This window comes from Glycine max, chromosome 13 (assembly GCF_000004515.6).
Source record: "Glycine max cultivar Williams 82 chromosome 13, Glycine_max_v4.0, whole genome shotgun sequence".
NCBI classification, from domain to species: domain Eukaryota; kingdom Viridiplantae; phylum Streptophyta; class Magnoliopsida; order Fabales; family Fabaceae; genus Glycine; species Glycine max.
The window spans coordinates 27,635,001-27,706,917 of NC_038249.2; the positions used below are offsets into that span (position 1 = coordinate 27,635,001).

The 71,917-nt window shown below is 30.2% G+C and overlaps 8 protein-coding genes, 1 long non-coding RNA gene, 1 other non-coding gene and 1 pseudogene across 11 annotated transcripts; 4 read left to right on the forward strand and 7 right to left on the reverse strand.

The window, feature by feature from the left end:
- Positions 1-8,639: 8,639 nt before the first annotated feature.
- LOC100790795 (protein NRT1/ PTR FAMILY 6.2) lies at positions 8,640-13,416 on the reverse strand. Its single transcript, XM_014765596.3, has 6 exons — positions 13,166-13,416; positions 12,962-13,064; positions 11,305-11,522; positions 10,358-10,902; positions 9,886-10,229; positions 8,640-9,388 (listed from the first exon to the last, which is right to left on the reverse strand). The coding sequence occupies exons 1-6, from the start codon at positions 13,166-13,168 to the stop codon at positions 8,856-8,858; spliced, it is 1,746 nt and encodes a 581-aa protein (XP_014621082.1). The 5' UTR covers positions 13,169-13,416; the 3' UTR covers positions 8,640-8,855.
- Positions 13,417-22,504: 9,088 nt separating this feature from the next.
- On the reverse strand, positions 22,505-24,007 carry LOC100527424 (uncharacterized). Its single transcript, NM_001248953.2, is given in 5 exon segments — positions 22,505-22,811; positions 22,929-23,060; positions 23,515-23,618; positions 23,701-23,821; positions 23,942-24,007. Coding segments are annotated over 5 exon segments (387 nt in total). The 5' UTR covers positions 23,945-24,007; the 3' UTR covers positions 22,505-22,784.
- A 1,282-nt stretch (positions 24,008-25,289) lies between these two features.
- On the forward strand, positions 25,290-28,746 carry LOC100527796 (ribosome biogenesis regulatory protein homolog). Its single transcript, XM_003542637.4, has 8 exons — positions 25,290-25,651; positions 25,727-25,877; positions 26,153-26,204; positions 26,358-26,486; positions 27,108-27,225; positions 27,974-28,157; positions 28,278-28,391; positions 28,494-28,746. The coding sequence occupies exons 1-8, from the start codon at positions 25,548-25,550 to the stop codon at positions 28,638-28,640; spliced, it is 999 nt and encodes a 332-aa protein (XP_003542685.1). The 5' UTR covers positions 25,290-25,547; the 3' UTR covers positions 28,641-28,746.
- Positions 28,747-29,663: 917 nt separating this feature from the next.
- On the forward strand, positions 29,664-31,692 carry LOC100817019 (adenine nucleotide transporter BT1, chloroplastic/mitochondrial-like; annotated as a pseudogene).
- Positions 31,693-33,073: 1,381 nt separating this feature from the next.
- On the reverse strand, positions 33,074-36,374 carry LOC100817549 (DEAD-box ATP-dependent RNA helicase 52B). The gene is made up of 6 exons (XM_003541457.5): positions 35,493-36,374; positions 35,295-35,378; positions 34,938-35,180; positions 34,624-34,791; positions 34,413-34,526; positions 33,074-33,995 (listed from the first exon to the last, which is right to left on the reverse strand). The coding sequence occupies exons 1-6, from the start codon at positions 36,000-36,002 to the stop codon at positions 33,354-33,356; spliced, it is 1,761 nt and encodes a 586-aa protein (XP_003541505.1). The 5' UTR covers positions 36,003-36,374; the 3' UTR covers positions 33,074-33,353.
- A 1,522-nt stretch (positions 36,375-37,896) lies between these two features.
- On the reverse strand, positions 37,897-40,894 carry LOC100792201 (uncharacterized). 2 transcript variants are annotated; one of them, XM_006594216.4, is made up of 4 exons: positions 39,747-40,894; positions 38,569-38,748; positions 38,421-38,490; positions 37,897-38,312 (listed from the first exon to the last, which is right to left on the reverse strand). In XM_006594216.4, exons 1-4 carry the CDS (start codon positions 40,004-40,006, stop codon positions 38,220-38,222), a joined length of 603 nt encoding a protein of 200 aa, XP_006594279.1. In that variant the 5' UTR covers positions 40,007-40,894; the 3' UTR covers positions 37,897-38,219. The 2 variants fall into 2 exon arrangements, with proteins under 2 accessions (XP_006594279.1, XP_003542687.1); XM_003542639.5 differs by having other exon boundaries at positions 38,421-38,472; positions 39,747-40,889.
- Positions 40,895-44,983: 4,089 nt separating this feature from the next.
- Positions 44,984-46,550, forward strand: GLYI-19 (putative lactoylglutathione lyase). Its single transcript, NM_001249520.2, has 3 exons — positions 44,984-45,444; positions 45,628-45,733; positions 46,039-46,550. Exons 1-3 carry the CDS (start codon positions 45,302-45,304, stop codon positions 46,291-46,293), a joined length of 504 nt encoding a protein of 167 aa, NP_001236449.2. The 5' UTR covers positions 44,984-45,301; the 3' UTR covers positions 46,294-46,550.
- Positions 44,995-47,605, reverse strand: LOC121173307 (uncharacterized). The gene is made up of 3 exons (XR_005887879.1): positions 47,296-47,605; positions 46,126-46,337; positions 44,995-45,313 (listed from the first exon to the last, which is right to left on the reverse strand). It is a non-coding gene; the product is annotated as an uncharacterized lncRNA (long non-coding RNA).
- Positions 47,482-47,577, reverse strand: MIR319N (microRNA MIR319n). Its single transcript, NR_126660.1, has one exon. It is a non-coding gene; the product is annotated as a microRNA MIR319n (primary transcript).
- Positions 47,606-50,560: 2,955 nt separating the features above from the next.
- Positions 50,561-53,297, forward strand: LOC100818075 (uncharacterized). The gene is made up of 2 exons (XM_003541458.5): positions 50,561-51,665; positions 52,749-53,297. Exons 1-2 carry the CDS (start codon positions 51,087-51,089, stop codon positions 52,902-52,904), a joined length of 735 nt encoding a protein of 244 aa, XP_003541506.2. The 5' UTR covers positions 50,561-51,086; the 3' UTR covers positions 52,905-53,297.
- Positions 53,298-58,042: 4,745 nt separating this feature from the next.
- LOC100306172 (uncharacterized) lies at positions 58,043-58,623 on the reverse strand. The gene has a single exon (NM_001251772.3). It carries the CDS (start codon positions 58,545-58,547, stop codon positions 58,272-58,274), a length of 276 nt encoding a protein of 91 aa, NP_001238701.1. The 5' UTR covers positions 58,548-58,623; the 3' UTR covers positions 58,043-58,271.
- Between the last annotated feature and the right edge of the window lie 13,294 nt (positions 58,624-71,917).

Below are 71,917 nucleotides of genomic sequence, written 5' to 3' on the forward strand. Positions count from 1 at the left end.
AAATGAGGAATCTATTTATATATATATATATATATATATATATATATATATATAATACATACGAAAATGTTTCAATAAGAATGCTTACACATGTAACTCCTAAGAGCTTAAAGCAATAAATTTATTTGTTTTTTTTTAAAGAGAATTCATTTTAAATTATATAATAATTGTAATGTAATTATAATAATTAATTGCAATCATACTTTTTATAATTATAATTATAATAATGAAAATGATTAACAATGATTTATGATAATTATATATATATTATATATTATACTCTTTTTTTACTGTATACGTATTATACTTATTATTATTATTATTAAACTAATTTTTTATTAATGGATGCAAGTAATACAAAAATTAATTGCCAATAATGAATATGAAATTGCTAAAAATATTTTATGCATAATTTTAAATAGACTTAAATGTAATTTTGATTTTCTTATTTTGTTCAATTCGTAATTTTGATATTTTTTTTTAAAATAAAAATATTTGGTCCATTTATTTTTAAAAATTCTACCATTTTAGTTTTATATTTCAAAATAAAGATATTTGGTCATTCTATTTTAAAAAATTCACAATTTTGATCCCATATTTTAAAAACTATCCATTTTAGTTCAATCTTCAATTTTATCCATATGTTTATTTCTTTGATTTCTTACATTATAATTAACTAAATTATTTTTTGATGATATCTTAAATGAGTATGTTATGTCTAAAGTTCAACTGTATCAAAATAAAAGAATTAAAATTTAGGCAAAATTGAGAATTTGACTAAAATTGAAAATATTCTGAAATAAGATGATTAAATATATTTATTTTAAAATAGAGGAACAAAAATTATGGATTGAATAAAATATGAGGACTAAAATTGAATTTAATTCTTTTGAATAAATATCTTTGTTAACCTTTTTTGGTGTTCTCCACTATTTTTTGCTTGTGTTAAATTTACATTTATTTGCACACATAATAATTTATCTATAATTATTTGCATACAAATTAATTTTAAGACAATTTATGAACGATTATTTGCCTACAGAATAATTTAAAGGCAATTATGAAATTCAAAAATAAAAATTAATTTTTATAATATCTTCTAATTGAGCATAATTTTACAATAAACGTACATAATCATGAAATTGTTAGTATCTAATATATCTGTTTTTAATTCAAACCAAGTTGGAGAATAAAAGATGACCAAGGAATAAGAAATGACAAAAGAATGTATCTTCGAATATAATTTAACCCGGGATAAAAATATGTATCAATAATTAATTAAGTTAATATGTAAAAAGATTGATATAGATAGAAGAAATTTTAAAATTTAGAAATAAATAGAAATATCTTTTATTTGCATAATAAATTAACAAATAATTTAATTTTTATTTGATTAATTTATATGTTAAGATGCATAATTCTATTGTTTATGAAAAAACACATAATTCTATTGTGATAAAATAATAGTTTATATTTTTTTCTTAGGTGAAAGATCACATTGATACCCCCAACTTATTTGTAATTAAGTAAAAAAATATTTTAAATATAAAATAAAAATATTCAACATGAAATAATCAATCATATATTTTTAAATATATTTAACTTAATTAATTTAAAATAATTAGGAGCAATATACATTTTAATTCAGATTAATTAATAACATTAATACATTTTGATACAAAGTTATAGCATATTCAAATTAAGATAAAATGTAACTAATTTATTGAGTGAACATAAATTTAATTCTTATTTTTCTTATTTTTATATATTTCTTAAGATATAATAATTAATTGAATCTTGAACTGACTATTTATATTACACAATAATAATTAATAACTTAGAAATTGTTATATTTATGATACATTATTGATATCTAGCACAAAAATGTTAATTTTAGTATATAATTCCAAATTTAAATTTTAAAATGTTTTATATCATTTTTCATAAATCAACATATATGTTACCTATGAAACGCGTCACATAAATTTAAGGTTTAATTTAAAAATATATAATTCAAAATGTCATTTTATAAATATTTTATTTTGATTTTTATATCATAACTAACAACTCAGATTGCAATGTTTTTTTTCCATGATTATATAAATTACTAACCTACTTAACATATAATTAATTAGTATTCCTCATATAATTAAGTATTATTTCTCTCATTGTATTTTTTTCAAAGTCTACCATATATATAACAACCATTAATAATATACAACAATAACCAATAACTAAATGGTTAGAATAAATAAGTAAAAATTATAAATATTTATTATTATAATAGTATTAAAAAATATATTTTATAAAAATATTTAGAAAAAATATTTACCTGTGCATGACACAGGTAATTTAGAAAAAATATTTTATAAAAATATTTAGAAAAAAATTATTATATATATATATATATAATTTTTTTCTACAGGGTGATGCCATATGATGGTTTCTTCTTTGTTCTCTCCAAAAAATAGTAAATATTTTTTTTAATTCAAACAAATATAATCATGATAATTAACATGAACCATGTAAATTAGAACATTCGGATTTTATATTTATTCCATTTTTTTGAATTCCAATTTTGTGAATTTTCAGATTTTAATGGATATTAAATGCAATTAATTTATTTTTATTTGTTTTATTCTTCTCTATTAAATACAATAAATTCAAACAATTTTATTACGATTACATTAAAAAAATAAATTTATCAACCCATTAAGTTTTTAAAAATGGTTTTTTTATCATAATAAATATAAAATAATTATTTAATTAGTCTAATTATATGTTTATTGATTATTTCGTTCAATTATTATCGAAAATAATTACAATTTAAACTTTCTGATGTTAAAAAATCAATTAATTAATACTTAAAAATATTTTTTTTTTGCCTCAAAAGAAAGCATAAAACACATCATGAAAGTGAAAAAATTCTACTTAAGACAATATCCTTTATAATAATAATTTTTTAAAACATGTGTGCATATAAAAACATATTTAAATTAACATACCTATTAACATATATTTATTAAAATTTAAACTAAATAATTAATAATATATTAAAAAATTTAAACAATATATAAAATTATTCATATAAATTATAAAATATGAATTTAATACTTGGAAGGCAAAGCTACTATATATATAAATGATAAAGAAGAATCCAGGTAACAACTGTTTGTTTGGGCTAGGCACTGTCTCAGTCTTTCTTTTTAATTAGGCATACATTCGTATCCAACACGGGGCCAACGTTACCTTCTACTATGCCGAGTGAGGTTACTCTAGTTTGGTAAAATTGTGAACTAGGATCAGTAAATAATTTTGTTTCATTGTTATTTTTTATTATTTGACATCGATGCTTAATTTGTTTTACATTTTTATTATGCATGTCGATTTTATATATTTAAAAGAGAAAGAAAAAAATTACCCAAATTTTTATTTAATGTAAATGGTTATAGTTATGCAAGTTCATTTTATTTTGGTGTTTAGAGTAGGTTGAGTCGATGTAATGTCAAAGGATGTTGCAACGTGTGTGAATTGCGATTGTGATGGTAGCTATATGTATGACAATGTTTATTAGGAAGAAGTTTCATTAATAGCACCGGCCACAAGAATTCAAAGGAGTTTCCTATGTAGGTAATTCAAACTTCAAAATATCAACACTTTGGAAAATCAAGTGATCCAGGCATCACTAATTTTTAATATAAAATAAATTGTGTTAGAAGAAAAAAAAAATATTTTGAGTATCTCTAACCAAAAATTAATCATTATTTTTGATAAAACTACTTCATACCATTATCATTGATTAGAAAAAAAAAACACTTTGAAAATTAAGGGGATATCACTTTACCATTGAATACAAGGCAGAGGCTGAAAATTCAGTTGTGGATGCAATGTTGAGACGTTTTATGCTTCATTATTTACAGCGTTGAAAAACCCTCTTGGTAGATTAATTAGATTTCTTACAGACATTATAATGGGAAAATTTAAAGCTTCAATATTTGCAACAAATATATCAACAATAATGGAAATGTCGGTTAAGACTTAAGACTCCTAAAAAAGACTTGTGGACAATCCCCATGTTTAGCTAATTTTTAGGATTAAGAAATAGTAACAAGTTAGGCCTGGTTTTAAATTTCAGCCCCTAAAATAATATACTCTTTTTCAATTCAATTTTGGAGTACTATACTCCATAATTAATATGATATCAATCCATTCATTTCGATGTTGATCTACTTACAGCCTGCAAATGCCCAATCCTATAACTATTAGGAATGTTCAAACCCAAAACTATTAGGAATGTGACCGAAGATTTTTCTTATAGAACATTAATTAATTAATATTCCTCTTTTCCTTCAATTAGATTAGAATTGACATAGCCTTCAGGACCAATTATAATTTTGTCAAATGTGGCTGTTACGATTAGTGATTCCATATTCGTTCCACTGGTGGCATGACGGAAAAGGAAAGAAGATACCGAATATGGCTCTAATTAACAAAGATAGCAGATAGGGATCTTATTATAAGCAATAGTCTTTTTATATATATATTTTTTCAATGACAGAAGATATATATAGGCTAATTAATCAGTGATTTATAATGCAGAGTTTAAAACGAGGAAAATGTGAATGGTTATAGTGAGGTGGCGATAAGACAGCAAGAACGTAACATGAAGATGAAGATTGAAGGGTATGTACCATGTGACTTTGTATATATCTATATTCTATGGATAGATATACTCTAAATTCTGGTAGTTGAATCAGCAAACTATAGTGGAAGAACTCGTGGTTTGAGTATCACGACGCTTTACGTTCATGGAGGGACGCAAATCCTATAGTTCCAACTAACAACTTTTTTTTATTAAACAAAATTAAGTAATCAGCTAAAGAAGTATTTTTTTTTTTAAAAAAGAGAGAGTTGTTTTTCCTAAAATTAGTGAAAATAAAGTAAGCAATCTTAATTCTTGATGGCAAAATTAGTTATTGATATTTTAATCTGCCTAATTTGTTATGCATTTGAATGAATACTGATAATTATTTTTTCAGTAATGCTTATTTTAGAAAAGTCGAATACTTTAAAATTATTATTATAGAAAAATTAGAGTTTAATTTTTATATATTATCAATTAATTAAAAAATTAAATATAATCTGTAGAATAATTATTATAAAAATCAATTATTTTATCAAATAGAACAGTCATTCATTAAATAAAGTTAAAAAAGATTTTACATTATTAATATACCTTCTAATTAAATTCTAAACATTACTTGAAGTGCGTGATTATCCATCAACCGAGAGGAGTTTGCGTATGATTAGATAAATTTTTCCATAAGAGTATCTATAATATATAGTTATTTATCTTTTGTGACTCTTATAATATCACATAGATTTAATTCATTTAGAAAATCTATACAAAAATCCAATGCTAAGGTTACTAAAGTCAACCTTTACCTCAATTTTTCTCATTTTTATGTTGATTTTTGGCTTGAAAAGTATCTTTTTTATTAATAAAAAATAGTTAAGTAATTAAGCAGCTATGCATATATAATAAACTCCAAAAAAATGCTTCAACAATAATTTTTGTTAAGCAATGAATCTTATCTTTAAATAACTCACGTAAGCAAATATGTTGTAGATACACTACTTAGTACTTACGGGAGGAAATAATAACATTTAAAATAATTTGAATTTTAAATCATAAAAAGGGAATTCATGAATGACATGTCAATTTTTTAAGGAATAATTAATAATTTAAAAGATTAAGTCAGTTTCTGACATTGTACATCAACTAATTTATAAAAATGTTTGAAAAATGTAACACGAAAAATAATCACCAATACGTGTTAAATCCTAGTTATGAAAAAGTAATATTTAATTAAGCAGATAATAATATTATTATTATTATTATTATTATTATTATTGTTGATGATGTATAAGGAAGAGGTAAGCTCTTAAATAAATCCCAATATTATAAATTTAAATTATTGTAGATTACTTTTGTGAATTATTATGAACTTGGGTGCTTTTATTAAATTAAGTAGTTCACTTTTTGGTGATTTTAGAAAGAAATGATAAGATGAGAAAAAAGTGTGAGAGAATAAACTTTTATACTGGTTGAGAAATGAGGAAAGTGAAAGAGAAGAGAGAAAAATTTGATGGAACCTACAAATCTCTCCCAAAATGAAGAGATTTGAGGTGGAAGAAGTGAAAAAAAAATCTTGAGAGTCCCGTTAACAATTAAAATAATATATTTATTACTTTATTTTAGGAGGAAAGATCAAATTACATTAGTGTAATTTTAATAATTATTATATTATTTTATAACTTTTAATTAAATAATATTTTTTTAAACTCATTATTGAATTAAAAGTTCTTTTCATATAGATCACATGCAAAATTTCATGTTAATATAAAATTATTTATTCCTTAGCTCATATAGATTAAAATTAACTTAATATAAATATTTCAAAATATATTAAAATATTAATCATTTAATAATTTTTTTCTTGTTAAATTTTGATAAAATGTGACACAAAAAATATTAATGATATATAAATATAATTCAATAATCAATAAAAATCACATTATCTATCAAATTATAAAAATAATATAATACTTATCAAAGTTATACACTTCTACTTATATTTATATTAATGATCCATTTTCTTATTTTAATATAAGTATATCATAAGAGACAAATATGTCTTCATAACAAATATTCACTTTTCTTTTTCTTTTACTTCTTTCAATCTAGATAAGTAATTCTATTCATTTTCTCTTTTTTTATATTTATTTCCACTCCACTTTTTTCGTGTCAGTTTTTTTTTTATTCAAACAAAGCATAATTAAATGACGCAATACTACAGGTGCCACATTTTTTAGTGATCAAAATATAGCAGACTTTGGGATGTGTTTAAAGAAGAATCAAGGTCATTTTGTCAAGGCAAAATTGATTTGTCTGTCACTAAGCCAATGGTGGTTAATACTTCAATGGCTGTGGGCTTGTTGAAAGCAATCCATAAGTAATAGAGTTGAGCTTGAAGCATGTATGTTTTGAGTTGATACTGTAAAACTGTGGTTGATAGCATTGTTCTTTTCTTAAATGAGGATTTTTTGAATTTGGTTGCATCAGTTTTCACTCTAAAAAACTCTTCAATAATACTAAGCCAAACTTCAAAATTAAATTTATAAGGCGACAAAAAAAAGAAGTTTAGGGGCTCGTAACTCGTAAGTTTAGCTTGGGCTGCTATTTCTTTACCTAGTGATATAGTACATAACTACATATCTTCGATAGAATTGCAACTTTTCTTGAAATTCCAGTAAAAAAAAATGAATTAAATTAGATGCGACATTTTTCATTAAAGAACACGTACGAGTCACGTACATGGCTTTTTTCTTTTGAAAAAAAAAATCCTAAAAATTTATGAACCTCACATTCATATCCGAAAGTTGTCATCATTTAAAAAAAAGAAGATAAAATTGAAAGAATGTCTATATAACTTTTCAAAAATAAAATGGGAAAAGTTACAAAATCAGCAAACTAATTGTAAGGTGATCCACCAAAATTTTCTGTTCCATTAATTTGATTATTATTTTTTTGCGTTGATTTTTGAGATGAAAAAAATATGAATCTTATTTGGATAAATTTTTCATAACTCAAAAATAATTTATGTATAAGTTAATTTGTAGAAATTCTCTAAACATTATGAAAGAAACTTTTTAAAAAATCTTATTTAATTTCTCTAAAATTTTATTTTTACTTACCTATAAGTTAATATCAATTATTGAAGAAACTTTATTCATTTTACCTTTTTTTTCTTATAAATTCAAATTCATGAATAGTTTTTTCCCAAACAAGACCGTGATTTAATTTTAGTTTCATACGCCGGAAACAATCTTACTTGAAGTATGATCAAATATTAAAAACAATGTATTTATTTATTTTAGGTCTCCAGGAAGAAAGAAAAAAAGGAAAAAAATAAGCTATTTAGTTAAGGTATTTATGTAACTTTTATTATTAATCTATTTAGTATAGTAGTAACTGAATTGTGGTTTTTTCTTGATAATTTTTTTTGTAAAATCTTAATTTTTTTTGTTACTATTAGTTTTAAAAAAAAATTCACCTCAAAATTTGCTTTAGGTTTAAAATTATGTTTGGCCTAGCCTCTGTCATGATTTACAATTTATTAGGAGTTTCATGCTGAATAAAATAAAGTTAATATATTACTTGATGTGATATTAAGTCTTAGATTCTTCCACTTAATAGACTAATTTTTTTGAGTTAAACTATTATTATCTTGTGCTTAAGTTATAACAATTGTTGTCTTTATTGAGAGTTGGACTACAGAAAAAACTATCTAACTATAGTCTGGATTAAGTTCGCACATAATAAATTAGTCTTTTGGTTAAGCTCTTGTCTTGTGTTTAAGTCTTCATACATTCCCTTTTGATTAATCTTGTACCAAAAGTAAAAAACAAAATTTAAAAAATTACTTTTTCGTAAGTTTGTATGGAAGGCTGACAATTTGTTCATCTTCACGAGACATTTTGTACACATTTAAGTATTTGATTTATCAATCAAATTATACATAGCAACAAAAAGAAACAATTATGAAATGTTAACAGAATAAAAAAATAGTAAGAGATTAAAAAGGAAGCCTGATGATTGAGAAAAGTGTAACAGACTTGAAAGACCAGAAACTATGTTACATGCTTATGCGTACAAAGAAGCCAACCCAAACATTATTATAATATCACACGAAAAAAAACCCAAAATCAACCCATTCTTCGTATGCATACACATAACAGCCTATCTACAAAGCAATAAAACCATGATAACATTCCGAAATCCTAAAAACTATTCAGCCTTCAACACTTTTCCTCTGCTGTGGACCCATTTGCATAGCTGGTTGTTTGGGTTTCTTAGGCTTGAACCAAAGTGCACATACCGCAAACGCTACAAAATTAATGAAACTAAGTATGGTAAGCAGTGCATAGAACAAGTCGAGCCTGCCCTTGTTTATGTTGTCTGCTAGCCACCCTTGGCCGTCTCTTGTCCCAGTAACTTTCTTAACAACCGAGACAAGGAAACTGCTGATGAAGAAACCGAGAGACAAAGTTGTGAGAAAGAGACCCGTGCTCATGGTTTTCATTCCTTTTGGCGACCTTGTTATGAAGAAATCAAGCTGGCCTGTGTATATGAATGCTTCACCAGAACCCACCAAGAAGAACTGTGGGATCAGGAGGAAAACGCTTATAGGCAGTGTTGTTGCTTGGTTTCCACCACTTACACTTTTTGCCGCGGATAACCGTTTCCTCTCGCACACTGAAGCAGCCGCCATTCCAAAAATGGAAAATACAAGCCCAATTGCTATCCTTTGTAGGTCTGTGAAACCTGGGACACATGAAAAAAATAAACATTAAATTTTGTGAGACAGGATACCAACATGCATGTTATTTGTTCAGTTCATTATATATAATGTATCAGCAGATATTAATGTTTTAGAATGTTAATTTTTTTAATAAAATTCAAAAAACTTATCGATTTTAGAGAATTCACATTCATAATAGACATAGAACTATTGTGCGTCAAATAACATTACTTTATATTTCCATTCAGTTGACTATATATTAATATATATGATCCAAAATGGTCAATCAGGCGTATGTTAAATATGTATGGGCTTCACATGCAGCTTTCTGCTTGTGCTAAATATAATAATAATAATATTACGATTAATCATGAAAAAATAATTTTATAATGTATAATGTCAACAATTATATAATATCAGAGGAAGTAAGTTTGCTTAGGGCATGGACGTACTTTGATCTCATGTAGTAGTTTCTGAAGTAACTAAATCTAATAATGCATGTGCTGTCTTGCATATATACCTGGTTTCCCGTTCCACTTTTTCCAAAGGGGCATGATGAGTCGGTCATACACAGCCAGAGTGATTAGTATTGCAGCCACAAAAAAGACTGTGAGAGAGCCAGCAGGGATTTGGAAACTCCCAATATTCCTTTCCATGGTGGAGGCTTGCTCAACTGAAAAGGTGATCATCTGTGCGTAAATGGTCCAAAATATGATGGTTGTGGCCCACACTGGCAGAAGTCTCACCATCATTTTCACCTCCTCTACCCTTGTTAGTGAGCATAATTTCCATGGGTTTGATTCAGAACCACATACATTTGTCTCAAAATCACCTTCTGCCACAATGGCAGCTTTCTCCAAGAAACTATACAATTAAAAAAAAAAAGTGTGAGGAAATTATTTAGACGTCACAATTTTGTTAAACCACGCAAAATTATTTGCTAGCTCCCACAAGGGTGAACAAAGATAATAATAAGCTTGATTAATTATTACCGGAACTGTTCGGTGTGCTCTATTCTTGAAGCCTCAGGAGTGTCCTCATACAAAGAACCAACATTGTATGGGAGTTGCCTCTTCCTTTTCTTTATTGATGCTGCTATAACTTGGAAAATGTGGACAATGGGGCTTCCCAAACTCCTCTTGTATCTGTATCTTTTAGTTCCTGATAAGAACACGATAATGGCTATGATCATAGAAACAGAACATATTCCATACGCCAAGCTGCGACTCACTTCATCTTGCAGATAGACAAGTACTGTGACAGCTGCCAGAGTTCCAAAACTGATGAAGAAGAAAAACCTGTTGAAGAAATAGGCCATTTGGGATTTCTCCTTCTCATCTTTCTCATCGAATTGGTCAGAACCAAATCCTGAAACACTGGACTTCAGGCCACCAGTTCCTAGTGCAATAAGGTACAGTGACAAGTACAAGATTCCCATTTGGAATCCGTTGGCTTGTTTGCAACTGTCACTGTTAGCATGGCAAGGTGGTGGACGTAGCCCTGGCAATTTTGTTGAGATTGCTAATGTAGCAGTACCCTGATGAAATCACCATACATATATAGTTAACACTTTCCACTTTGTACAAAGTGTAAATTACATGTACTCTTCTTTACTTTTATTACACCTGATATTCTTCTGTTTTTTAACCTTATAAAAAATGATCTCTTAATTTTTGGGCTTTTGATCGTTACACTGACTCCTCCTCTTAGGCATAAATTAACCGTTACACCGACGACTCCCCTCTAAGGAGTAAAATATGTTTCACGATCCCCACTCAGGAAGGTTTAAAGCAATGTAAAAAAATTATAAGGATATCAGGTGTAATAAAAACAAGAACTCAGGAGAAAGGTGCGTGTAATTTACTCTTAGATAAATGAATATGTCAACAAGGTTGACTTTTTATAACAAAAGTAGTCACCAGTAATTAATGTAACTAACCAGCGTTTGTATTGAAGCAAAGATTCCAATTGTCTTGTATCTGCCAAGGAAGGAATCTGCTAGAAAACCTCCCAGCAAACACAGGAGAAATGATGTGCCCATAAAGTCAGTCACAGTATTGGCTGCAGTTGAGCTTGGCAGATGCATGATTGAGATCATGTATGTTACCAGGTTCACTGCAATCCCCATGGTGGAGAGCCTCTCCACTATTTCAATCCCTGTAAGAATTTTTAGAGTTAATTACCTTCTATTAATTTATGTAACTTATTTATTCTGAAAATTAATATTGGCTTCATCTTAATCTTTTGTGCACAAAAAAGGGAATGAAAAAAGGTTTTGGAGAAGCAGGTCATGATTATCGCATGTGTCATAATATAAAATTAAAAAAATAAAGTGAATTAATTGTGTTCGTAAGTAGAGGCTGTAAGTGAAAAGTGAATTCCCTAATATATTGAAAAAAGCCGAAAATGAATGGATAAAGTAAGCTCAACTTTTAGAAAGTGAGGTAATAAAATAAGATGAAAAGGAGTAGACGAATGGGATATTGTTATATTCATTCACATCATAAAGATTGTATGTAATATTATGCTTTTCTCTTCTCCAAGTCCAAACAGAAGGTGACATATGAATTTATCCTCAATCAGAAGTATTTACATGCTTTGGTTAATTAGTATTCCACTTGGTTTGTCTCCTTCCCCAGATGCAATCATTGCCTCCAAAAATATTAGATAGAATAAAATGGAATATTACAGCAGGCTAATATGTAAAACCGTTTTTGCACCATAAACTTTTAGGAGCCTTGTCTGCTTCAAGATACTGTTGCTACGAGGAGCCGTGTTGGCCACAACAACATATATAATTCACTAGCGTCTATTTATAATGTCTTACAATCTTCTAAGGAACATATTTTGTGAATATTAAAATGGGACAAGAAAAGTATCCCCTTAAACTTTGGGGTTTATTTTTAAAACGTGTGTATACCAGAAAGATAAACAGTGAGATATAAAGATAATTAAATATGATACTGTATACCGTGTTAATTTTTTAAAACGTGTAGTAATAATTATATAACGAAACTAGCTGTTTAAAGTTTCATTTTTTATATAAAATTAATTTATATTTTTTCACACGATCAACTAAATAGAAATCATACCGGATAAAAAAGATGATAAACTTACATGAATATGTATGATTGGATAAATCTTTTAAAGTGTCGGTACATTTGAATTAATTTCATTAATTGTTTAAACCAGTTAGTGCATGTTTGAGTTTTTGTTTGCAGTAGCACCTTGACTGTTTGCAAAAACAAATCCTTCGATATCTTTTGGATTCACAGGCTGAGTAATCGATTTTCACTTAGTCTTTAAAAGTGCAAACTCCTATAGACTTTGTATGCACCAACACCCTATCACCGTTTGATGAACCACTTTTTTTTCCTGCAATATGTGAGTTGCCTTAACTTGCAGCCAAGACATGGCTTCTATAATTTGTCCAAGAAAACATGCACACCCACATGAAGGTGAAGGAAGTTATCATATTGTAGGTCTGTTGTAGTATATATTATTTGAATGTTATCTTCTCTCTAACTCTAACTCTAATGTATTACACATTCCAAAAGCAGTAGCACAAACATGAGATATAGAGAAGTCGTACAAACCTAAAATAAGAGCTGCGGGTACCCAACCACCTGTTTTGGACCTGTCTGCAGGGAAGCCTTTATAGTTCACAGCGTCTGCAACTGTCCAACTCATTTTCTCCTCCTGAAATAAAGTGACAAAATATTTATTAAAAAAAGTATATAACATTTGAAGTTACATGGTGCCATATATGGACCAAAAACTATTCAGCAACAGATCTTAACCATTTTCTTAAGTTCCACGAAGAAAAGAAACTTAAGTGCTACAATAGAGAGGCCTAGGTGGGAAGCTTTGTTCTTCTAAACTTCAACCCACAACTTAAGTTTGTGGTGAGAGGTTCCCCATTTATAGGCAAGGTGGACTCAACAAAAACCAATGACAATCTAAAAGCGACGTCCTGCCACTATTCATTTGAGACAGATCACTGTTTCTTCTTCTTCTTCTTTTTTTTTCCATAAAGATAAGGATTAGGTTTGAGGCAATTTTTAGTGGAAGGTTTGAGGTAATATATATATATATATATATATATATATATATATATATATATATATATATATATATATATATATATTTGCTTTATTTGTGTAGAACCTCATGGATGAATTTTAATGAGTTTGAACTTGAAGAATCACCCTATACAATTATATAAATTTGTGATGTAATTTTTTATGACAAAATAAAAATTAGATTATAGGAATCAAATCAGGGATTCATTGGTTCACCACTAGTTGGATTTTAAAACTATGCATGAAATTCAGTCTCTCATAAACTCTTATAAATACAATCAATGTTATTAGAGTGTGTAAGCATTTATATATATCATCATTTTAGTGAGATCTCTAATACTAACTTGCCTGTCAAAATGTTTGTTTTAGTTACCCTCTCATTATCGAAGTTGAAAGACCCCAGATGTTAGTCCACTCAAAAAACCTTGTCCATCCAACATTCACTATAATTCAGCTCTAGTCAATACTCCACCTTGGATATATCAGCCCAATTCAATTAATCTAAGATACATCACCAACCTTTGTTTTCTGTCAAACAGTGTTCCCATAAAAATCTTACACGTGTTCAATCATTTAATTCGTGCAACTTATCTTTGCTATCAAATAGCAGTTCTTATTTTATTTTAGCAGAAAGGATTGCCGTCAGTTGTTTTGCTTATGTTCTCTCAGCCATGCTATACATATGTTGTTTAAACTTTAGATAATTAATTTCCATTCCTTTAACGACTTTTTTTCCTTGCTGCCACGAGGCTCGGAAAACTATTGTTTAGCTAATATATCTGTCTTTCTTTCTCTAAATCATAATATTGCCGATTCAGCAGGAGGACGAGAATTAATTTGATATAAATATGCAAAAGCGGTGTAGCTTAGTGTATTCAAATACACAATGAGTTAAACAATTTGAAAACAAGTGTTGACTCAAATAATTGATACTCAGTGGGTCCCGAAAGTTGACAAAGAATCATCTCTATCTCTCAAACCGTTGCATGCGGAGCATCGACCTTAGCTGAAAGTGAAGATAGATAATAGTATCATACGAATTTAATAATAATAATAATAATGTACAAAGATTACTAAATACGTGAATGTGAAAATTATTCTAACTTAATCAGATAAATGTTTTGGGTTTAAATCTAAATATACAAATGCGTTAAATATTAAAGAAAATTTTTATTTTCTAAAGGGACTCTACTAGGTTCAATCAGTAGTATTGCTTCCTCTCATAGATATGTGTAATCTAAAAAAAAAAAAAAATCGTATAAAGCATAGGCATTACCCACATAAGATCCATGTGGGAGGTATTTTGTGACATCTTATATGTATTAATAATAAAATAAATAAAAAATCATAATTAATTAAAATTTTTTAAAACACATTTAAATAAAAGTTTTTTAAAAGGATAAAAAACTTACATTCACTTTTCTAATGTTATAATAAAATTTATCCAAATAAATAATAAATCATCTCGGCTCAAAACAAGTTCGTGCAAGACTTCATGCAATTAATACAGAAATCTATACCTCAATGTCACATCCTATTTGTGTTCTCGCGTCCTTTAGCATAAGGTTCTTCATAGTCATCCACCTAACCATTTGTTCCCACGAACACAAGGTTCGAGATCATCACAAGATCCAAACACAAATAGCACACGAAGAGTAAATTATCATATTCCTGACTAATAGAGAAAAACGAGATAACATAGATATACACATCATATAAATGAAACACAACTTACTTAAACATAACTTACGTCATTCCATCACTTTGTCGCGTAACATTACATCACAACACAATATGTCTCATTCATTTTCGTAACATTCACGTACTCAAGGATAAAAACACAATATTACTAAATCAATAAATATCGATCAATACACAAACATTATGCAACAAATACACTAAGACTCAATCCTATATGCAATGTGGTACCATGCTAGTGAAAAACCTCGTCGGGAATTTAGGAGTACATGACAAGACAAACCACACACTAGTAAGTCAGGTCACTCTCACTAGGTAAAATCATAGGGAGACTAGTCAGGGTCACACTGTTTTGCGAGAATACTCCAACTATGTAGGATCGGTACAGGCTTAAAGGAGCACTCAAATCGGGTGTATTTACCCCCAAGGCCTACACTCCGAAGAGTTCGTCAGGGCCTCTCCCTCCTGATTCAGGTCCAACCTAGAAAACATTTAGCACGCATACTCTATCTATGAGTTGTACAAAACACATGAATCCTCAATTATTCTCAAAATAATTTTATTTCGTCGCCCTTGTGATTAAACTCGTTGGGTCCCTTCAATGGTTTCCATCACAATACTCGTCGCTCTTAAAGGGTCTTATAGTCATGTGATTGTACAATCCATAGCTCACAACTCAATGCATACAATATCTCAATGCACATATATATTACAAGTCAATACATACTCAATTTATCAAATACACTCAGTCTCAATCACAATGGTATAATCCTAATTTAACATGTTATCACACCTCATGAATCATATACACTTTACCTATGAACTATGCAATACACACGACTCCTCAATTGTTCTAAAAATAATTTTATCTCATCGCGCTTGTGATTAAACTTGTTGGGTGCCCTCAGTGGATCCTATCACAATACTCGTCGCGCAAAAACTCGTCGCCCTTAAAGGATCTTATAATTGTGTGATTGCACAGTTCATAACTTTCAACTCAATACACACATCTCAATACACATGTATTTCACTACCATCACAGGTTTAATTTGTCACTTACTCACAATTTGAATTACAATTTCATAATCTCAATGTAATAGTTTATATAAAATGTTTTTCATAACATGGAAAGTAAAATCCCTCAAATAATTTCATACAATCATTTTAAAATCAATGAATCAAATCATAGGTCAAAAATATGAAAACACCAAGAGCACTCAAGTTTATCAACCAATTCGCATTAGGACATCAATTGGTCCATCAACACAACAATATCGTATTTATAATTGTAACGAAAAATTATAATTCAATAAACATCTCAAAATAAATCCCAATTTAATCCCCTAAGAATTCCTACACATGTTTATTTTAACCTCAATTGCGATAAACTCATCTCTTATCTCTAAGCGGGCTCATGTGTGTATTCTAACAACGATAACGGTATTTCTAGTAATTTCCTGAGATTCCTCAAGCTTTTCATTTGATTTGCTCTGATAGAGTTTCCAAACGTTAGAGAGAAGAAGAAGAGATTAAAGCTTTCATATTGTCTTTGTGCGATTCAATTTTCTCTCTCCATGAATATTATACATCAAATCCCAACGGTGAAGGTGTGCGGAATTGAATTGCAAACCAGATGTCCAAATTTCATGATGATCCAATGATTAAAGAGGTCAGGATCATAGCTTTACTAAACAGGTTTTGAGTCTCTACAAGAAAAGAAAGAGCTATGATGCGAAGGACATTTCTCTTAGCTCCGACATTTTTTTTGCAATTTCCAATGGTGAGAATGCTCGAAAATGAGTTATGAATCTGGTGCTGAAATGTCACAATGATCCAACGGTTAATAAATCCGAAATTGTTAGTTTATTAAGACAAATTTGAGTGTATGCGGGAAATAGAGAAGGTTTTGAAGGGAAAAAGAGTAAACAAGATTGAGAGGAAGGGAAGGCTTAAAGTATGGTGAGTTTGTTATAGCTAGGGTACTCACAACCTATTATTTACTCTATTTATTTATTTTTATTATTTTATAAAAAGAAACTTTATTTTATTTCGTATCAAATAAATAAATCAAATGATTTTTTCTTCAAACCGTTATTTTAATATAGTTATTTCTCTTTATTTATTTAATTATAAAAATCTCACCATTTTTTAAAATTTTATTTCTTTTTTTTAAACTAAAAACCCTTTTTAATTTATTTATAAAAAATAGAATGTTACATATTTCACGTGCAAGGCACTGACTCACGTACCAACAGGCAGCACCAAGATAATTATGGCGTTGCCGTCCAACCATTAGACCAACATGATAAAATCGGAATCCTACTGTTCCAAATAGAGAATGGCCAATCAAACACTCAATCCCCTTTGTGGATCGCCATTCCCCTGCACCTTCTTCCTACCACTAAAAAAACTAGTAAACAATTCATGTGTGATGGCAAAAAATACGAGACTTACAACAACAGCAAACATGTGTAGCAGCTACAAAGAATTTTGTTCATTAGTTTTTATAACTCAATTATCCCAACCACTTCACAAGATCCATATCTTTTTTATTATCATGGCATATCATGATTCACGAGCCAGCCATTGCACATCGCAGTATGAAGACTCCAAGTGATTAAGACTCAATAATTATTTTATATTTGTATTCCTTTATACTAATTACTTTATTTTTTGTTGTTGTTTCAATTCAATTTGTTTCGTACCCTAAAGTTATGTGGGTTGTTTCTCTCTCTTTTTTATTTTTGTAAGATTTTGTCTTGGCGGTACTTCTAGTAGGTTCTTAAATCCCCCACTACAGGTAAAGTCCACCCACTTGTGAGCTTATTTTGCCAACTAAGCCACACCTGTGCTTGTGGGTTGTGTCTATCATTATGTTTTCACATAATTCAATCATACAGAGTACTCTGCCTTCTAAATTTTGAGCTCATGATTCCCAAGTTCTATTTCCTAGCTAAGATTGTTGGAAGGGTCAAAGGGTTAATTATCAATTTTCAGTTTTTTTCCTTTGAACAATCAATTTTTTACAATTTATTGAATGTAGACAATTGAATTACTAAAAGCAGTGCATTATGGAGAAAATTGCTCGAGTAAACTTTTGACCATGAAAACAATTTTAAAAAAAAAGATGGGGCAGTTTAATTGTGAATTAGAATATTCGTACAAAAGAAACCAACCATCTCCAAGTTCGTTAAGGACGATGATATTATAGGAAAGATTCACATTATGATTCTTCTTCAATCCCATCAGACTTCCCATTTGCCAATATTAATATAGGTCCACACCTTATGATTTTTCTTCAGCTATTTTTTTTTTCATTTGATAAAACAATAATAAAAGCACTACTTCAGATATTCCATAAAAAAGGACAAGGGCATATCCTTCCAAATCTTTACGTATTCTCCAACATGCCTGCATTTATCTCCTTCAATGTCTATCTTGATAATGTTGGTTTCATTGACAATTTTTTCTCCAATCACTTTGGGATGGCACAGCAAACCGTTGTAAACAAACCCAAAAGCTGACAAATTTTGAGGATGTGCTGGTTGTATTTGTATACCTCTACTGCTTCCTATACAAGTTGTCAGGTGTAAATTGGCTACCATAAACAATATCCTAAATGTGATTTTGAAAAGGCTTACAAGTTCCAATCAATGAGGGCCACGATGTTCATTGTTGTGATTTGCTTATTCTCATTAGTGGCAAGCAAATAAATTATTTTCTTATGTGATAAGCCTCCCCGTGATGGGAAAACAAACAACTGGCGATAATGCAGAACATGTGCAACTGGGGATGGTGTTAAAAACCTGCAATTTCATGAGTCGATCAAAATAAATGTTTTTAAATTTGGATAATCGGTCAAACCACTGATTAAAAGTTTAATGATTTAACCGTATTTGAATTATAATCAAATTAATAATAATAAAAAAAAAGAAAAAGATAATGCCATACCATCATAATATTAAAGATTAAAAAATAAAATATTATTCATAGGTTCTTAACATTTAAAGTATATAGAAAAATTTAAATCAAATATATTATAATATTTAAGTCTAAAGTTTCAACAATAAATATTACATTTATTAATAATAACATTTATATTTAAAATATAAAAAAAATGGCAAATGTTTTAAGTTAATTTTTCATTTTTAAGAAAATGTAGATATGGTGTTCTATTAAGTATTTTTTATTGACTCATTGTGAATCGGCATTTTCCCAAATTTTTTTGTTATTTTTAACGGTTTTTTTGTTGGATCTCTGCTTCTTTAATTGGTTTTTTTTTTGTAATCCTTGAACCAATTATCTGATTGATTTTGGGTCCGACCGATTGATTTGGTTTGATAAATTGGTTTTTAAAAACTATGATACAAAAATAAGGTTAGTTGGTTTGATTTAAAAAAATTCTAAATCCTCTTATCATATTTTTTCTTCTAAAATTAACAATTCATTTTTTATTTTAAAAAAAAAGTAAATAATCACAGTCACGAGAAAATCAATAGTTTTGTGCATATACATAACAAAGTATGAATAAACAAATACTCCTACGTTTCTGTAAAAATTAAAAAATAAAAATAAATACTCATGTGACTCCTATCCAACAGCATTTAACAAATCCCTTAGAATCCTCTAAAAAAAACAAAATCCCTTAAAATTAATGTAATTTTACTATAACACCCTAGAAAATTAAATATCACCCTAAGAATGAGAATAAATAACTTAATATTTGTTATATATGAGTAAATTACCTCCCTGAAATTGTAAGACCCAATTAAATTAGTCTATAATATTAAGAAAATAATAATATATTTATCTAAATTATAGATTTGTAATGTTTAGTCTTTTTAGCAGGTTGCGTTAATTTTTTTTAATTATCATGACATTAGTATATAATATTTATTAATTTTGTTAATAATTAATTTTTTATACGACATCCAAAATTATTTGGTGTGTGTATTCCTATAAAAACGATGACACTCGTTTGCGTATTTCTTTAGGTGATGAACTTGAAGAGAATTTAGGATCCACGCTAGAAAATGGATTCCAAACATACTAAATTGATTAACAATATACAATATAGAAAATTATTTTTATCATTTTTTTAATATCCTATACTCCCTTTATTTTTATTTATAAGACATTGTTGATTGATTTATAGTTATTAAGAAAATTAGTTAAATTTAGGTCTTAACATTAACTTGGTATGTAATTATAATTTTTTTTTTCAAATTTACCTTAACATTATTGGTAGCCGATTTATCTTCTCAAAAGGAGAAAAAAAAGAGAGAATTTAGTAACATTCAATTATAGATAAAAAATAAATAAAAACATTTTAGTATAAAATAATTAAATGAAATCTTACAAAAAAGTATAATAAAAAATTTCAAATTATGTCTTAAATTTTAATTGACCGACTCTCGCAATTTCAATTTTCAAGAACCAGATCAATATTTTACTCTTGTCATATTTTCAATAATCTCGTATCTAAAAGTAATTTTATATCATCAAAACAAAATTGGATTTTAAACTAATTTTTAAAATTATTTTCAAATATGAGTTGATTCTTTTGTCATCAATTTTTAAAATAATTTTTTCAATAACATTTAAAATTAAGTAATATTTTTAGTCAGGCATATTTATATTGACTTATTTTAGCCAAAAAAAATTTAAACTTCTTAATAAAACGTTTTTGTTTAAAAGATCATTTTTAGACACGATATTACTTATTGGTTTTTAAAAGACCACAGTTATATTTCACAAAAAATAATTCTATTCAAACTAGATAAAGAGAAAACTATAATTACAAAAAAAAAAAATTCCTCTTCCAAATATTTTATGCACTAATCATTCCTTTCACCAATAAAGAAGAATGGATCTTCAATAGCACAAATGACTTAAAGCGATTTACTAGATCTGACCCACGCATCAGTTTAAAAGAATCTATATTGATAATGGAACAACAAAAACAGAATCATCACCACTCAGATGGTTCATGCTTGGATGTAACTTTATTCCTGATTAAATCGGAATAATTCTTTTCACACATACTCACATTATCTATCTATGTGTACTTAATATTTTTATGTTATTATTAATTTTATATGTAAAGTAATTTTTACATTATCTATGTCTACCTAACATTTTTTTAATTGGATTCTTGAACTTTTATTTATTTTTAATTAGGTTTTGTAGTTAATTAATGATAGAGACTTAAGTAAAAACAAATAAAAATTTAGAAACTCATTTTTAAAAAATAAATGGCTTAATTAAAAATTATTAAATGTTTCAAGAACCTATGGATTAATTTAACCAAAAATTTAAGACTATTTCTACTATATTTATTATTTCTGAAGATATATGATTTGATCATTACTTAAAAGTAATGTTTTTCTCTTATATATTTTTATTGTCAAGTTTTACTTAATTTAAATATATCTATGATACAAATGTGAATGCAGGAAAGGAAAAATGAATATGTTATTTGGATTTTGGTTTGTAGATGAAGTAACAAACAAAAACAATTTGTACGAAATAAAGGGCACAACAAATAGTCAAATACGAAAGAAACACTAAATCAAGAACCGATAGACTTGATAAGACTTTCACATTCCCACGGCAAAAGCAACAAACATCCCATGGATGTCTACAAACAGACCCTGTGTAACACTCAAGGCATCCTGTGTCACTAAAATGCAGACTAGTGATAATTGAAGTATTAAAGTAATAATTATATAACTTTTTTTAGACAACACACACATATTTATATATATTCAGACATCATGTGGTAGGTAATTTGAGCAATATGTAATCTTATTATTGTTAAAAGTTGCCAATAATTTGTTGACTTTCACTCCAAAATGCATAGGCAACAACCCACCTTAAACAGTCGGCTAAGAATAGACCTCGACTTTACGATGAAAACTGTGTTCTTTGAAGTTTTAACTACGTACAGAGTCTCTTACTCACAAATGTCTCTAAAGTATTAGTTAGGAAATTAATGTTAATTTTAAAAATACATTACAAATATATCAGTAAAATTTATGATAAAATACATTTAAAAGTTATAATTTGTTTTAAATATATCATCTACATTGCAATGACGCTAAATCGCAGACAGCATCATAAAAGGGTGTAATTCAATTTGTTTTCCCCTAGCCTTTTTATGACCCCTTTTTGTATTGAACCAAGATGTGCTTCACGGACTCTGAAGAAACATGAATCCTTTGTGTTCATCATTCAATCAAATAGCAGATTAGTATTTGTTATATGATAAAAAAAACCGGGAATCACCGACCCAAAGATCGATATTCTGCTAGTGACATGTAGCAATCAGTGCAGCCACCACTGTATTGTGACGTTTTTAATTTTGTATGTTGAGTAGATAAAGTATTCAGGTACTCTATTACACTTCTCAGATAACAACCAACATAAAATTGCATTGAACAATACACTGTTTCAATTTAAGACATCACTCATACTCATCACAAAAATACCACTCGCAAATAACCTTTAATGGTATAAAAGAAAATCAACTTAGGTTTACATAAACCCTATTGGGTAACCAAAACAGCTCGTCCAGTCAAAGCCTCAGAAGGAGCAATTGGCACAGCTCAAGAAGCCCATCATACCGATTTTGATTTTTTCAGATCAAAAGCTTCTCAATAGCATCCTGCAAACCAACCAAATGCTCAGAATACACGGTTCAATAATATGTGAAAATAAATAATACAGTTGGCATTTGGTAGCTCCAGGCAAATCATGAAAGAAAAATAAAGTGCATGCATACCTTTAGTTGCTGGATTTGAGATTTCAATTGACTCCCTTCATTAGTTGTCACAGAACAAGCAATCACTGGCCTGGTGACCCCACATGCACGCCCAAGTGCTTGTTTTGAAGGGACAAACACGTAGGGCACATTCTAAAAAATTCAAATGAATAATTCATATGATTAATAGGCCAATACAAAAAAGAAAAAAAAAATCTGGGTAACATCGAGTTAAAACAGATCAGCAGGAATGGTTAAGATTTTCATTACATTAGTTTTTGGTTTGTTTGTGGGTAACAAATTTACAATAGATATCGTGAGAATTGAGACCTAGTGAGAGATCACGGGGAAAATAAGTTATGTGTGAGCACGAGCACTGAATCTCACTTGAGAGACCAAACGTGGCATTAGGTGTGACTACACTAGGATATAAATATGCAAGTGGGTAGAATATTATATTATATTCTGTTATTGTTACGAAGAAACTTGGCAAAGCTACAACACAAATAACATAACATTATGTATACAAATAATGGCAAATTAGAGCAAATAACCAGAAATGAAACAACATCTCATAAGAATGCACGTGATGAGAAAATAAAGATACCTTATCCTCGGCGAGTAGAGGAAGATGGAGAAGAATTTCAAGGGGTTCAGTATCAGCAGCCATGACAACAAATTCAGAGATACCTCTGTTCAGGGTTTTAGTGGCTACAATGCAACAAATACATTATTTACTTATAGCACAAACAGTGAGAAGTAATAATAAAATGAAAGAAAGATAGCTATATACCTTCATTAGCACCTTTTTTGAGCTGCTTGTAGTTGGCAGCTTGTTGAACAAGATCTAGTATGGTTATTGAGAGTTGGGCATCGGCCAAAGGGTAAGCTTTGGGGTTCACTGTCTCTCCTGTCTGCAGTTTGCACATACGCGAACACAAGAAAGAAAGATCATTAGTTCAGCAATCAATTTAACATTTAAACTGTTAATCGAAATTGACTTGGATGGGAAAAGAGAAAGAAAAAGATGGTACCATTGTTGATCGAACGGAAGCTAGGGTTTTTCCTTCGTGCAGAACGAGAATACACAACTGAGCCGTTACGAGGAACATCAAACTTTGGGCTTTTATGTCGTCGCATGATGCTCCTTGCTGGATTTTTCTTTCAGCTCAAGCCCACTAAGCCTAATACAACTTTTGATTTAAACCTCCGCTAATTATTAAGTATACCCGCTTCGTATTTTTTTATTTTATTATCAAAGTACTCTTATTTTTGCACCCGATTTCCATTATTCTTTAAACTTTTTTTTCATCTATTCTTCATCATTCTTTAAATCTTATTTTTGCACCCATCATCTTTATCATTCTTTTAACTCTTTACTTCTTTTTTCTCCCCTTTATTTTTAATCTATAAAAAATAATAGAATTTTACCATAATTTCATTATCTTCGTTAAATACAAGATATGATTTAATGTGTTTAAGTATGTTTTTCCATTAGTGATATTGTGTGTGGTTTAGTCAACAAATTATCAATAATATGGGGGTGTTTAACATCCATTGACTTTGTTTTTGGTCATTAACCCTCCTAGTATAAAAAAGAAAAAACTTATCGTACATTTTCAAAGTGCAAGTGGTCATTGCGTTTTCAAGGTAAGATTGAACTTGTTTTTCTTTTTCTTCTTCTTTTTTTTAGTATTACCAGAACGAAGTATGAGTCTCTTAATTGTTGCAGGACAGAGGGATTGAGGTTAGAAGTTATTATAAAATGTTGTTTGTGTATCTAACACTTTATGCCTATGGTAATGGAAGAAGAAACTATTTTTAGTATTTTTAAAATAAAGTTTATCAATCTAATAATATAACCAGGTGATATTATAACAACAATTCTTTTTTTGCATAATTTAGAAATTTTTAAATATTTAATTAATTAATAATTATTTAGTTGTATTTTAAACAATATATTATATGATAAAATAAAGTGGAATAAGTATCAATTAAATTTAAATAATATAAAAAAATTAATATCTACTTTGTGCAAATTTTGAATTCAACTATTCCATGAATGGAATTTATTTTTGGCAAAATAATATTAAAAGTTTCATTTTATAAGAATTTAATATTTGATATCAATTAATCTTGGTTTAGCACAATAAAATATAATTACTACTTTATTTTTATTATACTCTCATAGAAGCACGTGTTTTTAATGTTCGACTTATATAATTTGGATTCAAAATTTTTATCAATTAAATTTAAATTTAAATCATTTTTAAATTACTTTACTAAAAAAATCAATTTTTTATATATAAAAAACAAGTTTTTCATTAAAGTTAAAAGTTTTTTTTTTCTTACGTAAAATGTATTGCAGATACTTTACTTACAGACCCTTTTTTTAAAAAAAATTTTTGTCAACACAGTACAAAAGAGCCAACCCAGGCCCCAAAAGACCCAAGACTCCTAATAGTAAGCGAATGAAGGAAACCCTAAATTGCAGAGGAAACGGTGCAAAATAAGCCCAACAACAAAAGACAACTAACGAGGAAACAACGTTACTTTCTTCATTATCGTGCAACATAGCACAAAACCCTTAAGCCGTTAAGCACCTTCAACGCCGCCGTAGTTTGTTATTGGTTTGGTTTGATGGAGATGGAGGGTGAGAAACAGCACAAGTTTGATGTGGACCTCGGCAACCTCATGGCTTTCGATTCCTATCACACCTTCCCTTCTCAACCATCTCTTTCCAGGTACCTTCTTCTTCTTCTTCTACTTCTTCTTTTTCGTTTTTTGACACTGCCCTTACTCACGTTAATTGAACACAGGGAGGACCTCATCAAACAGTGTTTACTGAAAGGCACTCACTTGGTTCAAGCTATCGCAGATGCCCTCTTTATCTTACCATCGACCGAAGATTTGGATGGACCCCTTGTCACCTTGCCTCCCCCACTCACTAAATTGCCTAGAGAAAAACATGTAACCCCTCACTCCAATCTCTTCTTTTAAATTCAATAAATTATTATTTTTTAGTTGTTCCTTTAATCTTGAAATTCTCTGCATAATCTCAATCTTTATCCCCTATTGTATTGCAACTTTCCAAGGGCTAAATAAAACCCTCTTCCTCTATGTATGTGTTGGCATTGATATTAGCTTTTCACTTGTCTTCATTTTATCTTTGTTCTGTACTTCTAGTATTTTGCTATGTCTAGTCGGTTTAAACATTGGGTCATCGATTTTTGTGATGCTTTCAGCTGCCAAAACCAAAGCCTCCTACTAAATGGGAAGCTTTTGCCAAAAAGAAAGGTTAGTCTATTCGTGCTTCTGCGCGTGTGACTCTCAAATGATTTACAGCATGTAATCTCGATGCTGTTTATGCAGTTTGTGTTTGGATTAGTGTTGTTTTTTAGTTTTTTTACAAGTTCAATGCCTGAATCTTAATCCTGTGTTATTTTGCAGGCATACAGAAACGGAAGAAAGACAAAATTGTATATGACGAGCAGTCTGGAACCTGGAAACGCAGACATGGGTATGATCGTGCAAATGATGAAGAAGCTATACCTATCATTGAGGCAAAACCAACTGATGGTAAGTGATTGAACATGCCTTTCTTCACGAACTGCTATTATGTTTCTCTTGATGCCCATGTATAAGGTGTAGACCCTCTTCTTTGAGTTGCACTGTAGGGAACCAACAGAACTACTACGCATGTTAGGAATAGGATAAAACTTTAACATAGGCCAATTCTTCGTAGACTTGTATACTCAACAGTACTGATTGAAAGGAATCCTATTTAGAATTGACTCTTTTGAAGATCCATATAAAATGGAAACATTTAGATATATCAGAGGGCATGCTCAATGCTTAATCATAACATATAGTTGGCCTTGTGGGTTTCCAAGAGCATGTTATTTTGGAATTTGGAATTTGGAATTTGGAATAAAAATTTGGAATTTTGGGGCACATTGTTATTTTGGATATGAAGATTCTTGCATGTGATAATCTGGATAAAGTTATTTCAGATCATATATAAATGTTATGTAAACCTATTATGGCTGATGTTATTATTATTTTTCTGACTTATTTGAACATTTCCATCTTTTCATGAGTGTATACTTGTAATTCATATTTTTCTGGGGGTACTTTTGTACAGTAATCACAGCTATTAGTATGGCGTATCAATAATGGATGGTGTGAACATTTTTGCAGATCCAGAAGAGGATCCTTTTGCCAAAAGGAAAGAAAATAAGAAGAATAGAATTGAAAAACAGGAGAAAAATCGATTACAGAACTTGAAAGAAGCTGCAAAATTTGGTGCTTTACCAAGGTTTGTCAAGTACCTTTTTTTCCAATTAACCTTGAAGCTTTTGCAGCATGGGATCCTATTTGTTTCTGTTCATCAGAATATTCATCATTGGCTTTTAGCTGTGCTTATTTTGTGGATCATTGACTGTATTCCTGAATGAAATCAATAGAGACGGGGTCAGACCTTAGCCTTTTATTTTGCCATTGGAGTCATATATCTCACCTTGGGCCATTGCCTACTTTCTTTTCTAGAGGACTCTACTGAAGTTGCTTCTGCTGAACTTAACAAAAACCTAATGAGATATGCATATCCTTTTTATGCTTTTGTCTTGGGTCAATACTGCTTTTTATTTATTACTCCAAAGCCATATTTACTTTTGGTTACTGATATGCAATATTCTCAATGGACAATCTTATCCTTGTTATTGGTGACACCTCAACTTCATTTGATTGTTTATCTCTGTCCTTCCTCACATTTGGTAATGTCCCCAACTTTCGGAGGACTAAATAATCTAAAGGCAACCGCCTCTCAAAAAATAGTGTTTTATTAGGTCTGAATTCTAGAATGGAGCCTTTCTCGTGTCTAATAATGGATGTAGATGCCTCTCAAAAAATAGTGCCAACTTTGCCTAGTTTGTTTGAGGGTTTTGAACTAGTGTTTAATTAATTAATTTATTTATTCGATATATATATCTTTTATTTTGCTACCCATTGCAAATATTCATGCTACATTCTCTCTTGTAATGAAATCTGAACAAATTATAATGCAGCCATGTTCAGTTGGCTGCTACAGCTTTGCCTATAACAGGAACTCAAGCAGCGCCCAAGAAAGTTACAAAGGATGAACTAGGTAATGTAGCAGGAATTGCAGCAACTGCAACAGCCAGTGGGGGAAAGTTTGACAAGAAATTGGCAGGTGAAAAGCCTCAGAAACATGAAGGAAAATATCGGAAGGTTGTGCGCTGTGCTCTCGCTGATATATGTTTCTCTTGTCCGTGTAAATTATTATATATAGAAGCACCCAATTTTTAACTAAATTGGCTAATCAACTTCTTTTGTTTTGTTTTCATCTAGTTCCTGCCAGTGGTGGAAGGAACCGGGATAGGATCCCTGGAGAGGGAGCAAACTGAAAAAATATTGAACAAGATCATCTCCAAGAATTCTCATAACATACTCAACGTTGAAAAGGTACTTGCATTAGAGTCCTATAGTAGTAATGACTTGGATTTCTCAAATATACTAGTTTTTATTAACTTTTTTTTTTTGTCAAAATTGATCTCTGTATTCTAGGCTGTCACGATGCACAATGTGAAGAAAGAGAAGAAACGAAGGAGCGAGAAAGGAAAGGCTTCAGCAACTACTGACAAGAAATTGAAAACTCAGAAAAAGTCTTTTAAAAAGGGAAGCTCCAAGAAAGGCAAGGCGAAAGGAAAATAGTTTAGATTTTATAAGAAAAAGTTTTGTAGAGTTCTTGGAAACTCTGTTTACTGGTTTCAATTTTTGTAGACGATAATTTCATGTATCAATCGCCATCCTTTTTTTATTTACCATCTATGATTAATTCAGCTCTATTAATTGACAATTTTTTTAAAAAAGTACTTTTAATTTATGAAATCAATGCCTAAATATATGTCACGTATAAGGTTATTAAACTTGAGAGTTTATGCATACTCGTGAGAGTTTTATAAACTCAATTTGTAGATTCAATTCGTAGACTTGTAAGAGTTTATTTCATATGAAAATAATAGCAAAATATCTCTAAATAATATATTAATTAAATATTTCAATAATATAATAAAATAAAACAATAAATCATAAAGTTCAAAATATTTAAAAAATCAAGTTTAGTAATAATACATCACTACTAAATAATCTTATAGAGGTTATAATAATGATAAATTATTCTCATTGAGGATTTGTTTGTATTTGAGAATAACATGTTAAATGAAGGTATATTGAATACTAAATAGAAAATAATAAAAATAATTTATATTTTGATCTAATTTTTTTAACTTACTATCTGGTTGACTCATAATAAATTCGAGAATTTAACAAGTTTATTTAGAGTTTATTCAACAAAAAATATAAATCAGAATTTGCTTTGGCTCTGTCACTCATCCGAGTTAGGCATAGTAGCACTGCAAATTACACCATCTCTTCCTCTCTTCCCTTCGTTGTGTTGTCTTCTTTGCTGAGGCAGAGAAAGAATAGAGTTTCTAGCTTGTGTTCTTCATCAAAATTCTCCACCCAACAAAAATTCTCAACTTTACATTTGGTTTGGTCTTCGTTGTTCCCGTTGAATTATTCGTTTTCAGCTAATTTAGTTTATTTCATCTCCTAAATTTGCATATTCTTACATGCCCGTTTCATCTTAACCATCTCCATCCTTATAAAACTTCCAAAGCTTCAATTTTAAACAGAGAAGCAACTTCGTATATTGGTATTGAAAACTTGGTATTCATGGGTAGAGGTAGGTTGCAAGTGCAAGGTGTTGAATCTGGAAATGATGATGTAGCAATATGTAGTTCTGGAATCAAGTTGGGACGGTATTCACTTGAGAGTAAAGTTCGTCCAACTAGTTTATTTGCAGGCGTTGGTCAAGCAGGATTTGGTTTTGGGATTTCACCAAATCCTCCAACTGCTACTACTAGAGACAGCGGCACCAAACCTCCATTGATTAATTCTTCCACGAAATATGTTTTAATGCCTGAAACGGGTCTTTGAAGCAGCACGGGGTTTCAAGGGTATTGAGTGGTGAGGCAGTTGAAGTTGATGAGGAAGGCCATGGCATGAAGAAGGGAAAAAAGATGAAGGGGTTTAAATTAAAGTTTAAGATTGGAATCCATCATTGAGGTTGATGAGTGGGCAATTGCTGGTGCAGTGTCAAGAACATCAGTGGCACCGTTGGAGACCATAAGGACCCATTTGATGGTGGGGAGCTGTGGACATAGTACAATTCAAGTGTTTCAATCTATTATGGAGAACGATGGATGGAAGGGCTGGTTCAGAGGCAATTCTATGAACATCATCGGAGTTGCGCAAGCAAGGCCATTGAGGTGAGTAGACATGATGCTTTTTAATACTAGATATCATCATAAATGGGAGTTTTTGGATAACTGATGTCACTAAATTCTTTATCTCACATTTCCATTATTTGGAATGACTTGATTATTTGGTTTCTTATCCATGAAAGATCAAATTATGGCCTAGTTTGCTGGAATGAACATGGACTGTTATGGACCTATGGTTTAACACACTGAAGATGACATCACTTTAATTTCTGAAATAATTAAAGTTCCTGTTCCTGTATACCCTGCTGCTTCGGAATTTTCCTTTTCTTTCTCTAAATATCTGATTGGTTATTGATATACATATTTAGCATATGGGTGCATATTTTGCATATTATTCATCACTTTTGTACTTCAATGTTGGCTGACTGACAGATAGTATAATTATCATTACCACTTGTTAAACTAGGGGTCAATCATTTCATTTTGTAGCCTAAAACTTCATTTCATTGGTTAATGACATTAGGTGGAACATGCAGTTATTTGCATATGACACTGTCAAGAAGCAACTATCTCCGAAACCTGGAGAGCAGCCAAAAATCCCAATTCCCCCCTAATCAATTGCAGGTGCTGTTGCTGGTGTTAGCTCAACCCTATGTACATACCTCTTGAACTACTCAAAACTCGCCTTACTGTTCAGGTATGGCTCATAGAGCTCTAGTGATCTTGCTCTCATTTATGCTCCAATTGATGTAAATTCATGCCACTACTCAAATTGCAGAGAGGGGTGTACAAGAACTTACTTGACGCATTCGTGAGAATTATTCAAGAGGAAGGTCCTGCAGAATTATACAGAGGCCTCACCTCTAGTCTAATTGGTGTAGTCCCTTATGCTGCCGCAAACTACCTTGCTTATGACACACTTAGAAAAGCTTACAAGAAAGCTTTCAAAAAGTAAGAGATTGGGAATGTGATGACTCTTCTAATTGGATCAGCTGCTGGTGCAATTTCGAGCAGTGCAACATTTCCACTTGAGGTGGCTTGTGAGCATATGCAAGCTGGGGCACTAAATGGAAGACAATATAGGAACTTGCTTCATGCCCTTGTGAGTATACTTGAAAAGGAGGGAGTTGGTGGCTTGTATAGAGGCTTGTGACTAAGTTGCTTAAAATTGGTTCCTGCTGCTGGGATTTCTTTCATGTGCTACGAAGCTTGCAAGAGGGTACTTGTTGAAAATGAACAAGATTAATAACAAGTGGATGACTGCAGATTCTTTGCATGGGATTTATTGGCATTGTTTTGTGGTTAGGAAAAGGGAACTAATTTGTCGAGCTAATTTTTGGTTTTGCAGATTTTGCTTTTCCTTGCATATTTGGCCATTTCAACTAGGGTGTTTTTTTTTTATTATTATTATTATTAGTGGGAAAATAACCAGGGTGTTTCTTTAAAGTTGTATTGATTACTGACTCTGATTTATTTTACAATCAATTGTCTTTCATATTTTGTCTTTGGTCTTGGCTGAGAATACACAAGTTGTAAGAGAGTTGTATCTGTTGCAATATTGAAAGATCGCGCGATAACCGAAGACCATGTTTCCGAGAGGTCAATAAGTGCATAACCGACGTGAAAATCAGAAGCTATGGACTAAGGTGAAAATAACGTGATTGGTTGTGGAAATGAATTGCACCAATCATCTTTAATATGGTTGTTTAACCTTATTTTTATCGGGATATATTACACAAACTCTTCTTAAAATTATAAAATTGTCTCAATTTATACTTATATAAAGTATATTAAATTAATTATTATTTCCTGATAACTAATTTAAAATATATAACTAAAATTATCTAAGTGCAAATTTAATTTTTAATTTTTATCGATGTTTATTTTTATTATACTTTTCTTAATCTTATTTTAAAGATTTACTTTGATTCATTTTCTTTTAAACTTGGGACATGATTTTGATCCATTTTTTCACTAATTTAAGACACAAATTTTGCTCTATATGATTTACCTACACAAACTAACAAATTCTGTTGTTCTAACAAAAGAAAAGCCTACATTATAAAAAATAAACCTTTTTTGTAAAAGGTGTAAGAAATAAAGCTACTAACTGGAAAATAATATTAAATTTATCAATTTTTCCATTGTTCATTAAACTCACTTTACACACTATCATCACCTATATCAATTGAATCTTATAGGTAGAAATTATGAGTGTTGAATCTATAATAATATATAAAAGAGATATTTTCTTTTCGTGTACATATTTTTTTATATATATTTTGGCTCCTGAAATATTCTGCAACTGCAATATATGCATCATCAATTAAAGAATAAAATGGGAAATTAAATGAATAAATGGGAAAAAAAAAGAACGCGTACACAAAAAGTAAGTGATGAGAACGTAACTGTTCATTCTCTTTGTGCTTCATGTTTTTTCCATCCCACAAACTAACACAATTGTTCCATTTTCAATTTAATCTGCCCGACTACAGAATAAAAAAAACTCCTAATTTCTACTAGTTATATAACAAGTTCGTTCCAAAATAAAAAACAATCATCTTTTAAATGAATCTAATCAGCACACATTTAAAAAATAGAGAAGGAAAATGACTAAAAGTGTGACTTAGCCATTATTTTACCATTTATTTAATTTAATGCTTTATCCAAAATAGTAAAAATTTATCAAAGTCACTTTAAATTTAATTAATTTAATTTAAATATAAAACCAAATTAAGTGATTGAATTTTATAATTCTCTAACAAAAAATTCAAATTGCGTAAAAAAAATAATTATCTTCAAAGTAAATCCGATCAAATTCAGAAACATCCTTAGTCATAGTTACACAATAAAATGACATTAGATTGAAAAGTTGATCAATATATTCCGTAACTAAAAAGATCTAAATTAACAAAAAACATAAACACAGTACATCAAAAAAAAAATATCATCGTAGTAGCCATAGAACCAGTAGAGACACGGGCAAAATAAAATCCAGCATAGTGTAAAACATACAAATGTTTACTACTTAAAAGACTAGCAATTTCCCTCCAAAATTACTATTAGGCCAGTATATATACATATATAAAGTAGGGTACCCCGCTAAAGCAAAAAAGATGCAGCGAACAACTATACAAGTCTAGTCCCATCCAGTGGCAACAATAGATGCATAACCAAGAGGCCCATCTTCTTCAACCCTACCAGCTCCATTCAACTCACAAAAATCAGTGTGATTATAACTGCCCGCAGATGCAATATTCAAAGTGTCAAAAGAGGAATCTATGTTGGAGTTTTGGATGTCATAGGAGGCATCATCAGCAGTGTAATAAGACTCTACAGCATGATCTGCATTGACATTTGTACTGTAACAGTTGTTATTCTCCACCTCTGCTTCAATAACATTTCGGAAATCACGACCACCATAACTCCCACCACTGCTGTAACGCTGAGCTCCATAGCCTTGACTACCCCCACCAGATGATGAACCCTCTGCATATTGGTTGAGCCAAGATGGAACTTCTTGATTTGCTTCCTGCAAGAGTCCTATAAGCGACTTTGCAATAGGGCTATTCTTATCGCTGAAGAAGGCAGTAGCTAAACCAGATTTGCCTGCACGGCCTGTTCTTCCAATTCTATGTACGTAGTTATCAATGTCTCTGGGCAAGTCAAAGTTTATAACATGAGCCACATGCGGGATATCCAAACCCCGTGAAGCAACATCAGTTGCAACCAAAATGGGAGTCACACCAGATTTGAAGGATCTTAAAGCCCGTTCCCTTTCCTAAACATACAATGTAACAAGAATCACTGAATTAAAAATAAATCTCTCACTTGGACAAATACAGCATAAAATTATTGTGCAAAAGCAGAAAACCATTAGCAGCAATAGAGCAAACTACACTACCACCCATCAACGTTTCTTGGGAATACACATGACCCCTCTACTTCTTTAAGGTATACAGCAACCCCCTAAAATAAAGGGTACACTGATATATTTTTTGTTACTTGGGTACGAGCGAGTCAATGTAATGTAAGGAGTGTTAGTGTATTTAGCTAGCATTAATGGAGGGACTAAAAAAGGAAGGAATACATAAAAGTGTACCTAAGCAATAAAGATAAACCTATAGCGATAAGGCATAAGCGAAGAAGGAACACGAATAACAAAAGAAGAAATAAATGGAAGGTAAAACATGCAAACCATTTGAACTTTGTCACCATGTATGGCAACAGCTGAAAAGCCACTTCTCAACAACCAACCTTCCAAAACATCCGCTCCTCTCTTAGTTTCAACAAATACAAGAGTCAAAGCATGCTGCATTGCAGAAGACAGAGAGCTACACAAAATCAAGTATCCAACAAACAACACTTAAGAAACAATTGTCAATGGAGCAAAAACAAACACTTCGTACCTTCCCATTGAACCCATGCACACTTTGACGTCGTAGATGTTTAATAAGATGGTCCCTTTTGTCCATATCCTGTACAGGCTCAATCTTCTGCACAATCAGTTCAGTACTCGATCCAACCCTTCCAACAGACAGGAATATGTAGTTGGATAAAAAGTCCGATGCTAGCTTCTGCATCACCAATGAAACAATACATCAAAAGGAGGTAATTCATAACAAAAAAAAAAAACAGTATTAAAGCATATAGAAAACATTATTATTATTACTATTATAAGCAAATATTAACTAAAGCATGGGCAATGAACTACGTAATTTACCTGTATACCATTAGGAAACGTGGCACTAAACAACAATGTCTGTCTAATACCTGGCGGGGGCATATGCATTTGCTCCACAATCTTACGTATTTGATGCTCAAAACCCATGTCCAACATACGATCAGCCTCATCCAAAGCAAGATACTTTATCTTTGTCAACGAAACCCTTTCTCTTTCAATAATATCCACCAAACGCCCAGGAGTCGCAACCAATATATCAACACCTTTCTTCAAAAGGCGCAGCTGTCTCCATTTTTGAAAAGTTAGAACTTAAAAGCAACCAAGTTAAAGAAAAAAAAAATAAAGATAATAGAACATCCACTTTCTAGAAGGGCCTATGTAATGGAAAGCACACACCTGCTGAGTAATAGGAGCCCCACCATAGGCAACCACAACCTTCACTCCAGTTTGATACGCGAATTTATTGGCTTCGTCGCGTATCTAAGAAATATCATAAATAAATATTCAACCAGTTTTGAATTTATTTAAAAAAGAAAAAGAAACTAACAGCATAAAACAAAAAGACAGAGAGCAGAAATAAGTATATAAATAAACCTGGCATGATAACTCCCTGGTAGGAGAAAGAATAAGTGCGGCGGGGTATGCAATAGCGGCACCAGGAGATGGAATTGATGAAAACCCAGAACGATAACGACCCTTCAAAATCCCAGATATAATGGGGAAGCAAAACGCAGCCGTTTTGCCCGAACCAGTCTGTGCGCACGCCATAAGGTCGCGTCCCGCACTCACGATGGGAATCGCGTGGCGCTGAACTGGCGTGGGCTTCACGTACTTGCAACGCTCGATGTTCCTCTTCAAGCCTTCGTCCAAGTCCGCTTCATTGAAGGTGTTCACCGGCGCAGGCACGTCCTTCCCACTAGCCTCCACCGGTACAGACTCGTACGCCTCGAAGTTAATAGCGTCACCGTTTCGTGCTTCGTCTGCAGGGAGGAGCCGGGAAGAGGGATCGCGGGGGCGAGAAAAACCACCACGGCCACCGCCACGTGGTCTAGCGCCACGGCGGAGTCGTGGAGGGACACAGGGCGAGGCATAAGACGAGGGCATGGTTAGTAGTAGTGAAGAAAAAACAGTGTAGTGAGGAAGAGTATTGTAGTATAAGTAGGAATGAGAGTGGCTCTGAAAACGACGGGTCAGGTGCAGAAAAGAAGACAGAGGAGGAGGAGGAGGAGGAGGGAGAGGAGTGGGGTCCACTTTGTGGTGACGTGGGAGGGGAGCATCACGTGAAATATCTTTTCCGTAGTGAACAGGTGTAGAAAGGGGATTGGAGGAAAAGTGGTTATTTGCAGGGTCTGAAGATGAAATAAATGTTGGCGTGTTTAATACTATTCCATTATTCCAAAACCCAACCCTTCTGTCCCAGACGCAAAACTACGCTTCAGGAATACAAGTAACGTTTCATCTCATCAGTATTTTTTTTTATTTAATTATATGTTGATATATATTAGATAAATATTATTTTTTATTGGTAAGAAATAATTTTTTTTTACCTAAAATACATATTTTTAAGAATCTCTCATTCTCGGGTCAATTTATTTTAATGAAAAAGAAATTATAATAAATAATTTTTTCACCTCTTAGGATATATGAAAGCAACATTAGAGACATTTTTTTTATTTTTTAAACACACAATTAATCTTCATGTTACTGTAATCTTTTTTCATCGTAAATGTATAATTAAAATCCGAGTAAAATTAATACACTCGGGAATCAAATGGTGTATATTTAGATTTTGAATAACTAATTAATTAGGTACATGTTTACGTTTTGAATGACTAATTAATTTCTTTTCAATTTTCAACCGAGCCCGTTTTCATTTTCAAGAAAACGTAACATTTTTTTTGTTTTTTTATTTTTGGCATTATTTTGAAAATATTTCTAAATAAAAAAATATTTCGAAAGTACTTATAAATTTAGAAAACCTTTACTCCCCATGATCGTGATCCTAATCAGGTTTTATCATATAACGTTTATTTTGCTATTTTTGCCTTACTACTGAAGGTTGGGTCAACTAATAAATAAAATGTTTCGTACATTTAATGGACGAGTTTGTTTAAACTAAAAAAAAAAAAAACTTTAAACCAAATGATTTCTATATAAGTATTTTTTTTTTAAAAAAAATATGATTTATTCCTTAAAATAAACAGAAAAATACTTTTTTAAAATAAAAATAGTTTAACCGAACATACTAAAAGTAAATAAATAATTACTTACTTAAAATAAATATTTATTTCAACAAATAAGTTTAAATCAAATCATCATATAACGTATCCCTCATTTTGGGCCAGGGCATGGACATAGCTGGGTCATGGGTATGGGTTTGCAAGAACCCCATTCCTTTTTATTCAGTATCAAACTTCTTGCACTCCTACTATTACTTCAAGCACTTCCCATTCATTAGTTGTTGCTAATCCTATTATTTACTTCTTCAGCATGCAGCCGTAAACTGCCAGAGTCGAGACCAATTTAATGGCATACCCAATCCAAATGGCCAAAACCATACAAAAACAGAGAGAATAAATATAGGACAAATTCATCTCTCTATCTCCCTCATCACTTTCTTTCTTACCTATATCTACCCTTTCATTGACTATATTTCTCTCCTTTATACCAAACACGACCCTAATGTAAGAGATTCCATAGAGCTTTCATTTTGCCACATAATCAACCTCAACCATCAGAGTAAAGTAGCCTAAGTACACAAAACCTTTTTTTTTCAACAAAAAAAAGCCAATTCCGAAAAGAAACATTATGCTAATCCAGTAATCTACAACGATTTTACATTTTTACTTTCCATGGGAGGACGGAAAAAGGACATTCCCCTCTTGACGTAACATGATAAACTATAAAGCATGTGCTTAACTCAATCAAATAAGTCTGCATTTTAAGTAGTGCTAAGCTCCCCACAGTAGTCCACCGGGTAAACAAGCAAAACTGAAAATGCAAAAATGCTTGCTATGATATCATTAACTGAAGGCGTCCAATTGATAGAACTGAAAACTTTACCCACAAGTCCTATATCTCTACCTGTAGCAACTAAGACCAGCCGCATTACCATCACTCTAACCTAATGTAATTGTATGGATGAAAAGAATTTTTTAGCTCTCACTGTTAGCACCAGTTTAGGAAAGCATAACATGTAATACAACATGCTACTTGGAGACAAAACTTCAAACCACATAGCAAGGGCTACCAATCAATCATTGACATGTGTTAGAAACTCTTTATCTAAGTCAGTACTATTCCTCACTTGAATCATGAGGCTTAATCTGTACGGAGTTCATCGTAATATTGAGGCCGCAGCGTCCCAAAAATGAGGCAAGGGATTACTACCATGCAAGCCATAAATAGTGTAAACTGCAGAACACAGAGCAATGAGGTGGTTAGCACAATTTTACCTTTTGGTTGTACTACATAAAACAAGAATGAAAACACAATAAATGTAAAACAAAACTGTTGATATACCAGAAGAGGAAGTGTCAAGAAACTCCATATTGGCCACAAAGCAAAGGAGAACCTAGAGAGGCAAGGGATACTGAGTCAGCAAAACAAGGAAACAGTTAAACATAACATACAATTGAAACAAAAGACGGAAGATCTGGTCATTGCTTACAAGCAGAAGGAGATGATTCCAAATACTGTGGCGAATGGCAACACAGAGATGCTTGTTATTTCCCATTTTTTTAATCCCCATTTTTCATCAAACCTTCGAGCACTCCAGGCCAAGGTAGTTGTATAAATGAAAATCATTATATTCAAACCAATACCGATCATCCCAAGATATAAAGGCGGTCTGCAATAAAATTAAGGAGAAGATCATGAAAATTGTGATACTGATATAAAGTCAAGTAATAGAATCTAATCTATCAGAATCACAACAACTATAAAATTTGCAGATTTCTTCATTAGTGTTCAAAGTTAGACATCTTCAAACAGGTACAGCCATACTCATCATTATGCATCATCAAAACAGGTACAGGATCATGTTATGAGATACAGAGTATGGACTACTTTTATGTTCAGGATTGATGATTTAATCTTTTGCATGCATGCCCTGCCTTGTGGTCTGGTCTTATGACTTGTAATGTTCGCTTCCAATTAATTAGACAACAATCAATAAGTTGTTTGAAAGCCAAGTTAGAGGAATAACAATGTAAAAAAATATGGACACAAATATCCTAATTGAAAAATAACCATAGACTAGAGCTTCTCCGAGTAAAACATGCAAATAAATATCATTCCCTCTCCTCCATCCATTAAATAGACCAAAAGGCTAACCTGGTTTTTATTTTATAATGAGAAGCATATGCTAATAAATACATTTTGGTTTTCTATAATTTCTACACCTTCTAAAATGTACAGCTATAGGATAAGACTAAATTTATTGATCATTACGTACAATTCTATTAAGATATTGTATAGAAGTGAGATTTCTTCAAATTTTTTTTATTTCAGAATAAAAAATAAAAAGATTTTGAACTGGATAACACATTTTGGCTTATGCATTGCCATGACAATTAAGTAAGAAAACACACTTGAATACAACACTCCCCGACTGTTCATAGCTCACAATGTTGTGAACTTAATAGTAAGCAAGACCAACAGGGTCTTGAACTGATGATATTGAAAACATTTGCTGCTATCATGGTTGGTACAATAAAAATTCGTGAATAGTCCGCACATAAGCAACGTTTTAATAATGAACTTTGAGATAATTGAAAGTACCACTGGCAGTTCATAAGTATAATTCAAACCACATCAAGCATGAGACTGCAATTTGAATGCTGTTACCTTTTAATTCGGTTGTCATGGCACAATAGATATATCAAATTGGAATGTTGATCACCAAAGTATAGAATGAAAGCAGCAGAAGCAAGCCAAAGGAAATTTTCCAGCATCTCAATCCACGTCCTAGGCGGAGGACTCGGGGCCAAAAAGGGGCGGTGCCTTGAGCATGCATCATCCTCTAGGTCATCACCACTGCTTGCATACCCCTGGCTATGCCTCTGCCTCATTAATCCACCTCCCCCACGCGGGGTTCCACCAGACATTGCAATGCAACAAACAGATTACACTAACACCACCTACCAACTAGTAACAACACAAACCACCACAACCTGTCTAGATCCTCACCCTTCTATTCCCAAGACCAGCCATCCAATTATGCAATACAAACAACAATCTTCCACAAAATTAACAAATAAAACATCTCTGATCTAATTTAATCACTCCAAAAAAAAATTCCAGTGATCTATTGTACAGTTCCCAAATCCTAATCACGCACTACCAAGCAACCCCTTTTGGATGATAATGAAATTCATGATCTACTACAAATTCACACAACACAATATCAGACACACCCAACCGGGGCATAGAAATCACCGCCACATATAAAAATCTCAACCTACGAATCCGGTGAAAGAAAAGGACCTTTAAACAATGACCCTCGCCAACCTCCAAAAGCCACGTATGCAATTAAATCTCTTCCAATCCAATCTAATAATAATAAATAAAAAGGGAAAAAATGCGAATTGGGAATTCAATAATCTAGCAGAACTGAAGAGCCATTACAGGAAATTGGAGGACACCCAGTTGAAGTGGAGGGGCAAAAACACTGAATCTTAAAGAAAGATAGGATTTTGATTTGATTTGAGTGAATCTGCGATTGGGTGGGTTGAAGTGATGAGTTAGGCAGTTGTTGGGTGAGGGCGCGCGCACATGCGTGAGCGTTTTTTTCTCTCCTGAGAAAGTAGGAAATGAAATAGGAAAGAAAGACAAAGAGGACAAAGGTATCAGAGTTACTTTACGGTACTCTTGTTCCAAGTTCCTCCATCAAAATCAAAATCAAAATAAACATTAAGATTTGTTGATGTAAGTAAGGGAGATTCGTTTCGTGTGTCTATTTAGGAAGCCTTCGAATCTTCCTCCAACTATTTTTTATTGAAAAAAGTATACATGGAAGCTTGATGATACATGATGACAATTAGGTTAGATCAAAGTCTAATTCTCTTCTTGGCAACAATGGCCTAACTAGTAAAAAGTTTTTTCTTTATATTATTTCTAATTATTTTCTTTTATGTATATATTTGTTTTTCTCTAATTGTTATCTCTTTTAATTTATTCTTTCCATTTATAACTAAATTCAATAAATTTCTAAAAAAAAAAGTCAATAACTAAAAGTAACTATATTGTAATTTCAATTTTTCATTATAAATTTAAAATGTAATTGATAATTGACATATTCAATGGTTTTTTGGAGTAATTACATTTATATATTTAATTTTTTTATTATACTGTCACTCTTTTCTTTATCTATTTTTTAATTTCTCATCATATTATTTATCATAATTACTATTTTTTTTCCTCATATCTCGTTCTTCTTTTTACCTATACATCTCAAAATATGTACTCATTTTCTCCTATCGTGTCTATGAAGGCAAAATTACAGGAGACAGATAATGAGAATGAAATGAGAAGAAATACTAAAAAGGGAAGTTGTTGAAGAGGATCAGGATCATTCATTGAGAAAAAAATCATCTCTGATTATATACTTTTTTTAACCAATCTCAGAAGATATACTTAACTATTAAAATAAGGATTTATAATAATATACTTTTTTCCATAAATATTGAGATGAATTTCAAGATTATATATTTTCTGGATTTTACAGCTATAATTATGTTGTTATTTAAAAGTATTGTTTTACATCTTAAAGAAATTAATTTTCAATTGCTAATTGAGAAACTTCAATAATGGACTTAAAGAAATTATTTAATTCGAATGTATTAAGTCAACAAAGCTTTGCCACAGCATTAATGTTTATTAAATTAAAAGTTACGACGAGTAGTGTGTTAATAATGCATTTACACTTAAAACTTTATTGGCTCTATGCACATGAGCTGGGTCTCCTCTATTTATATGTTTGGTTTATTTTTTAAAAGATAATTTTGAGAGCTGTTAGAAAATTAGTTTTTTTATATATAAAATCAATTACAAATAAATTAAATTAGTATGAAATATTAAAATTGGCTGACTTATGATGACTAATTTATGTTAGAGAGAAATTGGCTAATTAATTTTAGTGGAACCCTTTTCTCAATTACATATTAAATGCTCTTAATAAAATTCAAATAATTTAAACACATATTGATAGTTAAAAAAACATATTAAATACATTTAGAAATGGAATAGAAATAAGAAAAAGCATCAAGATTCGATCCGTTAATTTACGCAATTTTGCAAATAATCATTTGCTTGGTTTCATATTAGAACCAAATAATGCGGATTCAAAATGCAAGAAATCACACACATGTGAAAAAAGATAACAACGGGTTGTTTCGCTCAAGTAGAATGCATTATACCTTTTATATATAAAAGGCAGGAAGTATGGAATATTCATTTTCTCGCCTAAACGGAGGATATAATAGATAATTTATTATAATAGCTGATAATTAATTAAACACTATTAAAAATAAATAATTTTTTTATGAAACCATTTAATAGATAGTTGCACACATGTTTTGAAAATTGAAATCAAGTACATTCTTCTTCGCAGGAAATGTGTGACTCTTCATTCTCCATGTTGTATTAATGGTGGGGGTCATGGTGTGAAAAATATTTCCATTTTCAATGATAAGGAGGAGCTTTGGAGTGAAGTGATGAGGTCAAAATATAAAGGGGGGAGTGGAGAGGGTTTAAGAGGGAGGAGTGCCCACCAAATTCTTCCATTTGGTGGAAAGACATAAATGTTTCTTATGATGAGATTTGTATTAAAGGGTGATTTGAGATTTTTTTTTATCGAGTTAGATCTTCTCTTTTCTTAAAATTCCTAAACTACACCACTTTGCATGTTATATCCCAAAATGCACCAGTTTTAAGCTTCATTGAGAAGTCATAATTTGTTACCTCGACTTTTGAACAGTGGACCATAACCATCAATTTAGGCCCATTATCAGATTGCTCCCATTTAGTGTTTAGGATCACAAGAGGGGAGATAATTGGATCATTATCGACTGATGTGGCTAGTAGCTCGACAGTTAGATTGGCCTAATCAGTTAACAGTTGAAACAATCTGGGAAGTGAGCAGTGAAACACTAGGTGAATGCGTGACGGGTGGGAGTTACAATTGATAAGCGATTGGACCAATCTTTTGCACTATTTGAAATGGACCATAGAAGCGCTTGCTTAATTTAGAAGTTGTTGTCCCTGTAACAAATGTTTTTCGGCGGGGTTGAAGTTTAACAAATACCCAATCACCTTCCCAAAAATTGACATCACATCAATTGTTATCAGCAAAATGCTTCATAGTTTGTTGAGCTTTGATAAGCTTCTTCTTCAAATTAGCGAATACAGCTTCTCGGTCAACAAGAAAGTCATCCATGGCATCAATGTGGGATGTTCCTGCTATATAATCAGGAATATTGGGAGGTTTCTTCCCAAAGGTGATATTGTAAGGTGACAACCTTGTTCTTGAATGAATGAATATATTATATGACCATTCTGCCCACATTAGGAACTTTCCCCATGTCAAATGTTGAAGATGAACAAAAGCTTGCAAATATTGTTCTATTATGCGATTCAAAGGTCGAGGATAAATCACTTTTAAAATAACTAAGTTTACGAGAATTAATTCAAAGAAACTTTCGATTTTAATCAAAATTTATATATTTTTTAGCTTCTGGTCATTTTAAAAAAAATTATAACAAATACATTAATTAATCTAACTTGTAGGGGATTATATGATATACTATGGCAAACAAATAAAGTGAGTAAAAGATGATAAGGTTAGGTGTGACATATTTTTTATTTTTTATTTTTAAGAAAGGTGTGGACATCTTTTAATGATAAAAAAGGTGTGAGGCATTTTCTTTTCTTTCTTATTTTGAATAAAAAAATAAAATTTGTATTTTAAACATAATTTTATTATTGTGCTTATAATTATCAAGAGTCCTATATTGAAAAATTGAAAGAGCTTATATTTATTTAATTACGGATAAAAATTCATAAGCTTGAAAAATTTAATATCATCTATGAATTAAAATTTCAGTAACTGTTACCAGTATTAAAAGGACTACTAAATAAATAAAATTAGAATTTATTATAATGTGTATTAAAAATCATTACGTAAGTAAATTGAATAAATTAATTAGATTAATGGATAGTTAGCTTAAATAAATTAGGTTTGCTCATCAAAAAATAATTTTGGTTTGGATAGTATTTTCTTTTTTTAATTATTATTATTATTTTCTTCATTGGACTGAAACATTTTCCTGAAGTCCAATTAGTTGCGTAGTTGACTAGGTTTTAATTATGCAGCAGGCTGGGCTACTACCCCTCTTCGGCCCATTGATGCAATCAGATTTTATCTTTTTCTTTTTTCGTTTAGTCTACTAGGCTACAGATGCTATGACCCAATAATTATATTTCCTTTCTCTCTTCCACTGGGTCAACTGGGTTTCTTTTTCCAGCCAAAAACTCATTGCACTTAAGCATGGTGCTACTGTGTGATACCTGTGTGGCTACCTTTCATTTTTTTATATATAGTTGATATTACTTTAATACTGATATGAATTAATAAATAGATGTAAATTATATTTTGTAATCATTAAAAATTCATTTCTATTAGATTTTTTATGGAAATTTCTATTAGATAATAACATTAAAAAAAGGCAGCATCAATCAAACGGAAGATCACTTAAATTTGTAGGTGTTTTACTAAAATGATTCGTAAATTGATGATAACTTTCTTTAGTTCCTTTATTTTTCTTCATGTAATAGTTTATTTTAATTAAAAAAATAGAAAGTTAAACCTTCATTACGAGGATGCTAGTTCAAAGAAAATTCATAGTTGGTAGCTTTCTCTGCATGTGGTATTAACAGCTATCGTTTCTTAATGCTTATCCATAATTTCGATCCCTCAGCACTGACATGTTTTTGTCCACTCCAAAAAGTAATAGACCAAGACAAACACAAAACTTGCGTGTCGGAAAACAAGATAAGTGTTACTTGCTGTCGAGACCTGATTCATCAACACGAAATCTACGTGTAACAAAATCCTTCTTTGAATCCAAAGAGAATCCAAATCCAAAGTTGAAACATGAAACTTGTAACACATGCAGAAGAAAATAGTTGCATATTTTTACCAAGTCCCTATAAATAGAAGCACGCATAGCAAGCCATAGGACAACATCACTTTCTCTATCCCCATCCAGAATATTCTTTCATTTCTTTGATTCGCTTAACACTTTTTGCACCGCCATACAACCTTTCAGCACCTGCTTCTCGTTTTGTTTTGTTCTTCATTGTTCTGTCATTGTCATTGACAGAAGCTAAAAGGCAAAGACGGAATGGCCAATCCCCTGCAACTCAAGTCATTGAATCATATCTCAATTGTGTGTGCATCAGTGGAGAAATCCGTTGATTTTTACGTGAACGTTCTTGGGTTTTCTCCTATTAAGAGACCTAGTTCTTTAGACTTCAATGGTGCATGGTATGTTTAACCATTTGTATATATCATTGCAAAAACTTCATAGACATGTTTCTTCAGTTGAAAAACCAATCTGACCAATTTTTTAGTTAATTCAACATGCTATGTAAAAGCAGAAAGATCCCGTTATTGTTATGTATAGAAATTGAATACTAATTGGCTTTTGTTTGATAATGATCCTGGTAGGTTATTCAATTATGGCATTGGCATACACCTTCTCCAATCAGAAAACCCAGAAGGCATGCCCAAGACTGCTCCCATTAATCCCAAGGACAACCACATTTCTTTCCAAGTATTTTTCTCTCTTCCTATATATATGTATAAAGAGAAATGCTTGGAAGACTCACATACTCTTTTGAATATATTTTTTTATTGGTTTAAATTGATTAAAAATAACAAAAAAAATTAAATTGTGAGTCTGATGACATATCTAATGATTATTTTTTAAAATTTTATAGTTTTTAATGAATTTTAATCAATTTTAAAAGGGTGTATCAAATAGGGTGTTACTAACACTCCTCCTAAAGAGAATCATTTAAACTTAAACGCAAAGTCATATCTGTGTATACTTACGGAACAAATTGTGCATTGTTGTAGTGTGAAAGTATAGCAGCGGTGGAGAAAAGACTGCAGCAAATGAAAATAGAGTACGTGAAGAACAGAGTAGAGGAAAGTGGAACCTACGTTGATCAGCTATTCTTCCACGACCCAGATGGCATGATGATTGAAATCTGCAACTGTGACAACATCCCTGTGGTGCCTTTAACAGAGGACAAAGTATGGTCATGCTCACGCTTCAATTGCAATATTCAAAATCACCAGCAGCAGATTCAACAAATGATACCAATGTAGTAAACAAGTTGCAATGACATGCCTGCCTTCAATCCCCGTTAATTCTTGTATATAACGATCACATGTAAACCATGTTGTGTGTTAGCAATAGTAATAAATTTTTCTGAAGAAAGTATAATTAGTAAAACTTTTTCTTTTCATCGTTTTTCTCTTTTGTTGAGTTGGGACTTGGGGTGAATGGGTGACGGTGATCCATTCCTATAGTTCTAGCATGTATTCTAGACTGCATATGAATTGATAACCCATTTGGATTGGCTTCCCCTTCATGTGCAAGGGAGGTTGATTTAACCTTTTATAGTTTCTTAGCCAATGTTTAATGAGAGAATTAAAACAATAATTTTGGGAAAATTTGACAGAGATCAATGCTACAGCACACGATGTCTAGATTTTTAAGGAATTAATGGTAGATGAAGAAATGTGTTGAATTTCTTGAAATACCAACAGTGGTATGGTTATTGAACAGCTAAGAATTTCGTGGCAGACACACAACACGTCTAATGAAGATCAAAATAAAATTCAGTCGTGAGGATCTATGGGAGAATGCTACACAGTGTAAACGTGAAGCAAGCAACTAACAAGCGCTGTGTTTCAAAATAAAGCAAATGGGGTACCATGGATGGAGAAACAATTGATTCAATGGACAGATAAAATGAAAGATCCTTTAAAAATAGGTTTGGTTATGCTACTCATGTACAAGTAAGTTCACTAAAGAGTGAAAGGATGTAGGGGTGAAAATGATAACATATCGGAATATAAAATAGAAAAATGTTAGACATTCTTTAACACAATCTTATGAATGCACTCTCTCTCTGATTATTTGAAATTTTTTTGAAAATTATAAAAGTTTATGATTCTCACAACTTATTTGATCATCTCTCATGATTTGGTACTTTTCAATAAAATTAAATTAATGATAAAAGTGTGCTAGGAGAAAAGTGTCTTGCTAGCATTCCTCACTGAAATAATAAAACTAAAGAACGAAATAAAAGTTTGAACGGTTACCTGTCCATGAGCAAGTAAAGAAAAACAAGTCTCTTCGAAAATGTTCTGAAGTGAATATTATGGTCGTTAAAACATCCCTTTGTGATGGAATTTGCTACATGAAAAAGGAGATGGGGAAATTATAAAGTATTATGATTCCATATTTGAAAATATGAAAATCGCAGTTGCAGACTGAAGATGGTGAAAGTGAAGAAGAAGGGGCTCCCTTCGGTCCAAAACAACATGAAGTTCATGCAGGGTGTTTTGGGCTGCAAGGGAACTCCTATTTCTGCAGCTTTCACAGTTCAAAGAGTATAAATGGACGAGAGTGCAGGTAAGAAGGAAAATGGGCTCCTTTATATTGACTTTGTTTAACTTTGATTCAATTAATGGTCAAAATAATTTAGTTCAATTAAATTTCTTGCATCTAGAAAACAAAAATTAGGTACTCATTTATAACTGAACCTAGCGCGTTACTAAGCATAAAGTACCTTCTTTTTGACAATTCGAGTTTTGCTAGTCCCTTAAGGTATAGTACCTAAGGCCAGGATAGGCATAGCTGTAAAATGATGGTTCATGACTTGTTCGAGCCTCTTTCCTTACTACCAAAATAAAAGATCATGATTCAAAAGTAAACTAATCAATTTTCGTTATTGATAAAAAAAATTCAATTGATAGTAATAGATGCATGTACATAATAAATTGTGCATGCAATTAAATATCAATAGTTATTTTTCTAATCAATAATTTAATTTGTATACTTTACTTTTACTTATTTTAGTCTGTCAAAAAAAACTTTTACTTATTTCAGGAATCTATTCTAAAATTAAAATATAGATGTTGGATGAGGTTTTAACTTTTAATATTAATAACTTGAGTGAAATTGAGTTCAATTTTGTTATGCAAGATTTAGAATTTGAATATTATGAATAAATAAAAAAATGTGATTGAAAAAATATCTTATTAAATGTAATTAGTCAAATTCTTTAATGAACATTAGTTATTAATAAAATTGGTGAATGTAAATACTCTATATTAATGTTACAGTGACAACAATATTTAAAGATATAATACTTAAATAAAAGTCAACAAATATTATCTAACAAAAGTTAACATTCTCATAAGCAATATAAACTAGAGCACTTAAAATTTTCATTTCTCTATAACCATCAAAGAGGAATAAAGCCACTCCATTTCTTTCATTTTTTATAAGCTTTTAGAAAAATAAATGTAATGGAGATAATATACAATTTATAGAGAGTGATTTTTTTTTCAAAAGCCTAATAATAAAAGAAATGAAGAAAAAAGGAAATAGAGAGGATATATACTCCTATATTTGACTTTGAAAGTTACAAGTAAGTGGTTATGCACTTATGCTAGGTCAATTATTGAGTAACTTTTGAAATTGTGAGACATGGCTCTGGTAGTCTCTGAAATTATAAAAATAAAATTAAAATTTATCAGTCAAATTAGTCTTTATCACTAATTCTATTTTTTACTGCATCATTGATTCTGTTATGGGCTATAATAATAATAATTTGAAAATTTTAAAGACTAATAATAATAATAAATAAATAAATAAATAAGATGAACATATTAGAGATTAAAATGACGTAATTTAAATTTAAGAATTTTATTTAATATTTTTTAATTTCCAGAACTATATCAACACTCACTACTAGAAAAGTGGCATTTAGCGACTGAAATCACTGACCGAAATAATTTCGTCGCGTTTAGCAACCAAGATGCTTCTATCATAACTTACCATCGAAGTTGCGACCGAAATTATTTATCGTGACTAACTTACATCAACAATTGATTTAGCAACCGAAATGAAGTGTTGCAAAAAAATTTGGTAATAATTTCGGTTGCGAAATATCTATAAATCAAAACTAATTTAGCAACTGAACTAGCGATCGAAGTAAACTTGGAGATAGCAACCGAATTTAATTCGATCGCTAGTATATGATGGTAGCGACCAAATATATTTTCGGTCGCTATATAACAATTTTGAGGTCTGCAACTGAATTCATTATTTTCTACAATATTTATGAAACTAAATTTTTAATTTATTTTAACTCATAATACATATAAAATATACTTAAATACATTTTATAGTTCAAAGGTATTGAAATTAATATAGTAGTAATATTTTTAAATTAGCAAACAAATATATATATATATATATATATATATATATAATATTTTGTAAATCATAATAAATATATAATATTTTTTATTATACTATGATAATTTGTAATAAAATTAAAAATTTAACATTTACATTTTTTGATTAATATAAAAAATCATGCTTATCATTAGTCTTTTAATTTATGCTTTGTTCAAAATAATTATTTATTTTATATACTTATTTGAATATTATAATAAATCAATACCCTTTATATCATGAAAATACATAATGATCAAATTTTGTAAAATTAAGTATTTTAAAATCCGAGTTCTCTTATATTTCAAAATTCATTATCTGAGTCACTCATTCTAATCATTGATGGTTAAATTTTAAATATTTAGACTAAAGAGTTGACCAATATTTTCTTAAAAAAATAAGAACTTATAAAATGTTATATATTCAAAATTCACTATATGAGTTGTTAATTTTAACAGCTAACCGCTAAATCTTAAACATTAACTAGACTAAAAAATTGATCAATATTTTTTTTAAAAATAAAAACTTTAACAATACTTATGAAAAAACTAGAATCATATTCCTTAGAATGAAAAAGACATGACATCGTTAGCAAAGCCATGTATATTTTATAGAAAGAGTAGAGATATTAGGTTGTTGCTCCAACAATAATGATCCTATTATTTTAGAAGGATACGCAAGTTGACCACTATTTATGTTGGGCCATAGTTGTAAGCTGTAACTAACGGTTTTTTTTTTCATTTTGTTTTTTATCTTAATATTTTATAGAGGAATTGGTGATTAGATTGTTAAAACAACTTGTAAATCATGATATCTGTTACAACACTGTTCACATATTTGTTTTTTTGGGGCAGTTTAGTTGCATCTGTACAGTTATAATTTAATTGATAGGATTGTGTGAATCAACTTCAGCCAGCCCAGACGAAAAGGAAAGGCCAAAAATGACAACATATACATATGCTGTGCTAGTGTGTATACACAAAAAACCGTACCACAAATTACCAAGCTATCACTCTCTTTCTCATAAATGTTCAACCACAAGTGACCTGGTCGTTATTGCTTGTTGATTTAACCCTCAAACGATCTCTATCCAATAACTTTCAAGCATTTGGTGCATGTTGATAAAGAGGAGGGATGAGTTGAGGCTACAAAGTAGCAGATACGAGATAGTGATCCTTTTATGAGGGGGTACCCAACAAATAGGTGATGAGAAGGGTAGGGGTCCATGGATGCTGGCTTGTCTAGAAGCAAGTCACTGGGATACAAATATGCCCCAGAGACTAATGATTAGTCCCCTCCCCCACAATGGCCATCATTATTTGATTTTAAAGCACGAGACACCGATATATATCAAATCTTAGGTAAAATTAATATTTATATCAATATAACATTACCATTTCTTATATATCCTTTACCGCAGGCAGAAACACATGGGTTTGCCTTTATAAACATGTCACCTTCTTCCGAATGAGCATTATTTTAATAATTGGTCTTCCAACTGCTCGTGATTCCAAATACATATATAGTTACATACTCTGCCAAACATTTATAAGTATACTAATCTCGATGCCTCGTTAGTGGCCAATTGGATCTAATCTAGAAATTACAATTATTATTCATTGAGTCTTGGAGGAGTGCCTCAGAAATGGCTAACCAAGACAAGCAACACAAGAGAGCGTTCATGTACATTTACAAAGGTGGCACAGTAAACCAGAGAAAGAAAGAGTTGGAGCATGGTGTGGGACAGGACAAGAAATCCAAATCACGCAGTTGGTTGCACAGGATTTCAAGAACTCGAATTTTTAATGATGGCCACAGAGACTTGGACATTGGAGCAAGAGGAGAAGGAGAATTTGTTGAAGCAAGGAAATCAATGTCTTGCTTGGAGTTAGGATCACCAGCAGGAGGGTATGTTGAGGGAAGAAAATCGGTGTCTTTCATAGAGGCAGCAGCATCACCAGCCGCGATTGGAAGCATAGTTGAGGAGAGAAGAAAGTCAGTGTCCCACATCGAGAAGAACTTTGCAGTAGCGGGAATGGTTGAAGCACGAAAGTCGGTGTCCCACATCGAAACGTTGTCCTCTGTGATTGCGTATCTTCAAGTTAAGGTTTTGGTCTCGGACATGCCAAGCTTCATGCAAGTGCATGCCTTTCGTTGTGCGAGAAGGACTTATGATAGCTTGGAGAAGTTTAGCGCAAAACACATCGCTCATAACATAAAGAAGGTATGCTTTAATTTCATCCCTCCATTGATGACCATTGAATTTACAAGTTAGTAAATTTGATTTCACCAACATTCCCTAAGTTATGGTCATGTAGGGGCATAGGGATGGGTAAAGTTAAAGACTAATCTTTTCAAGTATTGGAATTTATTTAAGAATATGATGTTATTTTACATACACATATCCAATAATCAAAAACTTTGACTATATGTTTAAGGAGTTAAGTAGTTATCCATCAATTATAACTATCTATACATAGGTCAATTAGTGTAAGATTATTTTAACTCAATTAATGTTTTTGAGCTCAAATCTTGAGTATGTAATTATAATAAATAGTTAAAAGCATAACTTTATAACGCATAATGATTTTATCCCACTCAAAATGGATCGTGTCCTGTAAAAAATAACTGTTTTATGAAGAAAAAAAAATCATACCTAACTATATTGATTGTAGTATTGTTAGTTGAATAAACTTTGAGAACAATCCAGAAAAGTGATTGAGATTATTTTCTTGGTGTTCTTTTTGGAACTATGCTTCTTGAATGATTGAGATTTGTTCAAATTCAATGAACCCCACAAAAGAATTAATGGTGAAAGCAGACTAGACGAACCGTGTGTTGACATTTTCTAACTCTCTTCCAGCCTTCCTTTCTTTGTTTATTGGACAGAAATAGAATATTTGAAACTAGTCCATTACAATGGAAATCACTGGCTTAGCAAAAACCTGTTACTGGATCTTTCGATCTTGACCGTCCACAAAATAACAAGATTAAGTTGAGTCTTTTGTCAAGATCAAATCTTAATTAAAAAATTCTCCAACAGCCCATGTGTCAAACCCTCGTACCCCTGATATTATACCTAATCATGGATTATTTTGGTCTCAGAAAAAAGGTGCATTTCAATTAATAATGTTATTTATCTTCTACAGAGCCTAACCCATGTGCACAACAGAAACGGGGTTGGTTTATTTATTTATATTTGGTCAGCTAGATCTATAAAATATAATGCTTATTTCTCCTACTTTTTTTAACAGTTGATAAAATTATTTATTTATCTACAATGTATTCCTGGTATGTTCACGTGCAGGAATTTGACAAAGCGTATGGTCCGGTCTGGCATTGCATTGTAGGCTCAAATTTTGGTTCATTCGTGACACACTCAACGGGGTGTTTTCTTTATTTTTCTATGGAAAATTTATATATACTACTGTTCAAGACCAAAGTTAAGAAGGCGTTGGATTAAGGTGCATGTAATTATACATATAAGATTTAGCAACGACTTTTTATGCTGGCAAAATTTGTATTCATCATTTCGATCAGATGTCTTGTCTGTACATGAAAATTAAAATGTAATCAAGTTTCATTCATACAAATATTCATGTCCTCTTTTGGTTTTGCATTTTCTTTTTTAGAAATGTGACGAATTAGTGACAGCCTAAATTTTGTAATCTTATACAACTGGATTTCATTTTCTCATTGACTGGGAAATGTGAACCCAGCTCATTCGGTATTTTTAAATGAAGTCCTTGTAATAAGAGACATAAGCGAAGTTCAAACGATTCTTGTTTCTTTTTTAACAATGTTCATAGTTCATACATTATATATTCTTCTAAATACGATACCAAATAGTAAGGGTGAAAAAAAAAAATAACCTTTTGGGGATGAAAACCAAAGAATTTTTTTTATAAAGAATAAAATCAAAACTAGATCATTTTAAAGGGACTAAAATCCTATTTAATCATTTTTTTTATTATTCTATGTGGCTAAATCTATCCCTAACACTATGGCAAATCTTATGTTTTGACCAACCTGTGTTTTTACCAAATTTTGATGAAATTAGACTTCTCTATTCAATTAAGTTTACTATTACTTTAAATAATACATTAGGAAATAGTCACTCTCTACACAATTTTAATTAATTGATATGATGTATTTAAATTAAATTATTATATTGTTATTTTTAGGGTAAAAACATCTTCAGTTATTGCTATTGTTTCCTTGTAGATAAATTATTCATTATTACTCCTTTCGTTTTTAAGTGTCAGATTTTTTTAAGAAAATATTCCTATTTCACTACCAGTTTCAAAGTTAAGGAGAACTGGAGAGCATTATCTTTTTTATAAATAATTTGAAAGTTTAAAGATAAAACTTTAGTGGATACTTACTTGACAAAAGTTTCTACCCTTTCATCTACTAAAAAAATTATGTATTTCTAACGATTTTTTTTTTAATGATAATACATTTTGTGAACCAATAGTAAACTTGTGCTGCCTACAGCCACAGGTATTAAACACGTTCTGCAGAGAGAGAAAGGGATTAGGATAGAATTAGTACTACTTTATAAGAACATGCAATGGGAAAAGTGAAATATAAGTCCAAAATAAAATATATATATATATATATATATATATATATATATATTTATGCATTAAAGTGTAAAATTGTTTTATGTTCTCATTCAATTATAAATTATCGTTTAAATTATTTTAAGATAATTATTTTAAAAATTAATAAATTTATCATATATGAAATCATGTAATTAAATGAATGTGTAAAATATTTTATAGTTTCAAAACATAGCCCTTTTTTCTCAATTAAAAAAGAACTATTTACAATTTCACTAAAAATCAAAACGATGCAGTGAGAATAATAGATTTCCTTGGTTAGAGAGTAAACAATCTTAAACGACAATTATAATGAAATAGAGAGAATATTTACTATTTAGTATACTCAATGAGTGTAACTCAGTTAGTAACACACGTTGAATTTGTGGTGGAAGACCTATGGATTCGATCCCCACAAAATATACTTTTAGAGATGAGCAATGAATTTTGAATGTGATTGCTCATATCAATAATTAGTTTCATAATCAGCTCAAATGATCAAAGCATGTGGGAATGGGGATACCAGAGGATCCCATCGGGGTGCCAAAAATCATAGTTTATGTGTGAATAAACCTCAAACAAAAAATTATTCTCATAGTCGAACTAAAAGGTTGAGACTTCTAAGGATATCTCAGGATTCTACCAGGAGTCAAAGGCTTTAATCACAGTGATTACCAAAAAAGAGAAACTATTTAGTACTTTTTAAAAATAATTGAAATTATTATTTATTTCCATACATTTTTGTTATATTATTTGTTTCAAATTTACATTACTTAACAAAGTTGTTCTTTTTAGTATAATGTTTAAAGTGTGCTCATGTTGGACAAATGGGTTTAAGCCCACAAGCTACCCACTAAATCCACAACTCACACGATATATGGGCCCTACTTTTTAAATATTGTTTTAATTGTGGGTCTTATGAGCACAACCCATTTGACCGGTGGGTTAAATGGGCTACTTCATGGGTCCGTGTGAGCTTTTTAGAACATATTTAAAAAAATTTGTGTATTTAAAATTTGCATTTGACACCTAACCGTTGATACTTGACATTTTGTTTTATCTGTTAGAATCAAAGATATTGTTAGGGAGTTTACAACAATTGAGACATCTTTATTCAACCAAGTGAGATATACTTCTTTGACCTTGATATTTGACATTATGGTTTGGTGAATGCCAATATAATATTTTGATTTGGTTCAATGGTTTGGTGAATGCCAATATAAAATTATAGATTAAGTAATTATGACGTAGGAAAATTAATGTTGTTTAGGTGATTTAAGATGCATATTTTGAGCAAATATTTTTTTATATTAGACAATTCACAGTTAGTTTTAAAAATGAGTGAAATTTTACATTTAAATATTTTTATTTTATCTTTCTTGTTAAATGCGGATTGAGCTGGAAATTCGCAGGCTATGCGAGGTGGGGGTAGACTCGCTAAAAATGAGCCCGTTTGGAATGCAAGCTTAATCGGTTGAGGACTTTGCGAAGAGACTTATCTGCATGCTGTAACTCTATGTATATATATGGATGCATGTGTTTTATTTTTTTTAAGAATTTCATTTTTATAATTTTTAAATTTGATTTAAATTAAGAAAATATTCATAATCCACATGTACTTGTCAGTTTGATGAGAAATCACCTTTTAATAAATTAATATTATAATCAAAATTTTGAAACACTGATATGATGAAATTTTAAATAAAATAATCTCTCTAATTCGACCATAAAAAATTTATAGTATAAACACACATCAATGTCTAAGAATGTAAAAAACCACTTCAGTTTCGAAAATCATAAAAGTAGTCATATACATTAATTTTTTTAGTGACTAATATCATCTTTTGATAGTTTTTACATTATTGGAAACTAATGTATTTCACTTGTAATATTGTAATCCCATGTCTCATTGCTTATGAGAGATTCTACGTCCTTCCTGAATGATTTTGATGTTGTTAATTCTTTTAACCAATTAAATTATATGTTATATTCTCATTAATTATTTTTTAAAATATTTTTTTAAATTAGTTCTTGATTATTATTTTTTTTTAAAAATTAAAATTGTATTTTTTAAATTAAAAATATGATCAAAGATAACTTTTGAAGTTTGAATTCTAAAATCTTTTTAATTACTTTTAACATTCTTTTTAAAAATCTTTTGGGATTTAGGGTTTAAATTTTTTTGTATTGTTTCTTAAGCACATGTTTTATAAAAAGTATTGAAAATTACTAACAAGATTTTAGAGTTTAGACTTTTAAAGTTATTATTAATCATATTTTTATAAATTTTTTAAAAAATAATAATCAAGGACTAATTAAAAAAACCAAAAAATAATTAATAAGAAAATAACAATTAACAATGTCAAAATCCTCCAAATTATTAAAAACGTACATGGTAGAAACTCTCATTGCTGAAAAAAAAAATTCTTTGAACTAAGTAAATACATTAAAACAAAAACAAACTAATATAGTATGAACAGTCTGTTTCATTGAAGAGTTGCAAAAATTTCTCTTACCTCGAGCATAGTAATAATTTCCATTACTTAATAATTGATTGTTTTAATCTAAACCTGTCTATTTTCATTTAAGATCAATATAAATGTCATTCTCTATCTATTATATAAGAGGACTAGTGGCATTCTATTAATGCCGGTCCACTACTGTATGTCACTGCGACCAGATGGTTGGCCACAACTTGTAGATGTTACCGCCACTTATCATGGTATAGACAAATACCGAAATTCTTTTTCCTATTATTTTAATTAGTTTTTTTTTATAATTTTTAATTTTTACGTAAGCTCAAAAGTAACTAAACAATATACGAAACATTTCCTGATGTACGTATAATTTTTTTTAAAAATAAATATACCCTTTACAAAAAATATATAAATTTCTTATCATTGGTTTAAAATAGTATTCTTTTAACCCATATATTTGGGACAATGCTCAATTCAATTATTTTTAGTGTGTAAAATTTTCTTGAAAAAATAATAATCATATATTAAAAATGAAATTAATCTTTGACCTTTGACTCAGTAAAATAGTAGACGCCCATCACACCCATGATCCCTTTCCAAAAAGAAAATAAAAGTTTCAATACTTTTGTAATTTATTATATATGTTATCTCAATATAACCTACTAGCTTTGGCTTAATGGTGGGAGACTGATTAAATGCACGGAGACTTAGTTTTGATCTCCGTGCCACCATTTACAAAAAAGAATAAAAAATGTTATCTCAATATTTGTTATTTTTTTATATTTAACTGTTATGACTTTTCTATTTTAAAAATGACCTTTTTACTTTACGTGTACTCAATTTTAAATCATTACATGTGTGTAACTGTGTATACGTATTTGTAGAAGTCTTAAAAACTTGATTTAGAGGACACGTACCGTCCTTTTCATTGTTCATGTCATGTGGATTTTAGTTGTTATCGACACGCTTGTTAATTGTCAAATGTACGTTTTGTTATTTGGTTATATTCTTTTAGAAGCTAAAACCAATTCAATTAGCTTACTTTAAGACAAAGCAATAAACAATTATCTTGAAACGTTATAGTTTTCATCTTGTTTGACTTCAGCAGCAGCAAAAGCCAAACACCTAATCGCAAACACTGTACCCAAAAAAACCGCAAGCAAAATGATAACTATGTATTGTTCAAGATACTCACGTAATAGTGTCATGTTTATTGGTACAAAAAATACATGTTTACCCGCTTATATATTGGTATAAGTACAGAATTACATGTTTACATGTTTACTCAATATTGTAATTAAGCCATTTCGAATATTTCTCCTTCAATCCTATGCCCAAAAGGACCAGTCCATAGGTTTTATATAGAAGAACAGGCATATTGTTATTTCGTAGTCCTGAATTGTGTCTCAATATATACAATTAATATTCTGGATTAAAAAATCCTTAATTGACCATAGATAAGCAGTTTTGCAAGAAGAAGCAGCAAAAGGTATACTGAAATTTAGAAAAGATTATCATCACATGCCATAGAAAGTACGTTTTTAAAATTAACCATTGGGATTATGTTGTAGTGTAGAATCTCCAACCCTGTTTAGGTGTAATTCGAGTATGCTTAATTATTACATACCGAGATACATATCACATGTCTAAGGAATTTACAAATAATCCAAAACCACAAAATTAAAACAGAGACAAACAAGAAGCGGCACTAATTTACAAGTTGGAGAAAATAAGAAAGAAATATGATCATCACCTAGTACGTCTTTTAGATTTGGTGGGTTTGGCAGAAACTGGTTTCCGAAAGAGAGCACAGAAGCCACAAGTTGCTAGCTTGGGAGAAGGAGGGTCCATGGCTTGTGGTGCAACGTTGACCGTCCGATAAGGTCGCTGCAACGTGGCTCTTGATCCATCACCACTCTCTTGTTTGTTTTCATTCTCAATCCCAGCGATGAATTTGTCATCCCACACCAATCCCGAAGACCCTTGTCTTCTGAATGATGTTACTGACCTTTGCAACTCAGTCATCTCTCTCTCTCTCTCTTTGATATGGTTGAATTGAATCAATTTGAAGGGAGAGAGATTTTGAACCCCAACTCTTTATAAGTTATATGATGATGTTTGACCTTTGATATAATGACAAATACAATAATATATATAATAAATAAGAAAATCACTAGGGGAATCTAATTCGCTGGGTTTGGTAACGCTCATAGCTAGGTTAAAGTTTTAGGCAATCTTAACTTTAATCACATACCACTTTTTTGACTCAAAATACAGCAAGCAAGACTTCAATTTTGCAGTGTTATCCAATTATGTAACTACTATAATATTTATTGTGAAAATTACAAGAGAGCACAAAAAAAGTTACAGGAGTGTAATTTTCCATCTCCCAATAATAAATTTTCTCCTTTTAACTTTTTAAGTAATCCCCCAAGATCCTCGTTAACATATGCCAAGACATTATTACATGATGCGGCTTCTTGTGGACTCAGTCATTTTTTTATAAATATATAATTATGTGTTGTGTGGAAATTTCAATCATAATAATTTTTAAGGTAAGAAGAAATACACGTCATGTAATATGTTGGAATGGAATGAACAATTGACTTAATGAGGATCTCTTTACCTACTTTAGACAAAAATTTTGTTGGAAGAAATGAATGATTGATGGAAGAAATGCCTCCTAGATGAGAAGAAATGCTTCCAAAGTCAATCTTGATGGAAGTCTATCCTACATATTGGCTCCAACCAATGTTTCCTGTCACTCCTAGATGAGAATAAATGCCTTGCCTCAAATTCCTCTGCGTGTTAGAGTTGAAAAAAAATTCAGATTTATGGAAGTTGATGAGCTATCTAGAGTTCTTGCCATAAGTGTCTAGGATGCTTTTTTAATTATACTTATTGTCTCTTGGATCATCAAAGTTGTAAAAATAAAAAACAATCATCAACAAATAAAAGGTGTGTGAGGGTTGGAGTATCTTTACACACCTTTATCCCAAAGATATCTCCTCTTCTCATTATTTTATAAAGATTGAATTTTTTTTAATATAAAAGATGAATAGATAAAGGAACATTGAATTCCTTTATCTAAGCTCTTTTTTTTTTTAAATTATTTATCCTATAGAATTATCATTGACCATCACAAAATATTGAAAAGTCTAAAGAGAGAATCTTATACCGTTAATCCATTTTCCTTCAAAATCCATTTTTCTCAAAAGACAAAAAAGATAGTTCCAATTTATTGTGAAACGCTTTACTAATATCAACTTTTAAAACAATCTCTCCAACCTTTCCTTTGTTTTTATACTAATTTTTGGACCCGTGCAATGCACGTGTTATTTTAATATTATATAATAATTATTATGAATATAAATATTTCATAGAAAGAAATAGTGTTATGATAACTTATAGGATAAACCAAGTTGGACAACAAACCAAATTTACTAAATTAAAGAAACAAACCCAATTTGTCCAAAAACTATCTATTAGATGTACAACAAACCAAAAAATGTTATCCAAGTTTTGTGTGTATTTTCTATGTTCATGAAGACAAATGTCTGCAATACATGACACGTGTCTCTTGTCTTCATGAGGTCAACCAACTTTCAAAATCTGTTTTACAGGGATGCACATATTCTTAACTCGTGTATTTTCTTATATTAAAAAAATACAATAAAATATGTTCAAGAGATTAGAAATACAAATTTGACACAACCTCTTTGTTAAACTGGAAAAAAAAGTCTAAAAACGTAGAGGAGAGGAGCATCAAAAGAAATGTCTAATTATAGGTATGTATTATAATAATTAATGTGATTCTAAACAAATTCTTAATCCCCGTCAATTAAGTAAAAATTTTCCTACTTCCTTTTATCAAGAAATGAAAATCCTCATGTGTTATATTTCATATATAATTATATTAAATTATTACAACAATAATTAAAAAATATAAAACTATAATATAGTATATTTTCTTTCTAGAAATTTAAATTTTAAGACGACATAAAAATTTAGATAATAGAGAAGTTAATAATGTTTGTTTTAAATTGATTTAAATAAGAAATAAATAATTATTTTCCTAAATTTGTTTTTTACTCTAATTTTTCATAGAGAAATTAATGTAAATTTTTTTTTAAGGGATTTCCTAGACTATCAATGATAGGAAACAACAGGATCTTGAAACCTATGGTTCTCACAAACAATCAATAAACAACAATAGATAATGATGTGTACCTTTCTCCATAGGAAGACTTGTACCTTTCTCCATAGGAACTTCTCTCCGGTGCACTTTGATTTCCTTGAAAGAGGAGAGAAATAAGATTTCACTTCCTTTGGCCTTTCTTTTCTGCCTCTCTCCGTTAGTGATGACTATCAGTGAGAGAGAACACTTTTCTGGTCAGGAAGGGGACCTTATTTCACGTTAGTGGGTATTAAGCCCCTTTTATAACCATTACTCCCATCAAGTAGCAGTTAACCTAGAAACTTCTCCTATTAAGCTCAATTACAATTTAGCCCTTAATCGTTAATTATTTATTTATTAGTCCTTACATAAGTCACATATCTCTCACATGAGACATTAATTCTAACATTCTCCCACTTGGCTCATATGACATTAATAAACATTATGGACTAAATAAATAAATAGATTAACTAACATAATGCGCATTAAAAATTGACTAAATTGTTCTATACATTGGGTACATCATAATTTCATGATTAAGAATAAGAACCAATTTGAGTCATGGCGATTGTACATCAACTAATCGACATAGTCCCTTCCATGTACTACAAATTAGTCTTCTCCTTAATATGACCATTAGTTAGGAGTACATAATTGGTCCAACATAATGTCTTCATTCAAGACAAAACCTGTTAACATTACTCTAACACAAACATGCATGCAAACATAGAGAACAGGTAATCAGAAACATATTATAATTGAGCTCAGAGTGTCAGCAAAATTACATAAGGTAAATTACACTTAATGATCATCAATAACAATAATGCTCATACTTTCAACATGTTCTATAAATGTCTTGGGCGGTAATCCCTTTGTCAAAGGGTCAGCTATCATAAGTTTTGTGCTAATATGTTCTATTGACACTCTTTGTTTCTGAACTTCTTCCTTCACGACAAAGTACCTCAATTTCATATGCTTAGCACCCTTAGAGTACTTGTCGTTCTTACAAAAAATATTGCTGCGAAGTTATCACAATACATTTTCAGCGGCTTAGCAATATTGTCGACAATTCCAAGCCCTGAAATAAAGTTCCGCAGCCAATTAGCCTGAATTGTAGCCTCAAAACATACTACAAATTCAGCTCTCAGATGCAACAACAACTGATGCATACAAAATTACTTTCATTTGTTTTCGTTCCATATCATTTCTAGGACATTGTGTGAGACTAAATCTGTCTCATTTCTAAATTAGAATAGGCGATGTTAAACACCTTTCCATCTTGAATTTCTCTAGCACTTTATCGATATATGTACTTTCTGAGATAAGCCTAACAATCCTTATGATCTATTATGGAATATTTCAATCCCTATCACATAGCTTACCTCACCCATATCTTTCACTTTAAAGTTTCTAGAGATAAATTTCTTAGTCTCATGAAGAAGACCAAGATCGTTAGCTGCAAGCAAGATATCATCAATATACAAAATTAGAAAATAACCTTACTCCCACTGACCTTCAGATACATACACCGATAAACAATATTTTCCTTAAATCTAAAGGAAATAATGGTATCATTAAACCTCAAATACCATTGGCGGGAAGCTTGCTTTAAGACTGTATATTGATTTCTTTAGTATACACACCATGTGTTCATTTCCTTCAACTGAGAACCCCATTGGTTGGTCCATACAAACATTCTTCTCTAAATCTCCATTAAGAAAGGTTGTTTTCACATCCATCTGATGTAGCTCCAAGTCATAATGGGCTACTAATGCCATAATAATCCTGAAAGAATCCTTTCGTGAGATGGGTGAAAACGTCTCTTTATAATCAATGTCATCTTTCTTAGTAAATCCCTTAGCAACAAGTCTAGCCTTGTAACGTTGAAGGTTGCCATGAGAGTCACATTTAGTCTTGAAGACCCACTTACAACCAACTCTCTTACAACCCTTTGGTAATTCTACAAGGTCCCAAATTATGTTCCATGGAATCTATTTCTTCTTTCATGACATTTAACCACTTCTCAGAACTATCACAACTTACAACTTGTGAAAACAAAACTGGATCATTATCATTAATGCTTAAGTTTGTTTTTGTTTCATGTAGGTATACCACATAATCATTCGAAATAGCTGGTCTCCTTTTCTATTTGAGACCTTCTTAATGCTACTTCTTGTGGTTCCTCCATAATAGGTTCATTATACATCATGGATTCATTATTGTGTTGCTCCTCTTCATTAATTTTGTAGCAATAACTGAAGGAGCAATCACGTTACTGTTAGAGGCATAAGCTAAAAGGACTTACACTCTAACTTCTTTAATTTCCATTTCTCGTGGATCTATACTCCCACTGATTTCATCATTTCCAATGAACCTTGCATTTCCAGTTTTGACAATTCTCATACTATGATTAGAACAATAAAACATATACCCTTTTAACTTTTTTTGGATAACCAATGAAATATCCACTGATTGTTCTTGCATCCAATTTTCTTTTTTGCGGATTATAAATCCTTATTTCTGCCTGGCAACCCCAAACATGCAGGTGCCTTATACTAGGTATCCTATTTGTACACAGTTCAAAAGATGTCTTTGGAACTGCCTTACTAGGAACCCTGTTCAACAAATACATGGAAGTTTTCAAGGCATACATCCACAAAGATACGGGTAAAGTCTAATTGATTAACATACTCCTAACCATATCCATTAAAGTTCTATTACGCCTTTCTGATACACCATTTTGTTGTGGTGTACCGGGAATTGTGTATTGCACACAAATGCACGTTTCTGAACAAGCTTAGCAAATGGACCTGGGTGTTGCCCAGTTTCATCATATCTTCCGTAATACTTATCACCTCTATCATATCTAATAATTTTCACATTTATGTCTAATTGCCCTTTTACTTCATTGTAGTAAATTTCTAAGGCATCCATTGCCTCAGAAATCTCGGGCAGTAAGTAGACATAACTGTAACGTGAATAATCATCAATAATGGTGATAAAGTATCATTCATTTCCGAAAGAACTAACATCAAAAGGTCCACAAATATCAGTATGCATAATTTCAAGAAGCTGAGTGCTTCTTGTAGCTCCTTTCTTTGTATGTTTTGTTTGTTTTCCTTTAATACAACCCACACAAATATTTAGATCCGCAAAATCTAGATAAGGAAGAATTTCATTTTTTATTAATCTTTCCATCCTTTCTCTAGAAATGTGACCTAAACGTTTATGCCACAAGAAAGCAGATCGTTCATTCACTAAACTATGTTTAGTGCCAACATTATGATGCAGAGTTAAAACAGTTTCAACATACAAACTGTTTATTTCCAATTTATATAAACCATCACAAGAATATCAGTACCAATGAGATGATTATGCTTAAATAAATTGAAACATTCATTACCAAATTAAAAGAGTATCCAGTAACATCAAGTTTAGATAATGAAACTAAATGACTAGATAAACTAGGTACATAAAGAGTTTCCAGTAAATCTAAATGATGTCCAGTGTCGAGTTTTACGCAATAAGTCTCGACTGCTTACACTAGAGTTTCACTCTATTCCCCATGAAAATGAACTTCTCATTTGGGCTTATGGTTTGGATTGTAAGGAATCTCTGCATAATGTTAGAAACATGAGTCATACATCCAGAATTAATCCATCATGTATCATGGAAAACTTTAGTTAAGTTTGATTCAAAACATACACGAGCATTAAGCTCACTTTTCTTTTCGAACCAAGACTTGCACTTTAGATAATCCTTATGGAAATGTTTGGATTTCCTACAAAATTAACAATTATTTCCCTTTGATACCTTCCTTTGGATTTGCAAAGAGTCGTTATTGTTCTTTAATGACCCTTTGCCTTTATCATGCTTCTTCATAAATTTCTTTTCAAGCTCCTTGATTTCCTTGGTGGCTTACATAATGAACTGAGTGACTTCCTTGATTCTTAAGCCTTATTTTTTTTTTCTGAACTAACATACTGTGCAATCCATGCACATTCCATTTATCTTTCATGGTATTATAGTTCATTTAGAACGGGCCAAACTCAGACGGTAATGAGTTTAGAACAAACTGAACAAGAAAGTTCTCATTCACAGCCATTATATTCCCAAGGTCTTAAGTCTTGCTGCAATGTTTGTCATCTCAATGACATGTTCATACATAGTACGTGAACCATCAAACTTCATGGTGGTCAATGTACTCATTAATGTCCCAGCAACAGACTTATCAGCTGTTTGAGAACACTCTCCCACTAATCACATAAACTTTTTAGCACTTTCGATTTTAGGGAGAGTTGTCTTAATACTGTTTGCAACAGTCATTCTCATCAACATTAGGCTGAGTCTGTTAGATCTTTCCCAAGTTTTATAATGGACTTTCTCTTCATTGCTACTAGCATCAATAAAAGTAACAAACTTTTCTTCCAACATAGCAAGATCATGATCCAAAACACTAAGGTGAAATTGGACTTGTTCATTTCAGTCAGAGAAGTTAAGCCTATTAAAATTGGCTCAGATGATACATAAGAATCCAATGAATTCAAAACATGTATTACATAATAAAGTTCACATAAGTGTTTTGAGACATAAAATACATGTCATACATATGATTCATTTAGATAACGGTTAATGTATATTGATGTTCTCCTTTGGGTGATACACCAACACACAACATACAAACATAATGATGCTAATAAAATTTTAACATTATTTGACAATTAAATATGCACCAATTAGTAATATCTATTTCCTTTGGGCATATAAATAAAACTAATGATACACACAAATTGCCTACAATTATATTCATTAATTATAAGAACAACTAATCAACCTTTGGGCGATCCATAAATGCCTTATAACAATGAATTTCAATTACCCATAAACCAATAATCATATAATTTAGCATCCATTATTCTATGAGTAATTGGAATAATCATTAAGTTGGAATTAAATAATCTTACAAATTTGGTCACTTTGGTGACTAACAAATTCAACATACATTTAATTCCAACCAAGTATAATTGAAATAATCATTAATTTGGAATTAAATAACCTTACAAATTTGACCACTTTGGTGACTAACAAATTCAACATACATTTAATTCCAACCAAATATGTATGGTCTGCACATACTTATTGCTATTAACAATTCATAGTCATTCTATTAATTTCATTCCAGGCCATAAAATAATATTTGCATTTATTTGTGTTTTTGCATTCAAACACGTTCAAGCAAATATGTAGCATATACATATATTTACTGCTACCAATAATTGCAAAACATTCACATTAATTTAATTACAGAATATAAACTTTCAATCCTTTAATCACCTTCAACAATAATTTTTTTTTTTTGAAAAAAAAAGGATCAAGTGGGATTGGAAATAGCAAACATAAGGTTGCAAATAGCAATTTCCAAAATTTCATATTCTTCCCTACAATAAACGTACCTGCGCAGCTTTTCAAAATTGGAATTGAATCTTTACGTTAATGGCACGTTTCCTTTCTTTCACCATTAGAAGTAAAAACTTTCTCCAAATTTAATATATACATGTCGTGTAGCTTTCTCTCCGATAATCATAAGTTTTCAAATAATCTTTCTCCAAAAATTGGTATTCAACAATAACAAAATATTGCCAATAAAACAATACATGCAGCGGAAAATAAAATTCCTAAATTTCATAATTAGGATTTATGCATAATTGGAAGAAATTAAATTATCCCTAAATTTCATAATTAGGATTCATACATAATTGAGAGAAATTAAATCATTCTTGGAGAATCATAAATTTCATAACCAGGCTCTGATACCACATGTAAAATTTTTTTTAAGGGATTTCCTAGACTATCAATGATAGGAAACAACAGGATCTTGAAACCTATGGTTCTCACAAACAATCAATAAACAACAATAGATAATGATGTGTACCTTTCTCCATAGGAAGACTTGTACCTTTCTCCATAGGAACTTCTCTCCGGTGCACTTTGATTTCCTTGAAAGAGGAGAGAAATAAGATTTCACTTCCTTTGGCCTTTCTTTTCTGCCTCTCTCCGTTAGTGATGACTATCAGTGAGAGAGAATACTTTTCTGGTCAGGAAGGGGACCTTATTTCACGTTAGTGGGTATTAAGCCCCTTTTATAACCACTACTCCCATCAAGTAGCAGTTAACCTAGAAACTTCTCCTATTAAGCTCAATTACAATTTAGCCCTTAATCGTTAATTATTTATTTATTAGTCCTTACATAAGTCACATATCTCTCACATGAGACATTAATTCTAACAATTAATAATCATAGTTTGATTGATTTAAGTTACTCTTTGTTATTTAATTATCTATATATATATATATATATATATATATATATATATATATATTAATTAGATTGAATAAACTTTAATTTTAATAAAAAAATATTTAATAAAAAGTTCATCTCCATGAATTGAGTAAAGGGATATAATTTGTATCATTACTAAAAAAAAGTTCCTTTCCACAAACTAAATATAAATTTTTTTACTTATTTAAAAAAATCATCTTCATATTTTATATTTTAAATATAACTTATATTTTTTTGACTAATAAAAAAACATAATTTTTATCTTTAGTAAAAAAAAAAAAGTTACTCCATGTAAATTTAGTATAGATGTTCAAATATATAATTCTATCTTTACTAAAGAAAATTTATCTCCATAAATTAAGCATAAATTTTGTTGCTTTAAAAAAATCATATTCATATTTTATATTTTAAATATAATTTCTATTTTTTGGTACTAATAACAAAAATATATAATTTTAATCTTCAGTATAAATAAAAGTTCCACCCCGAAAATTAAGTATAGATTTTTTTAATTGTTTTAAAAAATCATCTTCATATTTTATATTTTATATATAATTTTTATCTTTAGTAAAACTGTTTCTTCCCATAAATTAAATAAATTTTTTTACTTTCTTGAAAAAAAATAATTTTTATATTTATATTTTATTTTTTCTATGTAATTACTATCTTTAGGGAAAAGTTCCTCTTCATAAATTAAATAAAGATTTCTTACTTTTTAAAAATAATTTTCATATTTTGTATTTTATATATAATTTTTATCTTTAGTGAAAAAGTTCATTCTCATATATTAAGTATTGATATTCTTACTTGCTTTAAAAAAATATTTTTCATATTTTATATATAATTTCTATTTTTATTAAAAAAAAATTCTCCCCATAAATTAAGTATAAATTTTCTTACTTGTTTTTTTTTTAAATATCTTTAAGGAAGTACCCAAGTTCAATTCTTAACAAAAATAATTTTCAACCAAGTATTTTATATTTAATTTCTATCTTTAGTAAAAAAAATTACTCCCCGTAAATTTGGTATATAATTTTTTTTACTTGCTTTAAAAAGTCATCTACATATTTTATATATAATTTTTATCTCTAGTAAAGAAGTTCCTCCTAATAAATTTAGTATACATCTTCTTACTTACTTTTGAAAAAATCATCATCACATGATATATTTTACATTTAATTTATATTTTTAATAAAAAGTTCCTCTCCATATATTAATTAAAAATTTTCTTACTTGCTTTAAAAAAATCATCTTCATATTTTATATTTGAATATATAATTTTTATCTTTGGTTAGAATATATCTTCCCATTAATTAAGTATAGATTTTCTTACCTGCCTTAAGAAAATCATCTTCATCTTTTATATTTTAATATATAATTTTTATATTTAGTAAAATAGTTCCTCCCCTTAAATTAAGTATAAAGTTTCTTACTTGCTTTAAAACAAATTTATGTTTTATATTTTCTGTTATTTATGTCCTTAGGAAAAAAGTTTCTCTCCATAAATTAAGTATAGATTTTATTACTTTCCTTAAAACAATCATTTGCATATTTTATACTTAATTTACATGGAGAAAAAGAGGAAAGAAAAACCCCACTTCCTAATTTTACTTATAAATTTTATATATTAATTTTACTTATACTTTGTATCTTAGATAAAATAAAATATTCAATGAATTAGTTAAGTGAGGATATAATAAGCAAGAAATAAAAAAAATATTTACATTATTCTCATTTTTTATATTTTATTCATATTCTTCTGTCAAAAAATATTTTATCCATATTCTCTATATTAAATAAAACAAAGTATTCAAAAAATTAGTTAAATAAAAAAAAGAAAGAAAAAGTACATTATAAATATTATAAAAATGAATTAAAATAAAATTCTTTTATCATAATGATCTATATGTTAATTTGATTTCAAGTAAATTGTTCATCACTCTAAATCAAGTGTAAGTTTTTCTACTTGCTTTCATTAAAAAAAATTGTTCATCCTTGTATTTTATATTTTACATATATTTTATATTTAATAAATTTACATATACACAATATAAAAAAGGTTAAAATTTGTCCAAGTAAAATTTTTTCTTAAGAATTTACCTATATGAGTAAGAAGATAATAAATAAAAAAAATGCATAATAAGTTGCTTATAAATTGATTTTAGACATTAATTTTACTTATACTTTCTATGTTAAATAAAATAAAATATTCAATAAATTAGTTGAGTGAAAAGGTAAAAAGCAACAAAAAGATCATTTACACAATTCTCATTCATTATATTTTATTTATATTTTCTATATTAAATAACACAGAGTATTCAACACAAATTTATAAAGCAACAAAAAAAAAACATTTATATTATAATAAGTTAAAAAATAAACAAAGATCTCAACACTTTAATATCATATTTTGATTGGTTTGGTGAATCTGTTTATTGAGTAGTAGTACTTTTGAATGTAACAGTAAACAACATGTGTAACAAAAAAAAAAGTCTAGTATCTTTTATTTGCAAGGTTGATGGTGACAAACTTTTATTTTTTAAGACTCATTATTAGTATATCAAAATATGTTGGCACTTAATCACAATATTAAGTAATGTAGTAACTGTTGATGCATGCTATTTTATAGAACTATTTTTGGAATAGAGCATCTATTGAGGGAACTTAGCATTAGACATAGAATCAATTATTCTTGCCCAGAACAGTGGAGACCTTTTGTTGAATAACTTTGTTATTCACGGATAAAAAATAATGATGACAATGGGGAGAAATAGAAGCAAATTTTATTTATCATCCTTAAAATATATGAATCATTCAAACATTCTTGGCTTGACATTCGTAAATAAAAATCCAGGTAACAAAGCAAGTAAAAAACATACTATACAATTCCTGTGAAACCAAATCACTTTAGTAGCCCACCCCATGTGCACCAAGAGAAGGAAATCCCCCGACCTTTGATTCTAGTAACAGGATTATTAGCGGGTGATGGAGCTAGTGCGCCATTGGTTGGTCAGAGAGTTTTCAAGTTGGAATTTTATTTTGAAACAAGAAAAAGAAAAAGAAAGAAAAATCAGTTATCCTATAATATAAGATCATTTAATCAGTTTTTAAAGAGATTTACATTGCAAAAGCATATGCAATAGCCTTATAGCCCCTCTAAATGCAAAACGCGTCTATAAATGAATGATTTAATGAATAAAGACATTAAAGTTCCAACTAATTATGGAGAGCTTTTGGTAGAAAAGTTGGCAAATGCTCATCTATATAAGTTGATAGAGAAGTTGGTTATTTCATGCTCATCCAGTGACTGCAATCACCACATAGTAAAAATGTAAAACCTAAATTGTTTGTTCATGTTTTAACACAGATTTGATTCCCAACTTTCATGTATTATTTGTTCCATGTGAAGGATCGAATGCAACCTTAAACTCATAGACTATAGTCAAAATAACTTCTTAAATCACATTAAACTGAACCTCATTCATAACTCTTCATCTAAAAGTGGTTGATCAAGTTTTGTCTAGGTGTCTAAGAAGATTTCTATAGACCAAGATATATCCAATCTCTCCCAGCAAGTGAAGTACATAAACCTTGTTGTAAGAATAACACACTCATCAAAAGCTATATTTCAATATTTCTTTATTATACTCATATCCAATTGATTCTTAAATCTGAATTCTGTGAAATTACGAGTATCAAAATTATAGTCATTACAAAGCCCTATGGAATCATATTGTGGAAGCAAAAGTAGATACAAAACTAAACTTAATCCAACATTCTACTTCAAAACAACAATCAAACAAATTGTGGCAGATGTGTTCAGGAAAAAAGAAACCATCTTCATTTCCAAATTACTGGAAATTTTAAAGCCGTATTCCAAACTTCAATCTTATGTTATCCATTCAATTTTGCCATAGCTTAGTTGTGAGTTAGATAAAGATTATTTAGAGACAAAATTTTAACTTGTTTAACATACCAAACATGCAAACAACCTTTCCTTATATTGAAAACCAAGAAAAAACAACAACATCCAAGTACCAAAAAACCAAAGATTGTAAACAATTAAGCATTAAGCATGAACATTAATTTGGAAGAAGGTAGGTAAACAATTTATAATACATAACATGCAACAAAGCAAAGAGACTTCCTTAAGTGTAGTAATCATAGAACGTGAGTTTCTCAACTTTAGAATAGTAATATCCTTTTGACTCAACCGCAATCTCATGTTTGAGATTTCCAACAACCTTCTGGATCTTGATCACAACAACATTTTTAATTATAAGCAATATACAATACAATAGGTATATAATAATAATAATTATCATTATAACAGTTATGATATATGATTTTTTAAAATGAATTAAAAGAATGTAATTTTAAAATTAATTTAAATTGATGCATGAAAATATGTTCTTTATAATGCATCAAAACAACATCTTGCTCTGCATCAAATGCTAAAAATATGTTAATATCTCCAACTTCTTGTTTCCATGCTTTTGTGCACATCATCCCTCATTGTATCACCTGCACATTTCATCTGGTCCACTAAGAATCCTAAAATTAAATCAAAGAAACCTTAAAAACCAAACAATTGTACACGTCTCACCCATTATTACTTGAAATTATTTTTCCTTTCTGCAACACAAAAAAAGAAAAAAATAGCTTATCAAACTAACCGGCTAAAACAAAACTAAACCATATACCAGAAGTCCTTACTTCTTTCTGAGGTAGGCTCGAAGAAATTCTTCAATCTAAGATTCCTTCCGCGCAAGACTAAATTTCAAAAACACAAACATATATTACAGAATCAACAACAAAATAATTTATTTTAAATTTTAAACAAACGAACTTTAACATAGAGGAATCAAAGTGAGGAAG

What these genes read in the sequence shown, in the direction of transcription:
- LOC100790795 (XM_014765596.3), bottom strand. An exon ending in ACCCGCAGCTCTTATTTTAG is followed by an intron (nt 11,523 to 12,961) that starts GTTTGTACGACT and finishes AAATTCTTACAG; the next exon opens with GGATTGAAATAGTGGAGAGG. An exon ending in TTGCTTCAATACAAACGCTG is followed by an intron (nt 10,903 to 11,304) that starts GTTAGTTACATT and finishes TGATTTCATCAG; the next exon opens with GGTACTGCTACATTAGCAAT.
- LOC100818075 (XM_003541458.5), top strand. Translation starts at nt 51,087, where the DNA reads ATGGCTAACCAAGACAAGCAACACAAGAGAGCGTTCATGTACATTTAC. An exon ending in TCGCTCATAACATAAAGAAG is followed by an intron (nt 51,666 to 52,748) that starts GTATGCTTTAAT and finishes GTTCACGTGCAG; the next exon opens with GAATTTGACAAAGCGTATGG.
- LOC100817549 (XM_003541457.5), bottom strand. Translation starts at nt 36,002, where the DNA reads ATGCCCTCGTCTTATGCCTCGCCCTGTGTCCCTCCACGACTCCGCCGT. An exon ending in GGGCTCCTATTACTCAGCAG is followed by an intron (nt 35,181 to 35,294) that starts GTGTGTGCTTTC and finishes AAATGGAGACAG; the next exon opens with CTGCGCCTTTTGAAGAAAGG. An exon ending in TGCATGGGTTCAATGGGAAG is followed by an intron (nt 34,527 to 34,623) that starts GTACGAAGTGTT and finishes TCTGCAATGCAG; the next exon opens with CATGCTTTGACTCTTGTATT.
- GLYI-19 (NM_001249520.2), top strand. Translation starts at nt 45,302, where the DNA reads ATGGCCAATCCCCTGCAACTCAAGTCATTGAATCATATCTCAATTGTG. An exon ending in TTAGACTTCAATGGTGCATG is followed by an intron (nt 45,445 to 45,627) that starts GTATGTTTAACC and finishes TGATCCTGGTAG; the next exon opens with GTTATTCAATTATGGCATTG. An exon ending in ACAACCACATTTCTTTCCAA is followed by an intron (nt 45,734 to 46,038) that starts GTATTTTTCTCT and finishes GCATTGTTGTAG; the next exon opens with TGTGAAAGTATAGCAGCGGT.
- LOC100527796 (XM_003542637.4), top strand. Translation starts at nt 25,548, where the DNA reads ATGGAGATGGAGGGTGAGAAACAGCACAAGTTTGATGTGGACCTCGGC. An exon ending in TCTCAACCATCTCTTTCCAG is followed by an intron (nt 25,652 to 25,726) that starts GTACCTTCTTCT and finishes AATTGAACACAG; the next exon opens with GGAGGACCTCATCAAACAGT. An exon ending in ATGAAGGAAAATATCGGAAG is followed by an intron (nt 28,158 to 28,277) that starts GTTGTGCGCTGT and finishes GTTTTCATCTAG; the next exon opens with TTCCTGCCAGTGGTGGAAGG.
- LOC100306172 (NM_001251772.3), bottom strand. Translation starts at nt 58,547, where the DNA reads ATGACTGAGTTGCAAAGGTCAGTAACATCATTCAGAAGACAAGGGTCT.
- LOC100792201 (XM_006594216.4), bottom strand. Translation starts at nt 40,006, where the DNA reads ATGTCTGGTGGAACCCCGCGTGGGGGAGGTGGATTAATGAGGCAGAGG. An exon ending in GGAATCATCTCCTTCTGCTT is followed by an intron (nt 38,491 to 38,568) that starts GTAAGCAATGAC and finishes TTGCTGACTCAG; the next exon opens with TATCCCTTGCCTCTCTAGGT. An exon ending in TCTTGACACTTCCTCTTCTG is followed by an intron (nt 38,313 to 38,420) that starts GTATATCAACAG and finishes TGTGTTCTGCAG; the next exon opens with TTTACACTATTTATGGCTTG.